At 39.8% G+C, this 60,948-nt stretch overlaps 1 protein-coding gene across 1 annotated transcript; it reads left to right on the plus strand.

Moving 5' to 3' along the window:
* Positions 1 to 11,627: 11,627 nt before the first annotated feature.
* dlgap2a (discs, large (Drosophila) homolog-associated protein 2a) lies at positions 11,628 to 57,449 on the plus strand. The gene is made up of 12 exons (XM_068338914.1): positions 11,628 to 12,497; positions 21,603 to 21,817; positions 29,312 to 29,380; positions 30,445 to 30,595; positions 32,508 to 32,724; positions 41,000 to 41,059; positions 46,714 to 47,099; positions 53,360 to 53,451; positions 53,610 to 54,049; positions 54,168 to 54,259; positions 56,995 to 57,147; positions 57,243 to 57,449. Exons 1-12 carry the CDS (start codon positions 11,634 to 11,636, stop codon positions 57,447 to 57,449), a joined length of 2,946 nt encoding a protein of 981 aa, XP_068195015.1. The 5' UTR covers positions 11,628 to 11,633.
* The last annotated feature ends 3,499 nt before the right edge of the window (positions 57,450 to 60,948 follow it).

Consider the following 60,948-nt stretch of genomic DNA (forward strand, 5'->3'; position numbering starts at 1 on the left):
TCCTACATGAATCTTCCTCCTCATCATGCCACATTTAACCGTGAAGGAGGAAATCACCAAATCCAAAAGAGTTTGCTTTTACCTGAATCTGCTATAGCATTCTTTGTAAACGTAATCTTTGAAGTACAGCCACCAAAAATGACTTTTAGTCCAACTTCATTCCTCTGGGGTTTCTTTACTATGACCTTTGTTATCCCACAAAGGTATTTTCTAATCATCTTTTGGGCAATGGTAAGGTAAGCTAATCAGATACAAATAAAATTTTATTATTATTATTATTGTTGTTGTTGTTGTTGTTGTTGTTATTGTTATCATTTAGCTTTGATCTATGGTCAAAGCTAGTGCATAGCTTTGACCTACCGTGAAAGGTCAAAACGATGCACTTGTCAGGTATTGCTTTCAGGGTACCCTGACCTACCCTTCGCGGATGTTGCAGTCTCTGACTGCCTTAGTTCTTGTTATTATTATTGTTTTTGTTAAATTAGTACTTTCTAGTTCTTTTTTTGGTTGGTTGGTGAATGATTGGACAAAATTTTTAACAACTACATCATTGTAAGTATTGTCTTAAATTTGAAGGGCTACATAATTAAGCAAATACAAATTTAAATAAAACATAAATACAGTAAAAGTATTAATTTACTTATAGTGTAAGCTTATCAGTAGGATAAGCTCTGTATAGTAATTACAACACAGTGTAGCAGATTTATATGTTTATATCTGCAGTTTAACTGCTTTAGCATTCATGACTAAATACAGTAGATTTGTATTTTGCATTTTGGGTGCGCTCAGGGCATTGTCAATAGCACTTGTTTCATTTTGCTGCTGTGAAATTAAGCCAGTAAAGCAACAGGACAGACACATACTGTAATTACATTTTATAGTCAGATGTGTCCAAGTTCACCTCCACAACCCAGAGCAACAAGCAACATGCCTGCATCTAGATCAACACATGAGCGCTCTGGGGTCTATGTCAAGACAAACGTGAACCCGAGCAGACTTTGTGTGAAAGAATGTTAGAGCATTCACTTTATTTCAGTCACATTATTAATATAGTTGCATTTGATACCTTTGGTACTTTGATTAAACACTACTTTCAATCATTTGAAATGCTGTCCGTGCTTTAATTTTAAGTCCTGATTACGTCCAGATTACGATCACAGCAAATCATTTTGCACACTGATTAATTTTGGGCCTCTAATGTTTTGGGGGACTTTGGACAAAAAGGCAAATGAAAGACAAGGATCTGAGCTGGATATCCGTATCGCTAGCATCTCCAAAAAGTCATTATGGTAGGTCCCCACTCTCTACTCTTTGCCTGCTGTGGTCTGCAGGAAGAAAATTACATTACAAGGAAAAGGATTTCAATTGTCTTCTCAGGGCCAAGGAAGGTGGATGCCCAGAGGATCCTTTCAACCTGTAGTGTATTTATTATCTGTCCTGTGATCGAATTGGGACGGAGGGCTGCTCAAAGAAAATTCTAATTGAAAACTAAACTATGTGCTTTTAACTGAAATATAAAATGAAAACAGACGTCAGAAAAAAAGAGAAAACTAACTCAAAGAGTGAAGATAGACGCACAATGCCTTTGATTCCAGTCTTGATTACAAAGGGTGAGAATGGTGAGAATGAGACGTGGCTGTGAAATTATTTGCCTTCGCAAAACATGTAACGATCTATAAAATCAAGAACAAATACTAAAACTAAAATAAATCAAACTTTTTTTTTAAAAACCTAAATTGAAATAAATGAACCTACTCCACAAACAAACTGAAAGTAAACTTATTTTGAAAGAAAAATTAAACTGTAATAAATATGAAACCATCACTTAGGTCTTGAGCTTGCTGCCTGCTGGTAAACCTGTTTCAGGCTGAATGAATAGATACATAGAGATGAATGTGCAGCTGACTCGCACGTCAAAAACATCTGATAAACTTATCACTTGCTCCATCACTGCAAATAATAGCAGCATAACAATATCAAATTAGCTCAAATTGTCTTGACCTCCTCACTGAGTGCAAAGACAGCAAAGGGAATGAGCAGTGTGTTGCTACGGCAACTAGGAACAGTTCTGAGGCTTCTTCTAACAAGTTTCCTGGGAATTCAGTCCTGGCTGTTACATAAGATGTGACTTACTCTCATTTCGCTACACACACACACACACGCTCACACACTCACGGGGCTTTTCCTGTGGCAGAATTTCACATCGAGCATGATTTATTCATGGCTGGATAGCTGCTCTGGATTTATGATTCCACCATGTAAATGCAAGCCCATGCAATCTACCATACTTAGCCAGACTTTATGCAGGTGGTATTGTTGAACTCCAGTTCCATTTTTGTGGCTGTTTTATATGAAAGGTGGGCTTTGAAATCATTTGAACTAGGAGATCACTACTCAAATGGGGGGGGGGGGGGGGTGAGACAAGGGTAGCAAAAGAATTTGACACAATTTGGCACCACAATTTGTTGTGATGTTGTATGCGATGAAGATGAGCTATGCTTCTTCAATAGGGCCATTATTAATTCTTCCTTTCTGTGTTCAGTTCCACAATCTGTACAAAAATGTCAAGGATTCTGGGAAGAACGGGGAATGCTGATCCTGGCACTTTGTTAAATTTCTTTCTGTCATCTATCGTTCTCCCTACGCTTTGATTGGCAGAGAGCGATGGGAGCTGACAGGGAACGTAAGCGTAGGGCAGATAACACACTTCATCATTAGCAGACTCATGATAAGTATTCAGACGTTCAGCAGCTTCTTCTTATCTGGCCTCCATAATTTCTCCACAGCTAAATACTACAGCAGCCTTCTGCTCACCACTCAGTGAAATTGGGTGTTAGAGAAGAGAAATTGCCATTTTAGGTTTGTTGGGACAGCCTGCCAATAGCGTAATCATTTTAGAAGAGATTAGTGCTGAGACTGAGAGACTTTTGGGTTGCGTTGTGAGGGGTAGCAGGAATATGTGCTGTTCCACTTTCTGTTCAATTTGTACAAGGATCATCTCTTATACCTGCTACCCCCCTACCATCACCCCAAACATGCAGCTGCACATAAACTGTCTTCACTTAATCACTGCTGTTAACAGGAGCTCAATGGACAATGGCCACTCACCTCAGCCAACTTCGGTTTGCTCCAATCTATTCCTTTCATGCATGCAGGCTAGTCAGTCCCGCTGACAGAAACATTGTGAGGGTTTGCTTTAAGAGGAGGGTGAGCCGAGGGAGGGTGGGCCTCTCACGTTCGTCTCTCACATTCAGATTGTACTCTGAAGGTGTGGGTGCAAGTAGACCTCTACCTACTAACGCATTTGGTTCTGAGAAGTTGTTCGTAAGCTGAAAGGTTTGTATGTCGTTATTTGTTAAATTTCAACCTAGAATCACCATTTGAGGTCATTTAAATGCTATTACTACTCTAAATACGAAAATACTGTTCCCTAAGGTTGACCAGAATCAATTAAATGATATAAAAACAACATAGAAATGAAATAAAATACTGTAGTACCATAATGTAACTTTAACATGTCTTCCTCCGCTGAATGAATTTTATCCTGGGGGGGTTTAGCGGCCAAGCCAAGCTTTAAGCCACTGAGTTATTCCACCAGAATAACGCACTTAATGACATGCTGTTGCGCCTCCTTATAATCAAAATGCTGACACACCATTTTATGCTTGATTACTCTGTTTTATTTCCATTAATTTTCTCAGTTAATTCGACCAGCAGTTAACATCAAATAGAAAAATATTAAGAGTTCAACGGTCAGCGGTTAATGCTTCCAGCCAGAAGCCTAACATTGGTTTCTACATCATTTAGCTCCTTTAGGAGGACAACTCCGTCAATAATGAAATCACAGGCAAGGTATGGCAGAGTTTTCTTACAGTCTACATTGCTGACGTTGGTTGCGGCAGAAAGGGGAACTACAGTAGTCAGACATGGACATAGCAGTGTGTAGTCATTCGTCTGTACAAATGTTTGTAAGTCGGTTGTTTGCATCTCGAGGACTACCTGTATAACCGCATGCAGTGGTGCAGCACAAACTCTTAGAAAACACCAGGAAGCAAGCCAAGTCTATCAACGACCTGCTGATCAATGGCAGTTTAATCAGGTTGAAGTAAATAATGTTTATTACATCAAATGTGCTAATTAGTTTGTCTGAAAGGTTTTGGTGCCTAGGGAGATTGAGATCAAAGGATGTCTTTCATGAGCAACTGCAAGCTAGATATCCTCCCTTGGTGTCTGGATGTTGGTCTTGTTTGTCTTAGTCTTGTTTGCAGATGACATTGTGATCTGTAGTGAGAGCAGGGAACAGGTGGAGGAGAAGCTAGAGAGGTGGAGGTTTGTCCCGGAAAGGAGAGGAATGAAGGTTAGCTGCAGTAAGACAGAGTACATGTGTGTGAATGAGAGGGACCCAAGTGGAAGAGTGAGGTTACAGGGAGAAGACATCAAGAAGGTGGAGGATTTTAAGTACTTAGGGTCAACAGTCCAGATCAATGGAGAGTGTGGAAAAGAGGTGAAGAAGCGTGTACAGGCAGGATGGAACGGATGGAGGAAAGTGTCAGGTGTGATGTGTGTTAGAAGAGTTTCAGCTAAAATGAAAGGAAAGGTGTACAAAACTGTGGTGAGACCAGCGATGTTGTTTGGTCTAGAGACAGTGTCACTGAGGAAAAGACAGGAGACAGAGCTGGAGGTAGCAGAGATGAAGATGCTGAGGTTCTCTCTGGGAGTGACCAGGATGGATAGGATCAGGAATGAGTACATCAGAGGGACAGCACACGTTAGAGGTTTTGGAGTTAAAGTCAGAGAGACCAAACTGAGATGGTTTTGACACGTCCAGAGGAGAGATAGTGAATATATTGGTAGAAGGATGCTGAGTTTTGAACTGCCAGGCAGGAGGCCTAGAGGAAGACCAAAGAGGAGGTTTATGGATGTAATGAGGGAGGACATGAGGGTAGTTGGTGTGAGAGAAGAGGATGCAAAGGACAGGGCTAGATGGACGCAATTGATTCGCTGTGGCGACCCCTGAAGGGAAAAGCCGAAAGGAAAAGGAAAAGAAGAAGAAGAGGTTCCTGGATGTTGGTAGTTGCTGATGACCCCGATGAACTTGATGAATGATGAAGTACAGTAGATGAATCAGCTAAGGGTGGATGTGATGGGGAACGTAGGCTTAGGGCTAGTGTTAGAGTTAGGGTAGGAAGACTTTCAGAGAGTCACTTGAAAAGACAGCAGTAAGATGGCAGCTGACATGGCAGCTGTCCCTGATGAGTGCCATGGCATGCTTAAAATAACCATTTGAAAAATAACCACCCAAATCAATCAATCAATCAATCAATCAATCAATCAATTTAAAAAAATAACCACATTTGGATGTGCAGCAAGACTTTCTTAAATAATGTCTGAACTGTTTTGAAATACAACAATAAGAGCTCCTGACAGAGAAACTGTGATAGTTTCCAACATGTCGTATTAGGATATGTCGTTAATGAGCACCTATGGCGAAATTCATGGGAGACTCAAAACTTTTTAAAACATTAAATGATCATTATGTAAAGATTCTGTTGCTCTAAATCTCTCCAGCATGACTTCCCAGTTTCATTAAATGATAGAAAGAGCAGGTTCTCCCCCTTCAGTGTGAGGTCAACCATACAAACAGAACGTGTCCAGCAGTGACACTTCAGGGCTGATTCAGCAGTTACACTACAGGCTCAGCAATAACTGTGAATCAAAGCAGTCAACATAGAATCGAACGGATTGTAAATTATTTTTCTGTTTTTTCAGGGTCACATTTAGCAAAAGAAAGAAAGTTAATGAGGGAAAATATCAAAGATGCATCAGCTCCAATTTTTTTTTGTCAGTTTTCAGGGGAGTTTCTGAAAGTTAGCAAGACATGGCGCTAACCTCAGATCATTCATGACCGTGCATGTGCAACCAATTCTTTTATTTATTTTTTTGTATTTCAAGTTGTTTTTACATTGTTGTTGTAACATTGTAGCTTAACACAGTCTACACTCTACAGTAAATATGACAATGGGGAAATTACATAATTGATATTATAGTTCGGGTAATTCTTTTACATTAAGTAAACATCTACAGATTACTCTTATTTTCTCTTTCCTTTTACTTCCTCCAAATAGGGGATGTTTTCACAGCGTAGAATCATTGATTTGTTCAGTTGTCCATTAGCAAAATTACTCAAAGTCTACTTGATGTATTAGGTTAAAGCTTTCTATGAGCACTGAGCATGAATGAGCCCATGAAATTTTTGACTGGATCCATATAAAGGAGATGGACTCCTGCTACTTTTCGTGGCACAGGATTTGCCTTTACTGGACCCATGTGATCTGTTTGAGGGATTACCATAAGACTGGATGAAACGGAAGAAACCATGATGAATCATGGGGTTTTATAATGGTTCAGAGGCAATGTGTGCCTCACTGATTCTCATACGGACAAGGATTGGGGTGTCGGTGAAGAAATCATTTATGGACCATGATGATTATTGATTTTATTTGCCTGTCAGAAAAATTTGGACAAAAGCTAAAGCCCTGAAACCTGGATCTGACAAGGTTGATGATTACTTGAATCCAGAATTAACAACTACCATGCTGCAAGTTTGTTTTCAGCTAACAACAGAAGCATACAGTATGCATGAATCACTGAGCTGTCACATGGATGGACAAGTAAGCAGGATATCTGCCAGAACCTCAAGCTGTGGTCTTACTTTGGAGCTGTTATGGTAGATGTCATAAGGCTTGCAAAGCCAGCAGATTTGTCCTGTTGTACATTGCCCCCTTCACTGATCTAATAGCTTAAACCATTGATGATCTGCCCCAGGGACTGTGGACACAAACCATTTGAGAGTAACCTTTAGGTGATGGATAAGAAAGCTACTCCATCGATTTGTTTTGTAAAGGGAAAAAAAGTGTTTTCTCTGGTTTTGGGGTATAGATGCTGCGGGAATAGCTTGACAAGGCTTGTTTCCACAATCTCATTTTAATTACTTTTTGTTTCTGCAGATAAATGTTTCTGTCAGTCTCAAAGGATATGTAATTGAATAACTTTTGTGTTTGTTGTAACACTGATTGAACAGTTAACAGTCGTTAGAGTTAAGTGGCCAACTTAAAGAACAGAAGTACTTTTGCGTTGGATGATAACTATCACTCGTCTCATGTATGCTTTCTGCTGCCTTCATCTCGCATCTCTTTTAAACAGTGCAGCAGCAAGCCATCATGTTTATCAAGGTCATCTGAAGGTCACAGACTTAAGATCTCTCGGTGAAGTTCTGTTTTTGATTATGCTTTAAGTTTGATTTCAATTCCAGTTAGGGTCTGAACAAGTGGACGAGTGGGACTTGTCAGTAATAATCAATGCAGATGTAATGATATTTAAATGCTAATGTGTTCAGAAGAGAAAATTGACCATTACTCACAAAACAGAAGCCCAAAATATATGACTGTCGTCCTGCCACTCTTCCTCCCTGGTGTCAGACCTAAACTGTGTTTATCACTATTGAGGTCAGAGGGATGCTGCAGCATCCCACAGCAGAATACTAGTTCAGATGTAGAATGAGACATTATTGGGTGATTATGAATGGGTTAGGCTTTACCAGAGAAGAAATCTTTTCCATTGCTTAATTTTCCTGACTTAAAAATATAATATTGTTTTCATTTGTATTTATCTCAACAATATTCATCTCATCAGTAGTTCATTGTATGTTAGCTTTTCATTCACAGGAAATAGTATTGTTGCTCTACACTGGTTTAAAAGAAAAACAAACCAAGATCCCTCACAATGTGTGGCGAAAGAGGTACATTAATTATTATATTGACCTAAGTAAAATTATTATAAATTATTATTATTAAAATTAATTGATTTATTGCAATTTTCAGTGTATGTTGTGCCGAAATATAATTGCTATTCAGGTTCTAAATCTACCCTCCATCTAAGCAGTTGAGACTCCTGCCGGGGAGCTGATGAATTGATGGCAGATGCTGGTATCATTGTTAAAACAACAAGCCCTCTCCCTGTCACAGTTACTCTTCTCCATGTTTGCAGAACACTTGCCAGGATGGACTGTCGCCCCCCTCCCCCCACTAACAAACAAGACCACACACACACACACACAATCACACACACACACACACACACACACACACACACACACACACACACACACACACACACACACACACACACACACACACACACACACACACACACTACTTAACATTAAATAACCTTCAAAATGTTTCATAGGACTTTGACTCTGGCATTTACTTTTTCCTTTAGCAAAACTTAAATCCTGTATCAGCAGAGGATGAGATGAGAAAGGAGGAAGAGACATGTAGGGTGGATGAGTCTGTCATCTGTCGTATAATCCCAGGAAGTATATCTCTGCCTATATATAATTTATTCAGAGCAGCTCTCTGAGATTTCTCAAGAAATATAGTCAGAGAAAGGCCTTGGAGTAAGACTGTGACATAACTTCAGACAGAAATGTAGCATCACATCAATCAATAATGCTTTGTCCTTCTGCAGCAATTACTAGCAAGCACTGGACTGATTCAGGCCAGGCAAATCCACATGATTTAATGTGTAAGTTCCCATCTGTCCCAGTCATTTTCCGCCCTCAGTTTTGTGCAGTCTTACAAAATCATTCCTCCCAAAGGGAATGTCTTATCCTTTTTCTCGTCATGCGTGCCTTTAGTAGCCTGGGTTAAATTTAAATCAAGCTGCCAACTAGATATTCTCACACGAAAATGGTAAATAACGAGAATTTGTTTTCAGTCTGACAGATGGAGGATGGCTGTAGAAGTGTAAGGCTGCACCTCAGGTGTTGATATCTTAGACCTTATTAAAAATAAGCTGCGGCGAATTGCATCCAACTTGGTAGATGAAAAGGAATGTTCAATGTCAGTCACAGATTACAGCACAGTAAGTCATTCTCTTGTGAGACTTTGTAGGAGCTATTAAATAACCAAGAGGAATAATATGCTAAGTAAGAAACTCGGTGCAGTGACAAGATCCAAGATCCATGGGATTATGATTATGGCACAATATAAATTTAGCATGTCTGCATCTATGAAAACTAATTACAGTGAATTTTTAGCAGGAACACTGCAAAAACAAAAATAGCTGCAAGAACAAGCTTGCAGCTTATTTTTGGTCTATATCACAAGTTCTTGGTTGTAGGACAGTTTCTTTGGGAAAAAAACTTCTTTAAATTTATGGTGTGAGCTATAAATTAATCTTACAAATTAATTATGGCTGAAATCTTTAAAATTCCACACACTCTCTTCATCAGCAAATGGAAAATGAAATAAAAAAGCCTTGAGAGTTCATTAACTGGTTTGATTAATAAAAATGATTAAAGGCTGAAAAACATGCGAAAGTGTTGTCACTTAGGGGTGTTGAGTTGCATTGTGGGTAGTATAGGTGCTAAGACTTGAATAGAAAGAAGAGTAAATGTGTTATATCTGGGTCAGCCACATCTTTTCTTTTAATCTCTCTGGTTGGAGAAAATTATTTCTCACACAAACAGACGGAATTGATTGAAAAAACCTTCAATCATAGATTAAATAAATAAGAATAAAGGTGCTAAAGCTGAAGAGATGATGAACTTTTTGGCAATGTCAAGGCTATTCATTCAGTTGCAACTTTTCTGGTTTCTGTACAGATTTGTTGTGTCTTACTTCAATTTGGTGAACAACCATTAAGTTTCTGTAACACATATGAAATTCAATATAAATAAAATATAAAATTACAAATAGATTCTGCCAAGGAGGTTACATCACATGTCTTTTTGCTGTTTACTATTTTCTTTATTACCTCCATATAGTGGATATGATTTTGCTGATATTCTTTGATGAGTTATTTTTGGTGAAGAAGATAAGAGATTAGTTCAAGTGGGTTATCTGCTATATAGTTTATGAAACACTTGACAAATTTTTATGAAATGTTTACACAGGGTTATTCATGGAGATGGGAAAAATCTACTAAATTTTAAAGTGGATCTGGGGTGGCGCAAGGCATTTCTTTATATGCAACTGCATAACAGATGGATTTAATTTAACTTGGTTAGAGGGTTCAAGATTGTTGCAAAAAGCACAATGTGAAAAGAAATCATATTACCTGATGGTGTTTTAGTGTGAGCTCAACGTAGTGCCATTGTACTTAACATTAGTTTGATAATTCTTGGTGTACTTAAAGTACTTCTTTGGCCAAAACTCCTCTATTATCTCCCTTTAACTGTGGTGCATAAAAAATCTCCTTCAATTTATGGTGATACAGTGGGAGGAAAAGTGCATAAATTTATGAGGTGAATCATCGATGAGCAAACAAGCTTATGAGTGCCATTTTTTTTGTTTAATTTCTTTTGGAATGGAACTGTTTGAAATATGATTTTGCTGAGATTTACTACAATATGAAGCCTTTCATGGAGAACCAGGTAATGAGCAGAAATGGAAAGGAGGCAATAAGATTACTATTTTCTAAAAACAAGAAAAAATATAAAAATATAATCATTGCCAAAATTAAACAAATTTACTAAAAAACACTTAAATGTAGGCTTTTGATTTTATGGAATCTTTATTATTTTATTTGTATTCTATTTTTGTTTCCAAGTGAAATGCTACATTACACAGACTAATAGTTTTTAAGGGGGTTATTTTAAATTGTGCTATATGGAATTTTAGCCCCATTTTACTGACGTGATTCAACAAGATATTGTAATCATGTTGACCACAGACTTGTAAATAAACAATTGCATACACGTACCGACTGAAGTTAAACAGATTGGAAACGAGTGCTGTCCTTGTTGACCAATCACATAGAATAAGGTTTTAATCTAAGAGTACATGGCCAACAGAAAGAAAACGAGTGAGGTTGCATTTGATGATCGTCTCCCAAGGACACCAATCTGGTGTTATGCCTCGCAGCACTCTGCTCAGGGCTTTGACGGATGACACCAGCCCCACAGAGTGATATGCTATCATTTCACTTTGCATTGGTTGAATGGCAGCTTGAGCTCTCACCTGTCGCCTGCTGCTCTTTTTCATTTCTCTCATTTTGTTTTTCTTTTCCCAATCTCTAAGTATTTTGCCATTCCAGATCTGAACAGAAGGGAAAGGAACATTTTGTCTGCGCAGTTAGTAAAAGTGCTGTACTACGTTTGATTTTTTTTTCTTTTGGTTTCCTTTTTGGTTGGAGTTGAAGTGGAAAATGAGGCTGTTGTTGATAATGACCATTCCGTCATCGGGTACCAGGCTTTTTACCTTCTCAGCGTTGAATATAAAATATATCTCTTTGTCTGGGAAAAGCTTTTCCTGTGATCTAATTGTTTGTGTCTCTGTTTTTCAGACCTGCAGTATTCATGGTCACCCTCGCAGTACTTCGATGAGGACAGCTACTCTCCTCCACCCAGGAACATGAAGGGTCTCTCTGGTGGCCGCCCTGCTCAGCTCCAACTCTCCTGTCCCACCTCAGCCCACACTTGTGGCCTAACTGAATGCGACAGTTCTCTGGACCATCACCTCCACCATGGCAACTCACGGCCTCCCTCCTACCTCCTCAGCCCAACTGAGAGCTGCCCTCTTGAGAGTCACCATCGCTGCTCCCCACGGAGCTCCATCCACTCTGAGTGTATGGTGATGCCAGTGTCCATGTCAGCTACCGACCACTCCATCTCTAGTAGTACCTTCCCTCGCATGCACTACGGAAGTGCTACACGGGACAGCGGTGGTAACACCTCTGGCAGCAGGGAATCCCGTGATGACGGTGGCTCATCCTCACATGGTGGCAGCGGCAAAATGAACCGAATCCCAGCAAGCCTCCTGGACCAATTTGAAAAGCAGATGCCACTGCATCGGGATGGCTTCCACACACTGCAATACCAACGCACCTCAACCACAACTACAACAACAGAGCAGCGCAATGAAAGCCCTGGGAGAATACGTCACTTAGTTCACTCAGTACAGAAGCTTTTTACAAAGTCACACTCTCTAGAAGGGTCCTCCAAGATGAACGGTAACAAAAGTGATTCACACCGGGACAGTTCACACCACCACCATCACCACCACCAAGGCCACCATAAACACAGCAAACGCAGCAAAAGCAAAGAACGTAAATCTGAAGTCAGTGGAAAGCATCGCTCAGGAGGTTGGTGGAGTTCAGATGATAACCTGGATAGTGACAGCACATACAGAACACCTAGCGTTATGTCACGGCATCCTGTGGACCACATCAGTCACTGCTACCCAGACTCAGTGCACGGACACCTGGCTGGAGACCTGTCACTAAAGGCCTCTAAGAGTAACAATGATGTCAAGTGTTCGGCTTGCGACAGTATAAACATGGCACCAGAGGGAAAGTTCATGAAGAGGAGCTCCTGGTCAACGCTAACAGTTAGCCAAGCCAAAGAGGCCTACAGGAAGTCCTCCCTCAACTTAGAGAAGCCCATGACACCAACAGACCTCAAACCCAACCTGAGGCCCTGCCACTATCTACAGGTCAGTTTAACTTATACTTATTATTGTGTCCATTGTTTTTTTTTCTTGCACTACCCACAGACATGCCATTTTTGAGTTATACAACATAAATCAGCACCCTGATTAACCTTACTATTAATCAGGGCGCAAGTTATCAATGATACAGAGGGGGGATGTTTGGTAATCAACAGGCCCAATTCTTTTTTAAGTGAAGACTAGGCTCTGTGCCCATAAATTCTGACCAGTTGAATATTCATATTTAATACACATGAAACATATAATTTCCTGTGCCAGCTACGATGTGGAAGACGATGTGGCTTCAGGACCGTAGATTAGGACCGATCACACCAACATGGCAAGAGGATGTAGCTTAATGCTAACAGTCTGTAAAATATAACCCCATAGATTAAGATTTCATGTCAGAATAACAGCAAATTTCAGACAGTGTTTTTGTTGACACACCATCTGTAGAGTTATGTCCTTCTATTACCCACATTATAGTGAACTTCTGAACAGGGAACGAACACACAATATATTTAGGTGCATGGGGACCTTTGAGAACATCAAGACTGAAGACAATTCAAGTCAAGTTGAGAGTTAATGCCAGCAATGTATGACTTCCTGTAAGAAAATGCTGTCACAACCTGCCTGTTATTTCTTTTCTTTTGTTAAAATTTTTGACGGAATTGTCCTCCTAAAAATAAAACTGAATAAAATTCAGTAGTGATAGAGATGTAAAACCCAAGTGGGGGGGGGGTGATCCCCCACCTTGCCCCTGACAAATTGCACCCTGCTCGTGATGACTCTTGTAGGAAGAGCTTTACAGACTGGTAAATATGTTTGGATGATTTTCAGAGTTTTGTGGATGGCGCGGTTCTTTGAAAGAAGAAGATGGGGATATGGATGAAACAACATGATAGGGACAAGCAATTGAAAAGATGATAAAAGCAATATTTTTTATTTTACTCTCTACAGCGGTTGATTCATCGTAATGTAAAATTCATATGAACCCTTGGATCTCTAGTAGAGTGAGAAAATACCGTATCAAATCTTAAGATTACGTGTGCAACAAAACTCATCCTTTCTCTACAGGCATCGCAGTAAAATAAGGACGTGATTGAAGTTTCCCAGCTTGATTTCTGATTGGTCTACAAAGCACTGATTTGTTTTTCACTGCCCTTGGTATTATTATATGGACATGTCCTATGGCTCAGCATGTTCCTGGTGGCAGATGGGACTAACACAGTGGGGCAAATCAAGTCACTCCATCAATGATGTGTGCGAGTGGAGAAAAATAGGCGAGATGACAATAGAGGCTGGAGATCAATAGTTTTATAGTTATTTGCTTCGATCTTACATAGTTGCCAGCCCTGAAAAAGGTTAGCATTTAGCTCAGGTCTCTGATCACCTCAGCAGGAGACCCTGTAGTGTTGCTTAGATCAATTCAGAATGAGTCAGCACTTAGTGTAGAAGTGTCTTGTGGTTTGATGTGCATGCTGAAGGGTATATGAAGGAGGGGAATGAAAAAGAGGCACACTTATAAAGCTCACACTACAAATCCTGGAAAAACAGATTTTACAACAACACTCAATAGACAACAATGTGATATGTGGTCACATCATGTAAGTACTGCCTGCAGCAAAATAATTTGAACACTTCAGCACATTAGGAAAAAAGACTCAAAGACTTATTTTTAAGGCAGAGAGTGTCTGGGATGGATTGGAAACTGAGACAAACAGAAAACCAATACATTATTCAAATAAGCCATTGGAGCCACAGTCTACGCTTACGTCAACAGAAAAATGTTTTACAGGCCTAATTTTAACTGGCTTTTTTAAAACATAACTAATGATCAGTTTAAACCAGACAGATGGTGCACTTAAATCTTTCTCAATTCCACTAAGTGCATCTCTCAATGAGAAAGTGGCAGTGTTTAGTGGACACCACGCGCCCCCCTCCACCACTTCCAATTGGTCATTCAGCAGCGGCGATGCCCAAGTCGCGGCACTATAAACACTTCTAAAAATATCCCCTTTCCTACATCCTGCCGCAGGGCTAAATTTAGCCCAGCATTATCAATCCAATCGGTGCAGGGTGACACATCGTCCCTCCTCAAAGGAGAATCAATGTCCTCTGAGACAGCAGGAAGATGCTTTAAAGGGAAGATGGAAGGGGAGTTGAGCATACAGGTCTCTGCCTGTGGTAACACGGACGCTCAAAGAGGAGGAAACAGAGAAGGAGATGGATGTTTATGCTCCTCCTTGGCTACTTTTGTAGCTCATCACCAAGCCATACCCTGAGAGTGTGTTTACTCTCTGTCTATGTATGAGTGAGAATGTGTGTAGGTATTGGTGTTTTCTTATGTTTAGATGATTTATTAATGTGTGAGTCACCAAGTTTTTTTTCAGTCGATGAGAGGGGGAGAGGAAAGCTGGAAAAAAAAACAACCTCCTTATCCAAACTCCAAACTCCTGCTCTTCCTTTTCAATCCTAACCTACATCAAGAATACAGGCTGTGTGTGTGTGTGTGTGTGTGTGTGTGTGTGTGTGTGTGTGTGTGTGTGTGTGTGTGTGTGTGTGTGTGTGTGTGTGTGTGTGTGTGTGTGTGTGTGTGTGTGTGTGTGTGTGTGTGTGTGTGTGTGTGTGTGTGTGTGTGTGTGTGTGTGTGTGTGTGTGTGTGTGTGTGCTGAACACAATTTTTGATGGGAGTGAAAATAATAGAGTTTGAAATAAAGTTCATTGACCCTAATATTAAAATTACACTCATTGATAATAAACTGATTTGTAAACACATATAAATTGCAGAAACAGCTACAGTAGGCCTTCTCCACCTGCTTCTCCCACAACTTCACTGCACAATCATTTTCATTAAGACAACTTTGAGCCCAGATGAGGTCAGCAGCTCTAGCAACCCGACCTGGCTCTCCCTGCATACAGTACTGTCCTACAAAGGGAGGATTAGTCTTTGATGATTTTGCTGATGGGGTACTGCAGCGGGATTTAATAAGCCAATTATTGGCATGTTGGTTTGCCATAGGTGAAGCTTGAGATGTAGAAAGGCTGCTGATTAAATTATGAAAAAGGATGTGCAAAGCAGCAGAATTGAAACAGGCACAGTGCAGTAACAGTAAAGCTGCACTAACATCCATTACACAGCCACACAGGGGTTCCCTTACCTTTCCTTTCAGGGGTTCCCAGTCTCCCAGATAGCTTTCAGGCCACAAACCTCCGTAAGGTTCTCCCCCAGGGACACATGGGTCAGACAGGAAATACTCATTTCTGCTGCCTGAGGCATCAGTGTGATTTTATGGTCAGTGACCATTTGCCCACATTTATATATATTTATATATGCTGTAGAATCCAGTAGAAAATCAGACGAATGGCATTACAACAGTAGAAATCTTTCTTTTTTTTAATCTTTAATATTTAGTATTTGCAAGTTGTGGCCTGCTCAGTCCAGTCCATGTCTCCCTCTAATTCTGTGGTGATGACAAGGTGTTTCCCAGTGTGACTTTTGAGCAATCCCTGAGAATGCTCTTATTTCAGCCGTCAGTTGTAAAAGTATGTTAAAGGAAGTCAGAATTTTAGGTCAAGAAAAAGCATTTTGAAACGCAGCAGGTCTCGTGGTTCCATTGAGTTCTGGCTTATTTCCATTACTGCACCGCAAGTAAAGAAACTGCACACTTGTTTATGGATTTCACACACTATGACTGTTCAGCATCAGTCGCTTGCATTGCACCTGCACTGGAAATATACAACAACCCGGTCATGCCTATCTTTTGCAAGTTACCAGAATGGAATCAAACCTGGAACCTTCTTGCTGTGAGGCAATAGCACTACCCACTGCGCCACATTGCTGCCTGGAATAAGAAAATAAGCCACCCCCCACTCAAGACATCAATATTTTTAGCCATGCTAGAGGCAGGGATTTAGTAATGGATGAAAGATTTATTTCACAAAATCCTAATACTTTTTTTAATCTAATAAAAAAAAAGTATTAGCCTAAAATTTAAGTTGGTCCAGCACTATTGCTTTATGGTCAGTTACTTGTAGCATGCCAACCCGATTGTGAACATGACAGGGCACTGAAATACCTCAATTTTATATGTGGAATAGTAGTTTGTACTGCTTATAGTTGATTTATACTTGGATCAGAATTAGAATTACTTTTAAATACTCCTGTATTTTGTACTTTACACTTGTGTGTGAACATCTAATAGCATTAGGACATTTCAGTACTGCAAGTAGGTGTACATGTATGAAAGAGAGACCAGAGTTGGTGGTGGGAGTGTGGTTACAGTTCAATCAGGCATTGTTTTGGAACCCATACATTTAGGTGTTCTTCCCAGTCAGGTGGGAAGAAGAGACAGGGAGAACAAAAGACAAGAAAAGAAATAAGAAATAGCATTGACTTAAAACACGTACCAATGCAGTGTTTTGGGAGGAAATGAGTGTATGGTCATGTACAGTGTATGGTGTATGTACAGTCTTCAACCCTTCCTGTTTTGATTTACCTGTCAACACTTTTGCTGCTACAGCTATTACAGATAACACTGCTAGTACTACTAATCTACAGCCACTACTACCACTTCATACCACTACTAATACTAGTTGCCCTACTTCTACTTCTTGTTAAATGTCTACTACATCCATCCATCCATCCATCCATCCATCCATCCATCCATCCATTCTCTTCCGCTTATCCGGGGTCAGGTCGCGGGGGCAGCAGCTTAAGCAGGGAAGCCCAGACTTCCCTCTCCCTAGCCACTTCGTCCAGCTCCTCCGGGAGAATCCCAAGGCGTTCCCAGGCCAGCCGGGAGACATAGTCTCTCCAGCGTCTCCTGGGTCGTCCCCGGGGCCTCCTCCCGGTAGGACGTGCCCGGAACACCTCACCAGGGAGGCGTCCAGGAGGCATCCTAACCAGATGCCCGAGCCACTTCATCTGGCTCCTCTCGATGCGGAGGAGCAGCGGCTCGACTCTGAGTACCTCCCGGATGACCTAACTCCTCACCCTATCTCTAAGGGAGATCCTGGACACCCTACGGAGGAAACTCATTTCGGCCGCTTGTATCCTGGATCTCGTTCTTTCGTTCACGACCCATAGCTCGTGACCATAGGTGAGGGCAGGAACGTAGATCGACCGGTAAATCGAGAGCTTTGCCTTTCGGCTCAGCTCCTTCTTCACCACGATGGACCGATACAGAGTCCGCATCACTGCAGACGCTGCACCGATCGGCCTGTCGATCTCCCGTTCCATTGTACCCTCACTCGTGAACGAGACCCCAAGATACTTGAACTCCTCCACTTGGGGCAGGATCTCATCCCCAACCTGGAGAGGGCACTCCACCCTTTTCCGACTGAGGACCATGGTCTCAGATTTGGAGGTGCTGATTCTCATCCTGACCGCTTCACACTCGCCTGCGAACCGTTCCAGTGAGAGTTGGAGATCACGGCTTGATGAAGCCAACAGCACCACGTCATCTGCAAAAAGCAGAGACGCGATACTGAGGCCACCAAACCGGACACCCTCAACGTCTTGGCTGCGCCTAGAAATTATGTCCATAAAAGTTATGAACAGAATTGGTGACAAAGGGCAGCCTTGGCGGAGTCCAACCCTCACTGGAAACGAATCCGACTTGCTGCCGGCAACGCGGACCAAACTCTGACATTGGTCGTACAGGGACCGAACAGCCCTTATCAAGGGGTTCGGTACCCCCTACTCCCGAAGCACCCCCCACAGAACCCCCCGAGGAACACGGTCGAACGCCTTCTCCAAGTCCACAAAACACATGTAGACTGGTTGGGCGAACTCCCATGCCCCCTCAAGGACCCTGCGGAGGGTGTAGAGCTGGTCCACTGTTCCACGGCCAGGACGAAAACCACACTGCTCCTCCTGAATCCGAGATTCGACTTCCCGACGGACCCTCCTCTCCAGAACCCCTGAATAGACCTTACCAGGGAGGCTGAGGAGTGTGATGCCCCTGTAGTTGGAGCACACCCTCTACTACAAGTATTCGTTTTCCCACTACCACTGCTATTGTCACTCCTGCTGCCAATTTCATAAGTTACACTACTGTTACTCCTACTATTTCTATAATTGTACTACTACTGCTACCACCACTAGTAGTACACCTACTACTTCTGCTACTAGATGCACTAGTGCTCACACTGATACTGTTGCCCTCACTCCTGCTATTCATTATTGCTAATTCAAACAGATGTCACTTCATTGCTCCCACTGCCTTTATTGTTAGTTGGATTAAAGGACACATAACAATACTGAAACCCTCATGTCTGTACAACCTGTCATAACAGTCAGGAGTACAGTCTTAAGTAGAAATATTTTCCCCACAGTTACAGCTGTTGTTTATAGAGCACAATCCATTTTATTAAAGGGAACATTCTGTTATAGTGAAGAATTTAAATATGAAACTTCACACTTGAGCTGTAAATTTTCACAGGGCTACCACAAACCTTGAGTCATTTTTGCAATGGGCTCCACGTTTATTTCCATAAAATGTGCTGATAAGGAGAACACATTTATTTATTGACAGATTCATTACAACGTCCCTCAGTTGTAGGCTTGTGTATGTGCAGTGAAACCCACACTGAATCTGTCTTCTCGTACTGGGCTCTTCATATCCAGGTGGCTGTCCATGTTGTCAAGCTTGCGCCGTTTCAGCTACAGCCTGAGCATGCTGGGATGGCAATGTGTGTTTTCACAGCAGTCGATACGGGTGTGCGGCTGCACAGCTTGTTTCCTTATCTTCACGGGGAGACACCCTACAATCTATTCAGTTTATCAGTGACTCCAAATTAAACAAATCTCACCACAGCTTGCGCCTGTCCTCTGGCATTCCGTTCATTAATTAGACATCTAAAAATATCAAACCCCTCCAAGACTTAATTAACCCATCGACTCCATTTGGTAGCTGGTGCATGGCCGCCTTTGGAAGGGAGATGAATGACTTATCAGTGTGTGTGTGTGTGTGTGTGTGTGTGTGTGTGTGTGTGTGTGTGTGTGCGTGTATGCGTGTATGCGTGTGTGTGCGTTTGTACACGTTTGTGTCTTAAAGGCCATCACAGGAAGTTTATCTGTTCTTAATTTATGGTATGTTCTTTAATCCATGACTGTATTTCTGTGACTGACTCATATAGTGGAGGTGTTTCTTGTTGTGTTATTATACTGTTACCTTTTACAGTGTGCATAACACCAAAACCTTCCAGCGCAATTTGCTGTCAAGGCTTACAAACTAAGGCGACACACTGTCAACTCAGTCTAGCTGCATCACAACCCAGATCAAATGTGAGAGTCAGAGGCTGTTTTCTCCTTGTGTGCTCTGTGATTATCACAGAGTTGGATGCAATGGAGCCATAATTGATCAATTATTCAAGCCATTTTGATTTGATGTGACACTTTTGAGAATATTAATCATGGGGGTCCGGCACTGTTGCCAGAGGTTAGCAGGATTACAGTCATTCTGTCGGTATCTAGACAGATGCTTCCAGTGATCTTGATGAAAGTGACGCATCTCTATCGTCACCAAAGTGTAATTTTTGGCAATTTGTGTATGACTGTTGATTTTCTCAACAAAGTATTCTTGGAGGAGATTATTTCTACTTGTATTTATTTATAATTATAACTGCATTTTGGTCATTACTTTACAATAGCTTGACATCAGTAGAATGATTAGTCTTGCATCTGATGCATTAGTGACATTTGAAATGATGTCTATCTCCTGCTGACATTTACCACTGCCAGTCAGCTGCCACCTAGTTCGCTGTCAACCTCTGAGCAAAGGCTTAGTCACTGACTGGCAGTGGAGTGGAATTTCAAAGTCACTGAACCAAGCATGGTCCACAAAATCATGCATGTCCACATCATATATTATCATTGAGTATGGTTTGTAGGCTCTTGTAATGTCAGTCGTCTGACTCATTCAGCCGTGTACAATGTATTTAAAAGTAAAATAAAGAAGAGATATTTATTCTTATGGAGTGTTGCTTCATTTATGTGTTTGGGGAGAGGCTCAGACCCTGACTCAGCTCATACTGTTGTTTTTGAAGTAATTGAACTCCGTTGTACTGCTTAACTAAAGCGAGAAAACAATGGCGTATGAGTCAGAGATATAGAAAGTGTGGTATTGTGTTTAATGAGCTTGTGGAAACCATCAACACTTCATTACATGAGTGGGTGAAGCTGGGCCAGCAGACTTTCATAAGCTAAACCACCATCCCAGTATGGAAACCTATTAGAATCATAAAATAGCATTTATTATAACATGTACAACATGAAACCATTTTTCTTTCACTGTGACCATTTTTCTTCACCTTTGAAAACGGTTGGTTATAATTAGTATAACAGCAACGTGCACTGCATGAAGCTGAGTCCACTAATAAAAAATTACTCTCTTCTGAAAGGCTTGCAAGTTGAAGTGCATTAAACTTGACTTGGTGCTGCTGTTTGCAAGATCCTGTTTGTCTTCTTACTCACTCCTCACTTAACATTTAAGAATATCTTCATGACACTTGTTCCTCATAGAATATTAACTTCATACATAGAAAATGTATTTCTTTCTCACTTTAATTGTGATAAGAGTAATTTATTTTCTTTAAATCTCAGAAGAAAATTGCTACATGTAAATTTGATGCCCGGATGGTAAGTACAATATGATTTTTTGAGCAAAGACAGTTCTTTTGTCTTTTGCCATATTTTTAGCAGAAATTTTAAGTGTTTCAGTCAACTTTTTCAGCGTTTCATAACCTAGCTAAACACTGAAATATGGAGCAGTTGTTGAAGGTGTGAACAACTTTTAATTCCCCAAAAAACAGCTCACAAAAATAACCATATTTTATGTTTATGAAGGTTCTCCTGTATGATGTAGTTGCAGATTACACCAAAGTTAATACCCATTGACTCACTATCCCTTTCCAAGCATATAAGGTAACCTACTGTTGCTTCTAAAAACATTTTTCTTTCTGGGCTGAAAGCCGAAAGAGTTCACTGATTATAAAGAATTAAGATTGATCCACCTCAGGAGCCACAACTCCAAATAGTCTTCTCCCACTTTATAAAATTATAATACTACGATGCTGTGTCTAACGTATCCTCTCCGTGTGATCCAGGTGCCCCAGGATGACTGGGGGGATTACCCTGGTGATGGGAAAGATGACGAGATCCCTTGCCGTCGGATGCGGAGTAGCAGTTACGTTAAAGCCATGGGAGATGAGGAGAGTGGAGAGTCGGATTCCAGCCCGAAAACATCGCCTCAGAAATCGGTGCGGCCTGACGCCATGGTCAAGTCCATCATCAGACCCAGGGACCTGCTGGACTCCCAGAGGTACGGCACATACAGCTTGAAGATATTAGGCCTTCATTTGTTACCTGTTTATTTTTTTCTCCAATGACCCTTTATGCATCCCATCACCTCCAGTGTAAATGGTGCAAAGTGAAGAATGTCCATAAGGGTTATCAGTCACATTTTGTGTTACTCACTGAGTAAATGTCACCATCATTTACAAGGGCTACATCTTCCTGTTTTTGATTAAAGGCCTAGAATGCTGTCCACTTTTATTGATCAAACTGAAAAGTCTGAAAATTTAGACTGAAACAATAGAGGTGAAAGCACCCTCAGCTTCTCTGGTTTGACTTCCTCTTTATGGTAAAAGATAGAAAGGATTCCATTTGTGCTTTCAGTGGCCTTAAGTGAATTAATCTCCATGTGGATTGAGATAACTCTGGTGGATTTTTTATCTAATTTCCAAAAAATAAAATATTGTATTTGATGGAAATCCTTTTGAAAAAAAATTTGTGATGTGGAGGAATAGAATTGTCGCTTAGAGATTTCGCATTTAAGACACATGTTTCTGTGTTCCTTTTTTTAGAATGAGTGTCTCTATTCTGAACCAAGCATCTATTTTTTGTTATCAGCAGCATCACATTTCTGTTTATTTGCTTCACACTCCCTCCAGCATTTTTTTTTTATACTAGGGTTTTAACTCTTTATCAATGTCAAGCACTTGACAACTTAACCCTGTGCTCATCACAATCACCGTATGCGTATTCAGAAGAACATCTTTGACTGTAGGAAAGTGTTTCTTGGGTTCTCCTGAGATGTGTCCCACTAAATGGTAAGGAAACAGACGGCTTTTGTTTTGGTAGTGACATGTACATCATCAGTAGCTCGGCAGGAAAGGAGAACATTCTTAAGAGGATTACACGACAAGACAAGCTGAACACAATGTCACAGGAAAATGCAGTTAAGCAACTTTGTTTGGAGAGATACATGATCACAACATTAACAAATATATCAGATTAGGATGAAATTAGATTACTGAGTTCCTGCATAAAAGAGGAGTCATGAAATACAGAGTGGCATCGTATGTAGTGATCTTGTAACTGAGACATCTCTGTTACAAACCCCCCCCCACATACACACACACACACACACACACACACACACACACACACACACACACACACACACACACACACACATACACAAACACACAATATTTGCATCTACCGTTCTTAATATTCACAGTATGTGGGAAAGACAAGAATCATAGAGATCTAGTGATGATACACTGCATGGGTTACTCTACAGCTCATTTAGGTCAGAAATGAATTCCCTCTCCAATCCCGTTACTTTATTGCGTATTCTATGTCCTATAAAGGTGTGTTTAGTCTTTCCGCTTTGTTTTGTCTGCCTTTTGCTGCACCTCGTACCTCCATCCTAATTTATTCATTTTCAGCATGAAGTGGACATCAACCTTAAACGTAAAGGATGTTGCCCTCATCAACTGCTCCATAATTACTGCTCCATGACTTTGTTAGTTTGTCAGCAAGATGAGGCAAAAGTTACTGAAGATATTTGACCCCTCCAAAAAAACCTTTAAAGCTTTGGTGTGAATTTTTTTTTTTTAAATGTCAGTTCCTTTTAGAAAACTGAAAGACAGGGTGTTTCATGTGTTTTATCAAAAATCTCAGTTAATTATCCATAGGTCTTGACAAAAATAAAGTCAGAAGGTGTGAAATTTGGTGCAGTTCCAATGAGATCCCAATGCAATGTGTTTGTGGTGAGGGAATGAATGACTAAATGAATGAATGAACAAACGAACCAACGAACAGACGGACAAATGAACAAACAAACAAACAAACAAACGGAGGTAGGGAGGGGAGGAAGGATTCCCAGGATTAATTCAATGAAAACAACATTCGGGCTGAAAGAATTAGGTTGTTGTTGTGTGTCTACTGTGTGCACAGACACACAACAACACACAGTGAGTATATCATGTTCAGTTTCCCCTTCATGCAGTTTATTTTTTTGGTTTTTTTTAGTTTGTTTGTTTTTTACCTAGGTAGAATTGCTGGACCATGTAGAAAACTCTCCACATACCTGATGGGCTTTTTGTATAAATCACACTACATCTTTCTTTATCTAGTTGCTTTAAATCTTATAAGGCAAATTAATAAACATTCATGGAAGACAACCTCGTGTGTGACCTCAGTGTAATGCAGGGGTCACCAGTTATCATACCATGAGCCAAATCTGTGTGGAGAAGCTTCTCTGCTGATCACAAAGCTTTCTGAAAGTATGACAAAATATTGATGGCATACTTAGAACTTTACTCATCAATGGAAAAGTATGTATTTATTTTTCCTGCGGCAAATTCGTTGAAGGTGAGTGTCTAATCTTCATGGAGACTTCCGTACTTGTTATAAAGGGGAAAAACGTACCTTAGTCTGTGGTATGTCAGTTCAGTCCAAGTCAACAGCTGAGGAAACATAAAAAGCTGATGGAGTACTTCTACTTGGGAAAGAAATACTGTATTTAAAAAAAGAAAAGAATGTAGATGTCTTGAGTAGCTGTACCAGTTCATAGATTAGCTGGTATTAATGACAATCCCCAGCATTTAATGGGAATCAGCTTTTGCCACACAGAGGAGAAGGATTGCTGTGAGGATGTCCTGGTGGTTTCAGCACTTACACAACGTAAGAGAAGACATAATAACTTGGTCATCATAAGAGACACTTATATACATGCTGTCTGTCTTATAGGCAAATCCACCTCTTTGTCTTCACATGGTCGACCTTATGCTCATTGACATTCAGCAGAGGTTTTCAACAGCTACTCACTCATACACATCTTTTTCCTCGAAGCTTTGAAACTGCCTTGCCTGACAATACATGCTATTACTATTAAGCTGACAGGAATGAACATACATACATACAAACAAAAAATATATGGATTGTTTCCAGTGTTATTATGTGTCTTTGCAGCATGGCAGTGGAGGGAAGAATGACAGAAAAGATTTTTCTGCTTACAGAGTCACGGTCCTTTTCAGCTCCCCAGCAAGCTTACATAATAATCCAGATATTCATCCCAGAGGATATATATAATGACAAATCAAATGTTATCGATTATGGTCACGCAGGAACAAAAGAATATCAGTCACATGCCACCATTTTGCCTTTTTAACAGGTCTTTCATTGTATAAAGTAATGCATGAGACAGCTAAAGCAAGTTGTGTCTTTTTCTGCATCTTACAAAGCTTCCCCTGACAATCCATATTGAATAGTAAACAGTGGATGATTTATGAGGATGCAACAGCAGGAAGGTCTATCAGTTACGGTTATTATACTCCAAGGCCACTCCGAATAATGGCTCTCTCAGGTCAGTCCGAAAGGCTGCTGCGATCTGCTGAAAGGACGATATTGACCGACATAGATTATGGCACATGTTCCACCTCAGAGTCCACTGAATGCAGCATTGTGGATATTTATGGTGTTAGAAGTGAGGAGTTCTGGTCCTAAACCTTTTTTAGATTTAACAATTTAAAATTTCAAGATGCATCTAAAGTTTCATAGTTTTAAAGACGTATCTAATCTATTGACCAAATTATTTGTTATGACTGATCACAGCAATGCTTAGATATAACACTAGACTAATACATTAATGATTACATATCTGCGAATATTTGCTTATCACTAATATATATGGTATATGGTATATATTGGCTAAATATTTTATTAATATGAAACTACATTAGAAAGCTTGAAATACATGAGGTCATTTAAATGTATTGTCATGTGTATGGTTTATTTTTCTGATTACCAATATTAAAATCCTAGAATGGTAACATTATTATTTCAGTTTTTGCACTTTGTAGATAAAAAAAGAATAATCTGAACCTCTGCAGCAGCGCTTCTCAATTATTTTCTGTTGTGCCCACCTTAGCAAGAAGAAAAAGATTTGCGAGCCCCCCCCCCACACACACACACACACACACTCTCCACTGCCACTATAAATATAATTTGTCTATAAAATTGCTATAGGACAACTCTGCATAGCATTGTATCTTTATTGACATTAAAGAAAACAAAAGAAAAAAACTTCATTCAAAAATTCTTTTTATCAACATTATTTTTTAATCTGTAGCAGAAAAGGTTTTGAGTGCATCAATTTGCCTGAAATGTAAAGAATAAATAAATCCTTGTTTAAACTGTAACCAATTTTGACCAATTTATTGCACCATTTGATACTGAAAAATAAAATTAAATAAAATCAATAAATAATAACTTCAAATTCAGTTCAGCAACATTAACTGAAGAGCACAATATATAAAACAACCTTGACCTACAAAAACAAAAATACAGCAACGATTTCTGCTGATTTATTCTATTTTTTTTATCAAAATGATGTCAGGATCAATGGCTAAAATTAGCTCATTTAGGCAGTATACAGCTTTTCATGGTGCAGTTTGAAGCAAGATACTGAACTCTCAGCTCCTGCTCAATGTTTTTATCTCCTCTGTTATGGTGGGTCTTTTTCACCGAGCAGTTTGGTATGACACCTTATAAGATGCTATCAGTGCTCACTGGTTTACTGAAGTAGCATTCACAAAAGGGGGTTGATTGTTGGTAATATTTGGCACGTTTTTGCTTAAAAAACTCCAGCGAATTATCAGCGTGATTGGGGTGTAATGTCTTTAAGTGGTATCTCAATTTATTTGACTTCATGCTGTCTGCTGCCACCATTTTTAAGCACTCTAAACACCCCGGTCTGTAGTCACAATGAAGCCCCGCGCTACAGACGCTTTGTCAGTTCCTCGTCTTAGCTTTGGGTCAACTTGCTTTTGTCTCATTATCTTCGTCCCTCTCCGCCTATCTTTTCATCCCTTTTAAAAAAAATGTTCATACGCCACAGAGCTAATATACTCCCTGTGAACACCTCACATGAGAGCGCCACTGCTACCACTGCTACCTACTGTAGTGGTGCAATGCCCCCCGTGGCATTGCACCGTGCCCCCCTAGGGGGACCAACCCCACTATTTGAGAAGCGCTGCTCTACATGAAATTGTACCAAAGGGTGAGCACCAATTTCACTCCAACATTTTTATCCACCCATTTCAGCAGATATTCTTGACTATATCTCACTCTGAAAGTATTACCAAGCTCACACAGAAGCTCCCACCTGTGTCTTTTTTAAATTTCTCCCATCGTTAGATGAGAAATGAGCCTGTTTTCATTTTTTCTATTTTTGTTAATATTGTTCTGGGATCCATATTTGTTTCTTTTTTAAGTCCGCGCGTAAGAGGCGCCAGGGATGTGAGTGCTGCCTGACGTGAGAGCTTTCATGCTGTTATTGTTCACGAGGCTCGGCTCGATGGAACTAGATTGGATTCAATGCAGACATGACGTCAGATGAATTTCGGTGCTGCTAGTAGCAATTTGACGTCCCGTGGGGGCCTTCAGATGAACCAAACATAATTTTGACGGCAGCAGCTCCCTGAAGCAAATCATGTCAAAGTGAGAATAGAATGTCAGGTTTTACCAACGTCACCTCCATCTCCAACTTTACCTTTTAAAGCTCTCTGTCAACCTTGTGTTTGACATGACTGTCTCATAGTTCATCACACCAGAGATGGAACAGCTCGTGTCCTAGAAACAAAGTTAGATGTCACAAATTTTTTAAATGAATAACCACTCACCCGCCCCAACAACCCCCACTTCAACCTTACCCTTGGGTCCTGTACATCCTGCAAGCTGCAAAGCTGCACTATGATAAATTGAGTATGAGTCAGCTTTTTTTGTGCCAAAGATGTTAAAAAGAATGTATTAATGATGATGGAAATTGAATGACATGTGGAAAATTTTTCATTTCTAATGGCATAATGTGTCACTGAGTCAGTAATAATATGTCACACGCGATAACAGGTTGTAATTGACTTGCATGCACAGAAGCATATCAGTAATTAACTTTCTTATCTGATAACTTGTCTTTTTAAGATGGTTGTGTCCCAGTGTTTCAACACCACAAGCGAGTCAATCCCATTAGTTTTTGCAGATCATAAATACCTCATTTGTTTGCCCACCTTCCATTATTAGCTTTTTGAGACACCACAATTCATCAAAGTTAAAACTCGTAAAGCTTTCAATAATTCCTGATTCAACATGATATAATTGCCTGTGCAGATAACATTGGCTGTGAGTGTTTTTCCCCAGATTGAGGTCAAATCAGAATAGCAGTTCATTGATTTGTAGCTGCGTGGATTTTTTTTTAATCAACAGGTTTTGCCTGTTTGCAATTTTAAAAGAACATTTTGTTTCCTGTTACTTCTTAAGAATTACGATTCTAAACGTAGGTCATAATCTTTTGCCACATGAAAGGATAAAAACCTGAGAAAGAGTTGTGTCTGCTATGGTTGTGAAGAGTACTGACCTTTTTTAAAATATATTACCCCTTCTCGGTGTTTCCTTAGCAAGGCCAGATTCAATGTAATATAACTATTCTCTTTAAGGATTTTTTGCACATTTTATTTGTCATGAGGGAAAGATAAAATGATTTCCACATTCTGGACAGGCAGATATTAAAGTCCCAAATTCAACCTTGTCATCTGACTGTCATGGCTTTATTCCTGTCCGTACATACTGAACAATAATAACACAGACAAATTCTGTTTTGCCCTTGTTTGTGTCCTTCTCTTAAATCAACTTATTTGAAACTTTCCTGTAAACATAAGCTGACAACATGTAGAGTCCAGGCTTTACTTCTTCCCACACACAAGGAGAGATTTTGCAAACAGTATCAAAGACGTGTGAGATACCCATCTTGCTTTCATATTGGCCAACAATGGATGCCCATTAGTAGGATTCAGAGACACTGCAGGACACCTGCTCTGACAATAGATGTTTAAGGACCAAGATATTCTCAAACTACCTTCCTTCACTTAACTATCTGAATAAACATCTGTTCAAGTGGGGAAATGATGCAGTATGCCTAGGTGTAGCCTCAGCCAATGAGACTGTGTCTGATGTCAGCTCAAAAGCTCTACTGGCTTTAATGCTCAGAGAAGGATGCTAGGTAGTTCTATTTTGTTGTACTCATTCAGTTCAATTAACTAAATCTAATTATCCACATGGTGAAAGAATGCTGGTTTTATGATGTAGTGTGATTGTTATGTGTGCAGCACTTCATCATCAACTGCTTTGTTCTAATTTTTTCATTAGTGCTGGTGGACTGGGCATGTGTGTCATAACACACTCCTCATTAAGTCTTTTCATTTCTAAGTTAATGCCTAGATCAAGGCAAGTCTGTATAAGTGTAACTGTACCATTCTCACACTTTTTGCATTACTGGAGGGCCATGCTGGTCATGTTGTATCACCTTAATGTTTGCAGCATTTGGTGAAAGCTTCAAACATTCAATTCACCATATTGTAAACCCATACAGATCCAGCTACACTGGACCTGTGCCCAGTGACATCACATTCATCAGACCAACCCCCCCACTTGTGGGACCCAGTAACTCTGTTTTCTCTTCTACCCGCAGCTCTTACCGCCTGGATAAAATCAACAGTGACATGTGTAACTACATCACCAATTTTGCTGCAGACTTAAGGTGAATACAGGCTTAGCGGCCCCCTCCTCCCCTCCCCTTACCTCTCTGTTGCTGCCACGTTGCAGTGGTCGGACACCAGAGCCAGCTGGCTCGCTGCCCTGCTGACATCCCCAATACGGACACCTTACAGAGCAAACACTCAAGGCTAGTCAATGAGAGGTCACCTGGGTCAAGCTGTTCATACTGGGAAAGCCTAATGCATTCTTATACACAGCAGAGATATTATTTGATCCACTGCTATTCCCAAACATCTTTGCGTAAAATATTGAAAGTTAAGCAGTGTGGTGGAGGAGTGATTGTTACTAAAAATACTGCAACTTTATAAATCATACATTTTGCTTTAACCATTCCAAATAGTTTCAACATTCAGAACTTGAATTCTTTTTTTCCTGCTATAAAATGTTTAGATGGATGGATACTGTAAATGCCTACAGCTTTGATACAGCATGACAGGATGGATTGGAGGTTTTTTAAATCGCTCTGACATTTTCATCACTGCCAAACACCGACGTTTATCTCAATAGAAAGTCGAGAAATTGCTTACTCATCCCTGCCTGTTATTAGAAGATCCACCTCATTTTGTTTTCTCAAGGCACCTTGTTTCTATATTTTCCTATCAGTCTCTCCAGCAGACTTCAAACAGACTTGGGTTTCTGAGCATCACTCTTGTGCTGCTGGAGTAGCACATTTAATTGACCTGCTTGACACAGGATGCTGTCTGAAGTGCTTGCTCACTAACTAGCCTCTGATTTGCATTTCCCTCATTTCCTACCATTGATTGGATGTTTCAGCAAAGCAGAAATCAAACTACCCTTTTTAAGGACACTGGTGAACACATCGGTGAAGTGAGCGAGAGAAGAAAGAGAGACACAATGTCATACCCAGCCTCCTTATCAAGTTTCGCAGTGAACGCCCACTGTTTCTAATTAATTTAATTATTTTTGTCATCGTGTTCCACCTGTAGCCATTAGTCAAACTTGTTTCCTTCAATTGGCTTGCGTAAGGAATCATTACCAGTGCTAGAGTCGCACTCCTTACCTACTTCTCTCTTTCTTTCTGATCAGTAAGAGCTACCACTTACAAGCCGCCAGAGACATGCACCCGAGCATTGCCCTGGATCCCTCTACCAACTACAACTCACCAAAGTTTCGCTCCAGGAACCAGAGCTATATGCGGGCTGTCAGCACCCTCAGCCAAGCTAGCTGTGTTAGCCAGGTGAGCCAGGTGAGTCTGGACCTTTCTTTGCCTGTCTTATTAGGAAGGAATTTTGATTATTTTTTACAGTAGAGACAATTGTTTCTTGCAGTGGATGCTGAAGGAAGCAAAGCGAGCTACCAAAACATTTAATTGAGTAATTTGTCCATAGATTTGTTCGACCTCAGTTAAACACTGTTCAGATTCAATCTAATAGATCATTTAGCTGTTTGTTTGTTTTTCAGAACATTATTTAATGTGTAATTATTTTTGTACAGTGGTACCTCTACTTACGAAATTAATTGGTTCCGGAAGAAATTACATAAGTAGAAAATTACGTAAGTAGAGACGTGTTTTCAATGAAAATGCCCTAATCCGTTCCAAGCCCCGAAAAATCGGACATAAATGTTTTATAAAGCATAAAAATGCATCAAAACATGTAACAAATACATGTTACAATTAGATTATTGCACAATAAATGAGAGTTGTGCATAACGTAAAAATCGTAGAATAGAGTAAAGAATAATAATGATGGTCATTTACCTTTTAACTGCTGTCCCCATTGTTTTTTGTCCTCTTTGGTTCATGTGCTCCTATCTCACGATGCTGAACAACAGAGTGAATTCCAGTCCTCCTTTTGAACTTCTCCAACCACCCACGTGATGCCTTAAACTCCTTAAACTTCCTTTTGTTTTAATAACGTGTTGACTGTAGATACATTACGGCCATATTCTTTGGTGAGATCAACCAAACGCATCCCTTTCTCATGCTTTTCTATGATCTCTTGCTTTGTTTGTATGGACAAAAAAACTCTTTTCTTCGTCTTTTCTTTTCCTCTTTTCTCCGTCACTTTCTAGGGGTCCATAGCGAATACGTACTCGAAAAGTTATTATATTTGCGTAAAACTATCAGACTACCTGACGGGTCGAGTGCCAAATGCCGAAGACACTCCATAAGCACCGATCTAGCTCCACACAGAGGTGGAGTGGCATCCCTCTTAGCCAATGGGATGCCAGGAAGATACGTAATAGGTAATAGCCAATGGCAGAGCAGCTATGAGAATGTTGCGTTCAGGAACCTGTGGGAGATTCGAGTATCAGCCAATACTGTGTTTTTACATTACGTAAGTCGAAATTTCTTTCGTAAGTAGAGGTAATATTTTCCTGCTGAGAAATTTTGTCAGTAGAAAATTTCGTAAGTAGAGACATTCGTAAGTAGAGGTATCACTGTACTTGTTCATTTAGATACATTAAAAACGGAAAGGCTTGGCTGCGACATCAATCTCTCTTTAAAGGGGTGTATTGATTTGTTAAATCTTAACTGAAGTCTTAAAATATCAATTTGTTGATAATACTAAATGGCATCAGATTGCCATCAAGATTTTTTGACTAAGTACGAAAATATTTCAAACAAGTCAGTTTCAAACAGAATGTGGATCCTATTCCTCTGCAACATGACACACAAAATGTTGTTGTTCTCATCTAAAACAAATCTTTTAGAGAAGACTCTCTGCCATAGTATCACTATGATTTCATGAGGATTACATTGCATCATTGGATTCAAAATTGGATTCAGTGTGCATCATTGCAGATGTTACTCTTCGAGAGAAGAGTAACATCTGCGAAAGAAACCAGCACAGAGAGTATCTAGCAGAGTATATACCAGCTCGGAAATAATTTCCAGGTAAAAATACCAAAATTAATAATGTGACATTATGAAAAAAATATTTAGTATTGATCTCTGTGTTCCACTGTCAATATTACAAGTGTACTTATTTGACTGAAATTGCAAGCCTTGTCTGCATTTCAAAAGGAACAGAGAAAGGGGAGAAAGGTTCCATAACAGACTAGCATATTTCCTTTGGATGAAGGAGAAAATATCTCCAATTGCTGAACAAACAAAGCCCATGGCATTTGGCTTTTGTTTCTCACAGATGAGTGAAACTGAAATAAATGGCCAGTTTGAGTCAGTGTGTGAGTCAGTCTTCAGCGAAGTGGAATCCCAGGCTATGGAGGCATTGGACCTGCCTGGCTGCTTCAGAACCAGGAGTCACAGCTACCTGCGAGCCATCCAGGCCGGATACTCTCAAGACGATGACTGCATCCCCCCCATGGCTTCCACTGTCACCTCCACCATCAGGTCGACTACAGGTGAGGACAAATGCATAAAGATTTACACAACCTGATGTATGGCATAGTAAATGTTGGTACTTTATTTGGACATACAAATCACCAAGCAAAGCTTGTATTGGTGTTAGTGTGTGTTAATAGATAGATGTAGTTCAGTTAATGAAAACTAGTTGTACCGTCAGTCAGCTTCATTTTCTTTGCATGAATCACTCTTGTATGTTTCCATTGTGTTTGATGGGCATATGATTACTGCAGTAACCACTTGTGAGCTATGCTACTGTATTTTGGATGAAGTGCTTTGTCTGCTCATCCACTGGATTCATCAGAGAGTAAAGCTATGAACCCTATTGAAAACCACAAATGGAAATTGTTTGAAATAAAAATCAGATATAAGGAAGGACATGATTTCTTATTCCCACTACTTTTTTGGATATTTGATTTTCTTTAAGATCCACGTAGTGACACATGTGAGCACACACATCTTCATTTGAAAGTGAGGAAATACATTGTGTAATTTCTGTATGCAAAGAATGCATTTTTAAATATTACAAGATATATGATAAAGATTTCTTTGCCTGAAAATTGTTCACCTCACTTGATTTTGTCTCTTTGTAAAGTTCATGTTTGCATGCAGTGAGATCACACTGCAGAAATGCACAATGTCTAGACCTGAATAATTAGTCATATAAAGCTGACTATGACTATTGTGATAAGCGTCACAGCCATTAGTCATATATAAATAACGTATGTAATCTCTTTATAGTAACCCCAAAACATACTTAGCTGACACATGTATTTATTTCTGATACTGAGCCTTAATAATTACTTGAAAACTGCTGATGGTTTGAACAATTCCAATGATTGCTGTATTCGTGGAGGAAATGATGTGCTCTTGTACAGAAGAATTTGGGAAGAAAAGAAGAAGTTTCCGGAGGAGAAATCTAAGTGGATCGCACCGCTTCCCACAGTAGATTCAGGAATTAACATCAACTGGACTACAATAGGGAGGGTTAGAGGTGTGGCCATCTGGAGATGTGTTTATGGTCAATTCTTCATACCTATAAATGTTACACTGCTTTCTCAGTAGACCCAACTTTATTTGCATCCTTAGGATGTAGGATTTGGTATGTAAAGGATTTCACCATTCTTTTGGACTTGGGGCAATTGGTGTTTTAAATCAGTCTGTCAAACTGATATTTTCAATAGGGTTCATACTATACTTCCTCTTTGATGGGAAATGGTTTGGAAGCTTTGCTCATCTTTGCCTCTTTTCATTGCACAAAGTACACATTTATTTACTTCAACTGAAAACAGAAGAGCATGCAAGGGTTGTTCTTACACATCATTTATTAGAATATTTTTCATTCTCTGTGATCTGTCCCAGGAGATAGGAGTCTCAGCTTTGTGCATTGAAAAGATGCGAAGAATGCATGCTACAAATTAAGGTTGAGAAGGCAGTGTAATCCTTAAACCCATAGGAAATGAGTCAAAATGGAGCTACTTTGTGTGTATTGCAGGGAATCTCAAAAAAGTTTTAAAATATTAAAGCTATTAGAATTATTAAAAATTTCACCATTTTATACATTATACATATATGGTATACAGATGAAGAAATTTTGGTTACAATATCTAGTTGTTTTCAATTTATTATAATTTGAAAGATATTATAATCTTATTTTGACTCATTGAATTCAGTGCATGTTTTTATGTTACTGCTTCGTAGCAATAGAAAGCACATTCTCTCCAGCTGTTCACACCTGTGGCCATATCACGGATACGAATTTACATTTGTCTTCCAGACAGAAATTATGTACAGGAAGACTCTTGTTTCCCTGACCAGGCCAGTGTACCAGAGGATTTGACAGACACTGCCCCTTTGGCTCACGATGATCTAGGCTGCCCCATCAGAAGAGACAGGATGTACCAAGAAAATATGGGGGCAACAGCCAAACCTCTGTCTGGACCACCTGTTTCTCCAAGTCTCTTCAGATCCCCCAGATCTAGTGCTCCAGAACGGCCTTCACCAACAGCCATACAGGCCAGTATTAAAGAGTCAGCTACTTTGGCTGCAGCTATCAGCATGCAGTGGAAGGAAGAGGTCTCAGCCATGCGTCGAGAACTTGCTGACCTCAGGAGGGACCTTTGTAAAGAGCTTCGTGCTTTTAACAGTAATTTCAACACTTTCACACAGCATTACAACACGTGGTCTCCCCAAGGTGGAAGTATGGCTACTGGACCTGATGTTGGTTTAGGTGAAGAGACAGGGACAGGGACAGGATTAAGGTCAGGTGTAAAGGTAGGGGTAGGTGTAAGGGCAGCTACGGAAGGACATGGAGCATCTGCAACAGATACAGGTGTAGGGGGTGCTAGAGAGAAGAAACCCCAGGTATCAAAAGTATCTGTGGGGACACAGGCAAGAAGCAAGGTACTGATTCGGCAAAGCACTGCAGACGCAGCTGTGAACTGTCCTGAGGAGAAAGAAGAAGTAAAAGCTGCCCGCAGGAATCTGCCAAAACAGCTCTCTATGGACCCAAGTATTCTTGCTTGTCCACAGTCAATGTATGTGGAAAGTGCCATTCCACTTTCTTTGGATCCAATACTTCCAGGCTGTTTGAGAGCAGTCAAACCAGAGCCATTTGACTTGCCTTCTGTCTGCACAAAATCTAAACCAAAACAAGAACCAGAGCTCCCCAATCAAAAAATTGTGAGTTCATCTGACGTGGTCACTGATGAGCTAGTCAGTGTAACTGGCGCTGCACCCGTTTCCTCAGAAACACCCCTTGAGAACCCCCAAAATGTAATGACAGGTGCAGACGAAATGTTAACAACACATCTAATAAATATAGACCAAGCTAGTGAATGTTATTCAGATACCGAACCGTCTCATCCTGATGGCCTGAAATCCTTTGAACTAACTGAAAAAGAGAGGATACAGCTACCATATCCAGTTCCTGTAGTTACTGTATCTCCACCAGAGGAACATGATTATGACATCACATCAGACTCGGAGTCTCCTGTCACAGTGGGGAAGCCACATCCAGTGTCTCAAGACCCTACTGCCGTGTCATTACCACAACAACAAGTGGAAGACATCATTCCTGCCAACCCCATACATTGTGATCCAGAACTACCAGACTCGCCCTTGGCATTCTCATCTGACTTCAGTACTCAAGGTTCATTCTCATTTTGTGAGGCACCCACAGTCAACACTGTTACATCATGTAACGTGCAGACAGAGATCAGTTGTCCATCTATCGTGGTGTCAGAGTACTTTGACTCAGATTCTCCTATAAGTCCAGCTGACAGTGAGCCATGTCCAGACCTCAACATCACCCCTCCAGACTGTGCTTCCAACCCTGCTTCAGAACAAATGACATCAGTCACAACATTTGCTTCCAACTCTGTTGAAACTCAAATCCATATTGATCCTGTGTCCCAAGACTCCGAGTGGCCACCCCTTCCTGAACCCCTTGATGCCACTCGCATATATCATGCGGATCTTGTCCACTTTGACTTAGTCATGCTGACGTCTCTAGACCAAGATGATCTTGATTCAGTATTCATGGATCCAGAACCAGAGCCTTTTGACCTGAGCGTTGACTCTCCATCTACTACAGAGGATTTAGATCCACCCATGTACCAATCATTTTCTCCCAGTTCCCCCATTAGTCCTGTTACCCCTGCCACTCAGCACACATTGGATCCTTCACAGTCAACAGAATCAGTCTGTTTGGATCAAGCTATAGAGTCACGTTTAGATCATATGTGTCACGATTTACCCTCAGAAGTGCATGAAGCTCCATTTCCACAGGTCACTGTCACAATATCCCCTCCTAGTTCAGTATCTCCTGATACATCCCTGGAAATGGACTTTGAACCTCCAAGACCAACCCAAGAGCCTCTTCCATGTAACACCGATCCTTCCTCATCGGAAGAATTTGAAGATATATCCTCAGAATACCTACCACACATGGAGCCAGATGATATGGTTTTAGAAACCCTGGAGTGTGTGACTGTATCCCAGGAGTATAGGGATCTTGTTGAAGGAGCGACATCAGGTAGTCAAGAGAGGTCCTCCAGTGAGCAGGCCTTTCTGTGGTACAGGTGGCAAAAGAGGAGTCAGAGATGGGAATCAATTCGCAGGAGTGCTAGTGTAGAACTCTGGAGTGGGAGATATGATTACAACAGTGCAGAAATCACATATGTATCCCTCACTCTGTGAATTCATGCCTCATACTCAGCAGACAAAATGTAGCTCAAAGTATATTTCATGATCCGTAGCTGCCAGTGCACACGACGACAATGTGCAGATCTAAATGACATTAGATCATTGACATTTGAAGCAAGGACTTCCTCATATACACAAAACTGCAGTAATATTCCACCTAAAAGGGATTTCAATAAACTGCAAAAACATGATGAACTCCTAGTGGTGACAAATACAGTGAACAATTTAGCTTCGAGAAGTATTATTAATTTACATTTTAAACTTTTTGAAGCTGTTGACTCCACTGATGTGAAATATCTTCCAGGACAGTACTGCTTATTTCAGTGTAACTTATTTATTTATTGAATATATTAATAATGAATGCTGTTATTCAATCATTGACTTGCATTAGGAGATATAACCCATCTCTTTCAAGAGAGTGTTTTAAAGCTCTGCTACAAACTGGACAAAATGACATGATGCATACAAGGTCTGACAATCCTTGCAGTGATGAAGAAAATTATTCTATCCTTGACTCATTTTCAGTTCTCTGTTCATTATCACTCTAGAGTGGAGTGCATAAAACTTGACAGTTATCATATAACTATAAGGACATACTGTTTACTATGTGAGCTGTTGGATGGACTCTGCATTTGCAAAACAAAAGGAACTGATGCTGTGAAATGATGTTTGCACAATCTTGGTTGGAGACAAAATACTGTACTGTTAATTTGTTTAATTTTTATTCAAATATATTCACAAAACAGTACAGTTTTGGTATGTAGCCTCTGTGTATACCCATACTTATGTTATGAATAAACACTTTGCTATCAAAAATACATTATATATGCATACATTTTGCTTGACAATAAATAATTGATCATCAACTCATTTAGACTTGTCTGAGGATTTGACCACAGTAAAACTGCAGGTTACGATTGAAGAGTTTATCACTCCACTCAGTGACATATTCCATCTGTATGGGCATTTAATGACAGTTGACAGAGGATGAGAATAGTACCTACTATATTTCCCTGCACAAATATTTTTTATAAGGTAATGGTGTGTATCATCGCTCTAATTTTCTGAAACTAATTTGAGGGGTTCAAAGGAAGCCTGTTGCATACTTATGAAACCAAAACAGGTCCAAAGAAGGTATGGCCATGGTTCTAACAAAAGCCCCTGCATCTCTGGTTGGTTGTCCTTCAGAAATTGAGAAAGGAGGATAGTTATGTGCTCACAAAGTCTCCACGTGGACTGTATTGTTATCAACCCCAATCCTCTGGGGTCAACAGAGCCTTCACCATGTCCAAAGGTTTCTATGTCCTGAATATGAATTTGTCAGTTTAATTCAATCTACATTTTTGATCCAAATATTGTCAAGCAATTTGAGTATGGAGTAGTATGAAGAAATTCAAAATCTTTTATATGGCCAGGAGGACCTGATCTTAATTCCCTAAATATATCCATACTGGGAAGCCCGTGTCCTTCTCCAAGGGCTCGGAACACTGCCCTTGAACATCACACCCTAGCCTGCCAGGGGTGTGTTTAACAACACCAGCTGGGAAAGAGTCACCTGACCTAGTGCACTCTATCTGCAAAGATTGTTCAGGTGTGTCCTCTCATAGAGAGGCCACTGCATCTCACAGGTGAACCATAGTCTGACCTACGAATGCTTCTGTGGGTACAAACCCAAGTTGTGGAGATCTCATTGCCTCACTGAAATGATAACAGTTCATACCGGAGGTTAGGTCCCCATTACTAGCTATGGCAGGTCTCTGGCTCACGATGCTTGGATGGTGTGTCCACTTTCCTCGGGCATATTTTTCTCTTCTTTCTACACTTATCTCTTATTCCAGCGGCAATAGCTTTGTTTTGTTGGGGTTTTTTTGTCGCTGTCTTCACTGTATAGTGTATGGACATAGTCATGCCACATGGAGGTGCACAGTGTGGCTTATACAATTTTTCATGTCAGCTGCCGTAAGGAATATGTAGCTGAATGGAGAGATTGCCTCAATACAATAGAGAAAAGGCCTTGTTGACAGGTGATATGGTACTGTAAGATATAATCTTAACGCTCAGGAATCATAGACTGACAATGTGCAACAACTGGGACATATGTGTTGTAATGCTGTCCGTTCTGTCCTTTAGAGGTGTACATCATGTGGCAATTTTTAAATATGTGTGTAACTGAATGATGGAAATCATATAGTAATGGTGCATGACAAATGGCCTCAATATTTTGTGTATTTCATATGCAGTGCCTCATTGTAAATATTTGGTTATATTCATGTTTTATTTTGATATTTAGTGCAACGACAGTCCCGTACATACCACAAAAGATGCAGAATTATTTTACCAGCAAAGAACAGTTACAAATCCAGGCAAATCACAAAATGTATCTGTGCTATCTGTCCAACTACTGGGACTGTATCTATGAAGTGTGTGCTCTAATAAAGTGCGCTGGAACTAAAAAAAATTTATGCTGAAAATCAGCGTGGACTAAAGACATTTATTTTACCGTGTGTTCGTGAAGATGTGCAAAAAAACTGTAAGTTTGTAAAACTGACGGAATCTGAAAAGTTAATTAGCATGTTGTTGTATCCTGTATGCTCAGTTAAATGATATAAATTCATCAGTCTTTTAATCCTAGATACCACCTATGCTCGACTTTTGTTTTACCTGATATGCATGACCTTATGTCTTTTCACAGTTAGTTAGAAAATTAATGGATCCAGTATTTAGTCATTTAATGAAGGAACGTGTAACACAGCTACTTTTCTTATTATAGATGTTGAAAGAGAAGGTCTGCTGTAAATGGGAAGTTGTCAAATTTTAATTTAAATAGTGGACCATGCAGACAAAATTGTACATACTCACTAATTGTCATTGAAGATGTCTTTTTCTAGGAACTTCTATAACAGGAATGAACTGAGCAGCACGTAAATTGCTTTCTGCTAACATCTTTCAGTTGAAGCAGGATACTGTAGTTAAATAGGATGGAAACCTACACTATGAAGAAATATTCAGTTCAAAGAAACCAGATACCACTGTCATAACTTAACTCACCTCATCAAGCACCTGCCATGTGCCTTATAAAGACAATTACTGGACATAAACCACGTGTCAATAATCACTTAAACTAAAAGTGAGCAGTGTAGTCAGCTTGACTTACATTACCTGCCAGCACTAACACTACATTCCATTTTTGTTATGGTTTTATGTTTTTGAACATAAAATCTTAGAGGTTTGAACTCTTAAATGTATGTAAAAATAAGAAAAGAAAAAGTAGAGGTTGAGAAGAGCTGATGCATTCAAGTAATAAGTGTGCACGAATGGCATTTAAAATATATATATAAATATATATAAATAATATATATATATATATGAACATAAAATCTTAGAGGTTTGAACTCTTAAATGTAAATACACCCATCATATTAAAAGGCAGATATTTCTCTAGTGGTACCTAAAAACACATCACCACATCACATTAAACTTTAACTTAAATGTCTCCACTTCCATTCATATCAGACCAACAATGTCAGCATTTGCCACTTTACTTCACATTAATCCTAAACCAAAGCACCACTTTAGAGCTTCACAGAAGTCAGCTTTCGTTTCAATTCCTGTGGTTATCGACTACTTGGACTCTGTTTTCTTCCTTCAGAAATGAGGGTAGAATTATCAGTTCAGGTGTAAAGTCATGTTTGGAGCAGGGTCACACACGTGTCACTGCATTAGTCTTCAATAAACATCAGTAATAACAGATAGAATAGCAGTTTCGGGAAATAAACATCAATGCTCATTACTTATTGTTAATATTTACCCCAACACCCTCAGTCAATTCCATGATTAATTTGAGTCAGCTGAAACATGGGCTTCCTAGTCAGTGTGCATCACAATGATTTGTTTAGTCTTTACTGTGATTCTTTCCACAGGGTTTAATTTGTTTTACATCCTACCATGCAGGATGGACTTCATCATGGTCCCTCAACCTGTATGTACCTTGTGTGATGTAAACAGATTATTTCATTTGGGCCCATAAGCCCACTTTTCCAAATATCCACCCTGCTCTCTTGTTTTCAGGGATCCAACTCTGCCTCCCCTCCACTTTCAGCATTGATCGGGCTCCACATCAAACCCCAGGTAATCACCTGGGTAATGCTCCATTGTTCCATGTTAGCATGAAGAATATTACTGTAATCAAGCACAAAACTGTTTAATGGCAAGTTAGTTGAATATCTGCTATTCTTAACACAATCACAGCCAAAGCAAGTAAACATGGACAGTGTCAGATGTCACTGCATGAATAATTCATTTTATCTAATGTATTTTATGTCAGTAATTCACGCTTAAAAAAGACACCACCTTGGTATTAATAAAGTTTCAACATTGATCCTCCGATTATTTTATTTTAAAAACAATTAAATGTATTTTACGCTTGACTCTATATCAGCTAGAGTGACTTTATTACAAATGATTTATACCCAATCACTAAACCACCTTCGTCCTTTGTTTGAAACTGTTGATGCATCTCAAGAGCAAAAATTGGATTCTATATTAGGATATTTATGACAACAGTGCTGTCTGAAACCTGCCTCCTACATCCCTCCATCTCAAGGTCTGCACCATTATGTGAATGCACAAGCAGCAGCACCACCTTTGTATGTTTCTACTATTAGCATCTGTTGCGCATTTTAGCAATCCATATAGCTGATGAGAGGCGTGTTTGTTTTTCGAGAGGGGTGAGGTGAAGAACACAGCGACATGCATCTAGCTGATGACAAGCAGATGCTATTCAATGTGTCTTGATTACTGACTGCATCAGCCATTACTGAGACAGACGCAGAAGGCTGAAGAACGCCTTTGATGGCAGATCAAGACGAACTGCCCATGAAATTACAGTATTTGCCACCACTGACGTTTTGTGTTTGTTGTTTGGACTCAGCGTTGCTGGACGTCGGGACATCCTTTTCAGGTTCAGTTCAAGTGATGATTCATCCAATCATGTCTTTCTATTTTTAGCTTCTTTTATTCGTATTTCCTTACTCGTGACTTTGTAATGGAGTTGACTATCTTTCTTCCTCTCTATCCTTTCCTCGACATTTGCATATCCTTGGAAAAATGCTGCAAAAAAAAAAATGCTGCATTTCCTCCTTTACAGTGATAAATTCAGTCAGGAAGAAAAACTTTAAATGACACATCACTCAACCACCCACCCCCCAACCCCCCGAGTCCGCCCCCCCAGTCTGCCTCCTCCACATGTTGGCGTACAACCAGTACTGATGGATGCTGAGTTCCTAACAGAGATCGAGTGGTTAACTGCCTTTGTGGACAATGTTAATCAGTGTCACACAGTAATAGTGTGTGTGTGTGTGTGTGTGTGTGTGTGTGTGTGCGTGCGCGTGCGTGCATGCGTGTGTGTGTGTGTGTCTCTAAAGATAGGTCTATTATTATTTTTGTCTGCATGTATTCTCATAGTTTAACACCTTAAAAGGGGTCAACTTTTTAGTCTTACAGCAAAATCTTATATATATTTTAATGCGTGCATGAAGATACCTCTATTATTACACTATTAAAATATACTTAATGTGTCTTTGTGCCTCATATGCACAGGCAGGAGTATTGTGCTTACGTTCCTGTTGAAATATTCACAACTACATCACAGCATTAGCCACTGGTTCTCAATTATTCTCTGTCAACCCCTTTGGAAACAGAAAAATATCTGAGTCTGTCTTCCCACAGGAGGCAAATTCTCAAACCTCCCACTCCCTGCTGTACGGAGCTCGATGTTTTCAATGATCAGAGCCTAGACGCCAAAAAGCTCCACATATTGTGCATTAATTTTATCCTGTAGGCTGACTGAACTGAGCTCAATTTTGTCTGGATTTGAATGTCACTTATTTTATTTTATTTTATTTTTTATTTTTATACACTTTTATAATTCCCAAAGGGAAGTTAAGAACGCACACTCTAGTTTTATTTTGTTAGTAAATCACACGCATGCATATTAGTGAGTACAGGCCCCTGTAATACACACAACCAGACAAGGGGCCTGTAGGCATGCAATAGGAGGTAGAGTGGCAGGCAGCTCTTTTGTGGTGCACCCAAATGAGCAGCTTGTGAGGAAGGACGACGCCTTGCTCAAGGGCGCCTCGGCAGTGCTCCTCCCACTGTCAGCTCACTTTCAGGTGTCTTTTTGGGGGCGGGAATTGAACCGCCGATCTCAGAACATCGGACGACCCGCTCTATCACCCGCTCTACCACTGAGCCACAGCCGCCCCACTTACGTATTTCTTTGATGAATAAGGATTTTTCTTTTCATCTGTGTCTGAACTTGATGCATGAGTTTATGTTTTGTGCTGTCTCACTGGCTGCCACGTCATGTTTGAAGTGAAATTAATCTTGAACAATCAGTTGATGCATTCCATTCCCAGTCAGTGTTACCCTTGCATGTCCACCACTGACGTAAAACCCAGTATAGAGCTTCCAGTTTGGTAACAAATCAGCACACACCTCAGTTCATATTTTACACAAGTAGTTTTTTTAATTTATCATGCATGAAATCTGAATGTTGAGTAATAAGGCAGCTGCCAAAATGGGATCAAGAATTATAATGACACCTGTCTTATAGTGACTCTATTTTGGTTCTCCTTCTGATTCATGGTCCCTGAATGGGTCATCTTTTTCCTCTCTTCATCTCCCTGTCTATCACTCTCTCTCTCACACACACACACACACACACACACACACACACACACACACACACACACACACACACACACACACACACACACACACACACACTGCTCAAACAGTTATAAACAGAAAACTCACTGTCCTCTCCTGACCTTTGTAGATGACTCACTACGTTACACCGGCAGAAGGCCTGATTAATAAGACAAAAATGCCCTAAAAGATTGGCAGCGTTTTGCTTTTTGAACCCAAGCAGCATTCGCCCTTTGTCCTCTTTCTTCCCATCTTCCCACCTCTTCAGTAATGTGTCTCCTCATCCATGAGAAGTTAATTTTGTGAATGGACAGCAGCATGCGTCATTAAGCCCTTGAAGCAGAATGCTCATCACAGACCAGACGTCTGCAGTTATTTATATACACATTTATAAAATAATGGGGTGAGAAGGAGGCCTTAAGGTGTGTGAGCAGGCTAGAGGTGATACCCTCCATTTCATTCTCAACATAAATAATATTCCTACATAAAAAGTGTGACAAACATATAAAATATTTCTGTTGGTGCTGAATAAAGTGTTTGTTACGTGATTTTGTTCCTACAGCTCCAGAGACATTGATGTACTATTAATTCTTTGCCACAACTTTTCAGGGAGATACAGCTCATTAGAACTGAAAATAGATCAGATTCTGGTCTCTTTTCTGTAATTGCGTTGTCTGTTGTTGGTGTTTGTAAAACTGAAACAGAAATGCAGTGTTCAACACCGATTGCTTCTTCTTCAAGGAAAATGATAACCCTCAAATTAACCTGCAGTACGACTCTGTGTTCTTCCTCCATGACGTCTTTCTGCCTTCTGCTCTTGGCTACGAGGTTCCTGGCACACTCAGCTTTGATCAAAAAAACATTCAATCCAGCTGTCGTTTCAGATGTTTCAACCGTGACTACACTGACTGAGCATCGCTCTCAGAGCCCCACTTGAAAATAACAACACGTCATAGTCTAGAAGTTGTTCAGGACTCATTCCTCAGCCCATCTCACTGTGGATTTAGTCCATATTTTCATTTGTACTTGAAAGAAAATAATCCCCTTCTTTCTCTCATGAAATGGACAGAATAAGATGGGAGTTGTCAGGAATCATTGAGCTGTGCCTCCTCACCAGGATCCTTCACACATGAGGCCTGTTGATCGCTGCTGCAGTTTATCATTCAAAATCTGAGGAGAGCCTTGTGTCGCAGACGCGTTCATGTTCTCCGTGACTCTACTGACGTATCCATTTTGTTAAAGATATACATCTACATCTTCTAAATAGCGCATGCGCTTTTAAATATTCTCTCGATATTAAAAAGTGAATTGAAGAGGAGAAAAAATGCGTCTGCACTGCAGAGGAAAACATCTCTTCAACAGAGAGAATTCTCTCAGCAGGAGATTCGATCAATATCATGTCAGAAAAGTACCAATAAAAAGTCACCCCGCAAAGATTGCTTTTATATTGTTCATGATTTGCAAACCTCTCAATTCTATTGAGTTGTGAAATCTAATGTCCCATTATAATTGGCATGATATATTAGCTCTCCTCTTCTGCTAATGAGGCTATTAAGTACTAAAAGTAAATTAATTATGCAACTAGAGGGCACTGGGAGAGAGTGTACCTCCGCCAAGAATTTAAGAATCCTTCTATGGTGAAACCATAACCTGCCGTGATCTGTCTCTTGTTGGCTTGGCATGATCGTGCCCTTCAACAAAAGCAAGTACCACTACAAGAGAAACGACGTCATACCAAGCCAATCAGGCTTTTCAATTCTGTAAATTCTCCTTCAGGATCGCTCCCTGTCCTCAAGGTCTACCCTTCCCAACGAATATTTTTGAAATCTAAAGACTTTTTGAGTTGTTCTGTGTACTTTAAAACAAACAAATGCCACCAATCACATGACTTCCGCCTGCTCTAGTTGATAGATGATGATAGGATTTGCTAACAAATGGGTAATGATCTGTCTGTATACTACCTTGTAATTTTAGTAATATATCTAACTGTTTAGAAGTTTTTGCTTAGAGTCAGTTAATGAGAAACTAGAAAATTATTTCCAACTTTGAGGGTAAATCTGATCAGAAATCAGGAAGTGGACAACAGATGATTTGAAGGTTATTATCATTATTATTATTATTATTATTATTATTATTATTATTATTATTATTATTATTATTATTATTATTATTATTATTAATAATAATAATAATAATAATAATAATAATAACCAAGAGTTGAACAAAAAATGCTTGAAAAAATTGTGAGGTGATAATTTGCTTATTGATTTCTACAGGCTTAACTGTTTGTTTAAAACTTAAAAACTTCAGCCTCCATCACAGTTGAAAAAATATTAAAGATATTTCCTGTAGCAAGAGCGTTGTTCTTTAATTTTGAAATTAAAGTATATCCATAAACTATAAAAATAAACTCTACATTTAAATGTGTATTTTTTTTCCAGGTAGAAATGAATTTACAGTAGACGCCAAAACCACAATGGCCAAGTTTTTTTAGGGATGTTATTAATCTATTTCCTAACATTTTTTTAAAAATGGACATCATAAATGTTTTGTAATTATTGTTTCCAATTGTAAAAATTCAAATACCTCGAGTCTTATCCATTCAAGTAGCAGGGGGAGGTGGAGAATGTAGAAAATTACCAATTTATTTTAACCTTTAATGGCACAGAAAGTACAAAAAATGATGTCACACAACTGGCGGAATATTTATGATATAATATTGTGTAGGTTCACCATCTCTTTTACTCTGGCAAAATAATGTTTTTTAAAGACTAAATAGTATTTGTATATAAATTGAACTTAAATTGCACTGCTCATTTAAATTGTCATGTTAATGTTAATGGTCATGTTAATGTTAATGGTCATGTTAATGTTAATGGTGTTAATGGTCATGTTAATGTTAATGGTCATGTTAATGTTAATGGTCATGTTAATGTTAATGGCAATGTAACTTTTAACGATAATGTTACCGCTGGTGAATTAAGATTTGTTTGCTAAAATTCGTGCATAAAATATATTAGGCCTCTCTGAATTTGATCTTTATGAATTTTGAATTTTGCCACCTTCTCCAGCAATCACTTACACGCCCAACTACAAGAAGAACCCTCCTCCGGTTCCGCCCCGCACCACCTCCAAACCCCTCATCTCCATCACCGCCCAGAGCAGCACTGAGTCCACCCAGGATGCCTACCACGAGGGAAGGCACCCTCATGGCGGGATGTGGGCCCCTGATGTCCTCAGCTTGGGGCTGACCCCAGGGAGGGCCCTCTACAACTCCACTGACAGCCTGGACAGCGCCAAGGCTGTAACCATCGCCATGGAAGCAGCAGGGGTAATGGCTGGGAAAAGACACCCGTCCACAGACAGCCACAGCTCGGTGCTCACCTGCGACAAGGCCATCCTGGTGTCCAAGGCGGAGGAGTACCTGAAGACTCCTCGATCCTCTATAGGGATACAGGTTTGTGTCTCACAAGAATGGAATGAGCATTGAAATGAGTTCAACACAGAATAACTCCTCTGTTTAAAGCAGCTAAAAATAGCAAGCATGAGTCATCTCACTGCAATCCATCAATTTTAAGATTAAACTCATACTAGAGACGGATTTGCAAAATGATAATTAACTCCATGGTTCGATTGGTTCAATCAATCCATCTCTTTTACTGTATTTATTTTTCTTTTAGTCAAATCGGTCATTCTTTCTCTCTTTTTCCCTCTTTCATTCTTTTTGTCTTCCAACTATGTGATCATATTTGGGGGTTTTCTACCTTTTTCTGTGACACTAGTTGAGGTTCGGGGGTTTTTGCTGTCCAGCTGGAGATTAACGGATGCAGATCTGCTGCAGAAACTCTAGTTGTGTTATCTTTTACCCCACATGAATCTATAAATTCAAACACTTACTCTGCGTACAGTACAACCTGCTTACAACCCAGGAAAAAAAACACACATTCATCATTATTAGTTCTAAATCTGCATGTTTGAATGTCATTAGGTGACGTTTGTGTCTTTCTAAAAAATAAATCAAGCACTCCTAAAAGGGTAATTGCTATGTTTTTATTAGGCAATAACAACCTTTGGCTAGAGATCGGTCAAGCACTTAATTTACACCAAAGCCATTGACTGTCAGATGCTGCCATCATGGAGTCAGCCAGCGATTAAATGATCCTTTCAAAGTCAGTTGCTGCACTGCGATGTATCGCGTCTGAAGTTAGAGCTGCCGGTTCTGCCCAGTTACGTGTAAATGAGGACAATTAAAAATAGCCTCAATACATTAACTAGCAGCTCATTAAAATGATATGCTTTGATTTACTTTGCATTTTGGACGTTGAAGTAACTTGGTTACTGTCAGGTTTCTGTAGGAAAAGTTCATAAAACGTTGAACGTGTTCAACTATGAGTAAAGGTGACCTCTGAGTTAACACATAACTACTGAGTAGAATAGATTTGATGAGCTCCACTTAGTTTAGCCCTCCCCTAAACAATGACAATAATCAGTGGGAAAATAATAAGCAGCTATGGGATTTAAATAATCAGCTATAAACCAATTGGCTCAACCCAACAATAGAATGTAAAAAGACTGACAGATATCTTAAAGATGTGTGATAAATGTCTTATTTCCCTTGACAGAGGGGGGTTTACATTCTAGATTCACATTCTGGAGCGAAAACTCACATTGAGATTAGTTAAGTACATCCTCCAGTAATTTAAAACCCAAATAATATTCTCTGTGGTACATGAGTAAGGCTTTAAAAGAGAATTTCAGCTTTTTTAAAATAGAATTATATTTTAATGTTTTAATTAAGATGATAAAGTATTTATCATTTTGTAAGCAATAGCAGAATTTCCTAGAGAAAAGGGGTTTTATTTAAACACAAAAAATATGTAAACAAGATAAAACTATTCAAAATAAAAATGCATATAAAAGTTAGAGACTGTTTTCTCAGTGTGTTTTCCGGACTTGCTTTGAAATGCATATAAATATAAATGTTAACAGTTGTTAATACTGGCTCTTACAGCTGGTGCATGTATAGGCTCCTGTATATGAAAGCAATTTTGCTGCCTGCTGGTTTGTTAATTGCTTTCCACTTTAGATCCTGCTGTAATGTAACTGTTGTGGTATGTTGGTATTAATGGCTCAAAGCTTTGCAAATATTGATCTATCATTGTTGTAGTTAGTGCCAGGTGATTGGACATTATCAGGGGAAGGAAGGGTGAGTTGAGCCACTTTTTATTTTGGGCGACTTTAATGTGAGGACATAAGCATAATGTGTCCTATGAAATTTTCTGCATGCAGTGTATATTTTATGATGTGTTACATTCCTTAGAAAAATCTTTTGGTTGTAGACTAAACTGATTTCAAAAGAAAACTTAAATAAAAAAATTAAAGAAGCTATATAGAAAAAGGGGGTCTTGACTCACCTTGTCATTTATGAGGAGTAATTTAAACCTTGAGAGAGAATAAGTTAAGCCTCATGGGCTTAAAGTGTGACATTGATTATGTTGTTACTGAATGTAACTCTAATTACCAAAGCAAACTGAATGGTAATTTATTTAGAATATAAATAAATAATACCAAAATAATGGCAATTAACCTCGCCCAGTCGCGTTGAAAAACCGAAAAGTTGATTAGCCTGCATGGTCATTTTTTTAATCCATCATTTTTTGGAACATGTCAGTTTACATTGAGATTTACTTAAATTAGAGCTTTAATCACTTAACAGATAAAAGCATTACTACTTTTTAAACGGTTGGACAAACAGTGGATAATGACAATCATTTTGTGGACTCTTCTAGCTGTGATGTGACAGCACACATTTCCTGAAAAAATACTAATATTCTCATCTCTTTATGCACACATAGAGTAACCTGCTTCTCCATCACTAATCCAGCCTGTAGGGGAATAAATGTCACTTCATTATGCCAAGGTTATTTTCTTTCGAAATATTTTGTTGGCTTGTGCTGTACTTTATACCTTGTTCTTTTCACTTCTATAGCTGCAGTCACTTCAAAACCAAGTACTGTACTGTCACCCTGGTAATCTTTTTTTCTCCACGAGGAAGTGATGGGCAGGTTTGGTATCCAGGAGACGAACGCAGAAGGACAGATGGTGGTTAACTTTACAAAAAGTATGGAAATGGCTATAGTGAATAGTTTCTTCCAGAAGAGGCAGGAACATAGGGTGACCTATAAGAGTGGTGTTAGGAGCACACAGGTAGACTACATCTTGTGTAGACGGTGTAACCTGAAGGAGATCAGTGACTGTAAAGTAGTGGTAGGTGAGAGTGTAGCCAAACAGCATAGGGTGGTGGTGTGTAGGATGACTCTGGCAGTGAGGAAGATGTGTCACATTGTGCTTTTTGCTCTAACATTCTCAATTAATTTGGTGAAGAAAAAAAAAAAAATTCAAAAATATTTAGAAGCGATGGCTGAACCTTTGGGTCACCTAAACCCAAACCTTCTGGCTCAAATTAACCATATCTCCACTGTGGTTGATCAGTTTACGACTGGACGCCTAATCAAGCTGAATTGGCCTTCTTTAGTTTATTGATTTATGATCGCCATCAGAAGGACAGTTTGATCTTTGGCCATCTGGACATTTTGTTGCGTTGGCCTTCTGCAGTCCCTGAGGACCACTGCCCCGCTGTCTTAGATAACCTCTTGCCACCTCAAAGCTGATCCGTGTTGTGTTGTAAATTACTGACTGGCTTATTTATGAAAAACAACTTTAATTGGAGACATAATGAGGTTGCATTTAGAGGATGTCAGAGTTTTAAATGAAGCTCGTGGCTGTTACAAGTCACCAGGTGGTGTTTGTGTATTTCCAATGAAAGGCAACTTTTTGCTGATGTTCATAGTTTCCACACCTGTGCTCATGTTATGGCATGATTTACCAACAAAGTCTGTGCATACACACATATACACACACACCTGCACACACCTACACTCCCCCCCCCCCCCGACACACACACACACACAAACAGATGTACATAGATGTGTATACACACACACGCACACACACACACACACACACACACACACACACACACACACACACACACACACACACACACACACACACACACACACACACACACACACACACACACACACACTTATACATACAACGACACAAAAAACGGCAACGATTTCTGAGTGAAACTAGCTGTCTAGCACAAACAGTCTGTCCAGCTATGGTTTCCGTTTGGAATGGGACAATCGATGTAGTATCCAAAATGCTCCTCGGGCACCTGACAAAAATGGTCTTTAACTACATGCAGCTCTGTTTCTGTAGTCAGCCAACAGAACTATCGCTTCTCTAAAATTTCTTTTCCACTTGCTCTTTTGAAAGGTGTCTTTTCCTTTAACGTTATCTCCTTTCCCAGTCTCACTATTAGATAGCTTTGTTACTCCACTTAGCCTGCTAACATTCATCGACGGCTTCACAATGCCCGCCCAGCGCATGATTTGACAACACAAAGTCATTACGTCACCACGTTGATTTTTGACCATGTTGGATGTGCTTGGTTTATAACACCAATAGATTTGTTTTCATGTGTTTGGTATGAAGTCTGTTCTTATAGTTTAATTGTGGAATTTCCACGGGTTCCCACTAGTATATATATACAAATACATCCTCGGGGTAGGTAAATCTTTTGGATATAAATCTCACAGCTTCCTGGAGGTTTTGTCTTCCCTCTGTCCTCATCCATCACAGATGTGAAACCCGTTCTCTTTTCACGAGTTGGACTTGCTCTTTCTAATCCCAAAGTAATGGAGGTCACCTCAGCAAGCTGCTCCACACTCATTTACTTCCTGCCAATAGTTTCTTCCAAACACCCTGACAGAATGTGAAATGCCTTCCCAAAAATGTCCCTCCCCAGTTTTAATACTGACTAGTTGACAACAGAGGAGCAGTTGGCATTTCCTCTTGACTGACTCCTTATTTTGAACCAATGCCTTTGATCCAATCTCATGATACTGTATTGAGCTGAAGATATATAAATGTCAGATGCACTGAAGGGGTCCAGCGGACATGTCATGTTTGGCTCTTGGACTTATTTTGTTAGAAAACTCTGAATCAGAGTCTCTGTCATGCTAACACATGTTTTCACATGGGACAGTGAGAAGTACCTCTCTGAAGGTCCCAGTAAGCCCGGTCAATAAATAAGTTAAGAAAAACAAGAAAAAAAGTTTAACAATGTAAGATAAATAAGATGATTCTGGATGCGTCCCACCTCTAGTGTGTCGTCTGCGAACTTTACTATGTGAAAGCACGGGTGTTTCGCCAAGCAGTCAGATTCAGGAGTATCAAAGGATTTTTCAAACATTAATTCTAATTACAGTACTCACCGTCAGCATGTTAACATGCTCACAATGAGTATGCATTGTTTTGGTTTAGCACATCAGCACAAAAGCAAAAAATGCATTACATGTTAACAAAATGATCATTAGTTTTGAAGGTATTTGCTCATAAGTATTGCACAGTATCCACACATATCTCTCCATCTGGACAATCTGCACTGCTATTGATTTGCAGACCATTTCTGGAGCAATCACAGTGAACGCAGTAGGCAGTGGAGAAGAAACACCAAAATGGTGGAAAAAGACAAAGAAAGGCCTGAGACAGCAAAAGAAAAGGATTGTGACAGCGAGGCAGCAGGAAATTGTGAAAGCAAGACAAAGAGAGAAGTGAAGGCAAAGTAATTAAACAAGCCAAAGATGAACACGTGGGGACACAAAAAATAAATGACAGACAGAAAAATGTAGCAAAAAAAGGAGCGTTGACAGGGTTTCCATAAAGCCAATAAACATAAGGTGAGTGCTGCAGGCAGCAATAAGATGTCTCTGAATCTGGGCTGGATCACAATCGCAGTCACACAGAAACAGACAGGGTCATCATCAATAATCTCTTCTCACCCCTTAATCTGCACAAACGTCTGAATAGTATTTTTCTGACTGTCTGATCAATGGTTTGCTCTCTTTCAAGTCTTTGCTTAGTCCAAACCAACTTTTGTAGATCATTTGTGGCTCATTAGCTAATAAATTTGTGTTCCATTTGAACCAATTATCCAGTTGTGCATCATGTTTGGTGCTTGACACGTAGTGTACATCAGGTGTGTCACTAAAAGCCTGTCAGTGTTGATAAGTGAGGCTGGTTCTAGAGATGTGAGTGAACCCTACAGCAGCATTATGTGCTATAAAACTAAAACAATGACCTGAGGGCACCTGCAGAGTCACTTCATAAAACTCTGCGGGTCCCTTCTCATAACTTGTCATTTGATCTATTATGCATGTAAAAATATTAATTAATCTACCTTTAACCTGTTGAAATAAGTACTGTTTACCAGGGAAGAACAGTTTCACAATTAAGGGTTCGATTAAATTTTTCTTGAATATTGAATACTTGATTTGATTAGTCAATCCTCGTAACTGAAATGGAAAATATATCAGCCATGTAAATTCCTCTCTTTTAATACTTCGGTGTGCTAATCTTCCCTTGTTTTTCTTGTTTTTTCAAGATAATGTTCTGTAGAAATGTAAAATCCCCTGGATGCCAATTCAGTCTTGATGCTTCGATAAATCACGTAATGTTTACTTTATGACAGGCTTTGTGCTGCTGAGGTACATCGTCCACTCCCAAACCAATAAGCCCAGCAGCACTGGGGAATGCATGCTCCCATAATGAGAAGTGCTATTGGTTCATGTCATTTCTTCGCATTAGGTGGAGGCGGCCACAGACTCTGAATCTGAAAGCAAAGGCTCGCGGGAATACCACTCTGTCGGGATCCAGGTGGAGGACAAGAACAAGAAAGGGTGAGATAGTGGCTCTGAGGTTTTCAACTCATTTGGAAACCTCAGTCTTTGATGTGTGCTCTCCTCATTATGAACAATGCTATCATTGTCTCTATTATTTGCCTTTGTAGCCTATGTGTAGCAGTGTGTGTTCAACCAACTATGTCTATCTTCCTCAGGCAGGGAAGGTTCAAACGCTCCAACAGTGTAACTGCAGCGGTGCAGGCTGACATGGAGTTGGAGGGCTTCCCTATCATGGAGGACAAGGGCCTGCAGTTTGGTGGGGGTTTCCAGCGCCACTCGGAGCCCAGCACACCCACCCAGTACGGAGCAGTGCGAACCGTCCGAACCCAGGGGCTCTTCAGCTACCGTGATGATTACCGTACCCCCGCCGAACCCCCAAGCCCGAGAGAGACCACCAGCGAGACCACCTGGCAGCTGGAACCCCCTTCCCCCCGAGAGAAGGCGGCCTCGTCAGTCGAGTCAGGCAGGGCCTCCCCCTCGCTGAGGAGGGACGGGAGCTGGTTCATGCAACTGCTCCACACCGACACCAAGAGAATTGAGGGATGGTGTAAGGAGATGGAGGCAGAGGCTGAAGAGAACGACCTGACCGAAGAAAGTGAGCGTCACGCAAGTGTAAAACGTGAACACACAGCTATGTAGGCATCCTACTTCATTGTGTGTGTGTGTGTGTGTGTGTGTGTGTGTCTGTGTGTGTGTGCGCGTGTGTGTTTCAGTCCTTGGCAAAATCAGAAGTGCAGTGGGAAGCGCTCAGCTGCTCATGTCTCAGAAATTCCAGCAATTCTACTGGCTGTGTCAGCAAAACCTGGTAAGAGAATGTGTGTGTGGGGGGGGGGGGGGTCTGCATGCAGGTGGGTGTATGTTCTAAATGTCCTAAGCACATTTTTCATTATCCATCATGCTAACACTAGCTTAGCTATAGGGGGTTGTGCTCACATCCCACAATTATGAAAAAGTCTTTATCCAGAGCTCAGTGATAATTTCAACACGATTATTCAAGAGTTTTGAAGCACACTCACAAAATAAAAGATGGAAGGATGTTTAAATGCTTTTCTCATATATTGTGTAAATCGTTTCAGTCTTTGTTATGGCAATGCAGATAAACACAGTGCACAAGACGATAATATCTGTGCATATACTGAAAATAAAAACCTCAATAACACTTTTAAATGTTGACAGAAATATAATGGACAGAGTACAAGAGAAGGTAAAAGACCACAGGCTGTGCTGTGAGATGACTTTTAATCATTAGAAGCATTTCTACATTCCTTCATGGTTTCTCACAACCTTTGTTTTCCAACCCTCAAGACACATTTAATGCTTTTGGCGGCCCTTACGACTGAATCAAAGCTCCCAGAATATCATTGACTGCGGGAAGTTACAACACTGTGAATCAATAGCTATCCAGCATATTTATATGTGACCTGAACATTTTGAAATGAACAATGCAAGAGTGTGGTTGAATGTGTGAGGTATTATAATGATGCTGCCTTGTCCTGAGAAGAAAGGAACGCAGACCTCAATTTCCAGACAACAGCTCTTCTATTGCTCGTCTAAGAAAGGAACACACACAGGGTCAGGGATTTCTGCCTCTTTTTTTTTTTTGCCATCTTTTTTTTTTCACTGTTCTCAACTACTTTTATCGATCTGAGCCAAATGCCCAATATTTCAAATGAAGTTGGTGTGGCGCTTTGAGAGGCAGTGTTGCTGTTTCTGCAACATGCAGCAGAATATGATCATTCAGGGGGAGTGGGAGTTGTTCAGGGAGCCAATACAGGGAATCAGCATTTTAGCCCAAAACAAGCACTTTGTCCCATTACAAGATGCAAGACTGCAACAACTTTTTCATTACCAAAAACGTTGTAGCAGTTCTCTGCTTTAAAAAAAAGGCTTAGAGATAATCACTTCACACGTTAGCTGAATTTGTTCTTTAAATGCTCACGCACCTCCTATATCAGCTGTCATTAAGCTTTACTTAAAAATAAATAATTATATAGATCAACAGTGTGGATGGAGAAAGTATTTGTGGGAGACGCTCCAGGATTAAAAGCCAGGCCTTAAAATTCCCCAACTGTTCCAAGATCTTGCAGCTCTGGATGTCTGAGCCTTGAAGACTTCTGAAACAATTTGCAGAACATCAGAAGTTCAGGGGTCAGAATAAAGTTAGTGAAACAAAACAAAATTTAGTACTTTAAATTAATTACTTTGTCATACAATAACAAATAACACTTATCTCATTCAAAAAAATGATTTGCGTCTTGAAATAAAAAATATGCCTGTAAATTAACATTTAACTGTAAATGTTCCTCGCAGCTATTACTGACAATGTTTATATACTAATTTAAGCAAAGTTCTGAAAACGTCTGACTTTCACTTTTTGAGCTTGTTTCTGGTGATGTCATATTTTGCATTTCTGTGATCTTCCGTCATTTAAAGTCAAATGATGCCTCGTTGATATGATTCTCAGTGAAGCACCACACTGTGATAGACATAATGCCATTCTGAAAACACTGAAAGAACCACTAGGAATCAAACAATAAAGAATGGATGTAATGATTCAACAATGATAGTGGTGTCAGCGCTCTTTGAACGAAGACCTTGCAATAACACACAGAACACACTTAGCCAAACAATACCAGTGTAAAGCTTCCCCAGTGTGATTTAGATGGCGTGTCTGCATTCCAATTACTCTGAGTTTATTGAGTTGACGCGTCCCATCACAGATGTGCTGTTGAAGTAGGTCTGTCATCTGGGCTCTGACACAGTTTATGTTGCTGAATCTGCTGTCTTGAGACAAACTGGAAGAACTCAAACAAGAATCAGTAGGTTGACTTTAACTGAAGAAAATCAACATGTCCAACCTTCAAAAAAACCACAATAACAATTCAAATTGCAAACAATATGGACATTTGCTTGCCCCATTACATCACCTCAATGTTCTGCAAGGCCTGATCCGTATAACTTTGATGTGGTTCATTACATGTGGTGAATAGGAAGCCATGTGCACATTTAACATCATGCATACATTTTAAATAAGGAAATAATAGTGCCATGTTGTAAGTACGTACACCCTGTTCTCTCTCTTTCTCTAGTAAACGGGGTGACAAAATAAAAGAGATTTTGACCTGTGCATTGAAATTATCACGAAATTATTAACTTCAAGTATTCGCTCATAACTCATTAAACCGCAGGCTGGTCACAGACAATAAGGTGCTGCTCAGTCTGACGTGTCTTTTGTGTCAGGAATGGAGCGGTGAAGAGGTCTGAACTCACAAAGGAAGCTTATTACCTCAAAGCTCATTTATGGAAATAAGACCGAAAAACTCTGCATCACGAACTGTTTTATCATATTTCAACCTAAATTCCCAAAGCTTGTATTCAGGGCTCTTTTGTCTTTGACAAGGACATCTAGTAAAATACCATAATAGTGGTGTTCATGTGACTCTTTTGTGCATATTTGCCTCCCCGTGAAAAGGCAATGAACCATCATGTCACCATAGGCATTTGTGCTTTCTTTCTTTAACTCTTCTGACTGGTGTCCAGGACCCCAGTGCCATGCCACGGCCTACCTCTCAGGATTTGGCTGGGTTCTGGGACCTGCTGCAGCTCTCCATCGATGATGTGACCATGAAGTTCGACCAGTTGCAGCAGATCAAGAACAACAACTGGAGGAACCTAGATAGCCCAGAGAAGAAAGTGAGGGGTTTTCTTGCAAAAGATTGTGTTTTCAGCTGCTGAATGATTGTTATGAAACCAAAAACAACACCCTGTTTCTACCTTTGTTTCCAAAGCCACCAGCTCCAGTACCAAAGAAGACAATTCGACAGAAGAGCATGATAACGAGGGAGAAATCACTGGACCTCCCAGACAGACACCGGCAGGAGGCCCGTCGGCGTCTCATGGCAGTCAAGAGGGCAGCTTCATTCCGGCAGAACTCAGCTTCAGAGCGAGCAGACAGCATCGAGATCTATATTCCCGAGGCTCAGACTAGACTTTGAGAAGACAGGGTCAGGGGCCGACACATCTCCCTGCTCCCACATTTAAAAAACTTTGAAACTAGCCTTTTTTCTAGACTTCTACCCTCTCTACTCTTCCTTTATCCATTCGTTGTCTGATCTTGACAGCCATCCTCAGCGCCCTTTGCCAATACCATTGGTCTGTAGGATGTGCCAAGCCTCTTCTCCCATTGCCAAAATAAGTGTTAGCAAAAATGATTGATGACTGATATGGATTGGTTGGGTTTCTCCTTGATTTGCTGGTGATCATCATACTCAGCTACTACTCTAGTTGTCACATCCAGGGTCAAGGGTGGGTATGTCTGTAGTTTTTCAGCATTTGCAAAGTGCCATTTAAAAAGTGCAGCTTTGAAAACCTACCAGCAACCAGGTCTTTTAGCTACAAAGAGTAAATGAGAGAAATTCTAATTATTTCGAGATGTTCAAAATGGTCAGTGGTCAGTGTTTTTAAATGATTTAAAGTTATATTATGACTATACTTTTAGTGTCTCTCATGTTTCGGGGGGGGGGGGGGTGTTAATTACAAGCTAAATATCACTAAATTGTTGTAAGTTCAAAACTTTGAAAAGTGCCAGTGCTTGAAATACCTCAACTATGTGCATGTGGCACTGATCACCCATTCAAGGTTATTCAGGCACCCCTTATAAGCTCTGGACTGGTCAGTGTTGAAAAATGCAGTCTTCTTCAATCTGGCTGCAGTTAAATATTTTACTTGGTCTGGATTAGTGGAAGTGTGACATCTGTCAGATCATCGTCATGCACATTTCAAATATATGTCCTATTTAACTCATGTTCCTGTTGCCAAATTTAAAATATTGATATTTACTTGAAACTGAAATCATGAAAGTCTTGTGCAAACATTTTCACTGTTAATGCAGTAAAAAAAAACTGTGAAGGTTTGTGTAACTCCTTAGATGAAAATGTGTAGATGAATGCACTTACGCACTTATTCCAATTCTCTCTATTTCAAAGGGAGATGTACATACCCAAGTTCATAATAGTACTGTTGTCATTTTGAATTGTGAGCAGGAATGCTATTTATTGTTTGTGTTTTTCCTCATGATCACTGCTTGCTCTGTCTTGCTTTTGGCAAACTGAAATTTATTTCATTTTTTTTTACATTCACATACTCAATCATATGAAAGCAAACTGCTGAGCTTTCATCTACATCACTCTCTTTGGACATTAAAACTAGTGCCCTCAGCTATAGGTGAGAGAATTGATATGAAAACTGCTGAAAAACAAAACGTCTTCACAATAGTTTCGTAAATTAATCGTTGTATTTCCCGGACAGTTCTTTATTTATAAAGGATTCCTGAAGTAGTACCATGATTGCATCCATTCCCTCTGGTAACATCTGAGAAATATTTTACAAAATTGGGGCAGATGCATTCTAGGGGAATCCAAGCACTGAGTCCAAAATACTGTAACTAATAGCCCCAAGTGTCCTGTTGTACAGAGACTCATGAGGAATAAGGTATTTTCTGTCTGTTGCTATGCAGAGAAGTTCTTGATATTCTGCCACAAGATTAGCTTGATTTATTTGCTTTCAATACTTATCCCAGTGTTGAGATGCCACCAAGTGCACCAGTTCTTCACAATTTAAAACATAGCACTAAACATTTAGACAAGTAGATTATGTAAATATATATAGCCACACGAAATGTCTCGTAGGAATGATGTAAACAAAAAAGATATCAGAATAATATTTCATGAAAATAGCAAGTCTTCAAATTGCAGAAAATATGCAAAGAAATTCAAGCTAGGTGGATAATGTGCAAATTATGATACCACGACTTCATATTTTTTAATCCTTCCAAAATTATTTGAATGCAGATTCTTCTGATACACACAATTTTGGACTTATTTACATTAGCAAATTCATCAAAGACTTTTTTTTTCCCAGTAAACTGCTCATAAACTCTTAATCAGTTGTTTTGACGGTAACTTGAAGATCAGTGTTCGTAGTGATGCTAGTTCTCTGATCACTAATTGAGAAACAAATCAACCACCTAAATTGTGATGTTTCTGATTTCTTAAATGCAGTATTAGAAAAATAATCAATGCAGTACAGACCATCACTTAAAAATCCATGTTGTCTTAGAAATGTTTAGTTGAGTGAGTGTGCCGGAATTCAGTACGATATGACGAGGAAGACTCACGATATGACAGCATTTGTTTTGCTTATGCGTGTATTATTTACGTCTGTCTCAGAAACCAGTGTGGTTGGATTTACCTTTTACTACCAACCTCACAAACACACATTGTCCCTATGTCATCAGCGCTCTGCCGTAATGTCATTTATGTAGCGTAACATCTAACTGCTCCTTCATGGTAGACGCAGGGACCTTTAAGAGTATGACAGTGGGTTTCTGGAAAGCGTCTGTGTGTTTGATGCCAAGCAGTTGGCAGAGCGGAAACGTTCCCCTGCTGTTGCCTCAGTGGCTGGCGGATGGAAGAGAGACAGACTTGGGCTGACATATGCTGGCTTAGAGGAGATGAGCGCTCCGCATTGAGCCCCGAACTGCTGGTTCTATATGCTGTTGTGTAGCTGGAAGGCCGCTCTGTGAGGATTGCTAAGCACTGTGCTGGGAAACTGACTAAGCAAAGCAGCTTATGTAAGATTTTGGGTCTTCGGTGACATCAAGCAAACAGCCTATGAGGCTCTTTGATAATTGTATTGTGGAATAGTGGCCTACACTCTACAACCTAAAAATCAGTGTTACGTGTAATTCTGTTAGTCTTTGGTCAGATAGCTTCATTCAAGAATCTCACCAAAAACAAACTGGAGATTCTCCCTTATGCAAACTGAACAGGGCTTTAGAAGAAAGAAAAGATTCTTGTTTATTTTTAACAAACTCACATTATTGATTATAAGAACTTGTTTGTCTGGTTTTTTAAAGTTAAACCATGAAGGAATCATTCCACAACATAAGGTTGACAAGTAAGAAGGAAGCTGAAAATGTACGAGGATGTAATATAATATTACTACTACTGCTACTAATAACAGCAACAACAACAATAACAGTAATAACACATTATTATGATTATGATTATGATTATGATGATGATGATGATGATGATGATGATGATGATGATGATGATGATTATTATTATTATTATTATTATTATTATTATTATTATTATTATTATTATTATTATTATTATTATTATTATTATTATTATTATTACTATTATCAGCAGGAGCATCTTGGGACTATCTATGATCCACTTCTAACTAGTGTGTAATGGCTTAGCTACGAAGATTAATGCTGATAGAAAATTCCTTGGGAATCTTTCCTGAAACCATTTCAATCCAAATAATTTTGAACACACAGATGAATTGTTGGACGTACCTTCTTCTTGAGTGAATTTTTGCTTTCTTGTTTAAAATGAGTGTGCATGTGATAATTTCAACATTAGAAGATTCCTTACCTGACAAAAAGCAACTGTGACTATTATACATTTGTGGTTACTGACA

The sequence above is a fragment of the Antennarius striatus genome, chromosome 17, assembly GCF_040054535.1.
Source record: "Antennarius striatus isolate MH-2024 chromosome 17, ASM4005453v1, whole genome shotgun sequence".
NCBI classification, from domain to species: Eukaryota; Metazoa; Chordata; class Actinopteri; order Lophiiformes; family Antennariidae; genus Antennarius; species Antennarius striatus.

Excerpts from the sequence above, each read along its gene's own strand:
- dlgap2a (XM_068338914.1), top strand. The coding sequence starts at position 11,634 with ATGGTGATGCCAGTGTCCATGTCAGCTACCGACCACTCCATCTCTAGT. Across the intron at positions 21,818-29,311 it reads GACCTGCTGGACTCCCAGAG|CTCTTACCGCCTGGATAAAA; the intron begins GTACGGCACATA and ends TTCTACCCGCAG. Across the intron at positions 30,596-32,507 it reads AAGCTAGCTGTGTTAGCCAG|ATGAGTGAAACTGAAATAAA; the intron begins GTGAGCCAGGTG and ends TGTTTCTCACAG.